Genomic DNA, 72,089 nt, shown 5'->3' with positions numbered 1-72,089 from the left:
GGCCAGGCCATCCCTCTACTCACCCACACCTCCTGTTATTCTGCTGCAACGACAGCCTCACACCGCAGCCGAACCAGTGAACCCTCGTACTCCTCTCTGCATGGGCATCCACTGTCGCGTCTACCTCGGCTCCATGTCGTCCCCTTCCTAGTCCTTGCTGTCGTCCACCGCCCTGGTGCTCTCAGCGCGACGTGGTCAACATGGTCAAGGAACGACTTCCATCAGAAGAGTACAATATGTGGAGAGGTTGACAACTAGGTCCACGGCCGCAACAAGGAATTGCAACCTTATTATGCGCAAAATGATATTTCCTCCACCTGATAGCAGGGATCCACCGGACGGGCCACCGTATTTCGCAAAAAAACATTTCCCCCTAACTATTGGGACCCACCAGCTACATCTTCGCACGCAAGGAAGTGCGTCCTTATCCTCTATGATAGCTGGGACCCACCCGGTCGAAGCGTCGTAGCGTTGTCTCTGTACATACCGGTCGATCTGTCTGTCTGCATGCACGTAGCATGTCATGCAGTCCCGTTAGTATTGTGTACATGTACGTACAGCCAGGGTTCAAGAAAGCAAATATGGCCACGTACGTACATACGGGTGGGGTCTCGAATGCCTACTCGCACATACGAACGGCCAGGGCTCGTGTACATGGAGAGGCTGGAACAGCGTCATGTTCATCGGCAGTCAACCGGCTGAGTCGGAACGGAGAAACTGCGTCATCATGTTCATCGGGAGCCAACCGGCTTGGACGGAATAGCCGATCGAAACGAGGCCTGGCGTACCGCAAAACGAAGGAAACGACCTTCTGTTCGACCGGCCACGGTCGAAACGGGATCCTGTTCATCGGGAGGGGTCTGGCGTACTGCAAAATGGAGGAAACAGACTTGTGTTCAAGTGCCTACGGTCGAAATGGGGTCATGTTGATCCGGAGGAGTGTGGCATACTACAAAACGGAGGAAACGGACTTGTGTTGGAGCGCTACAGTCGAAACGGGGGTCCTGTTCATCACGAGGGGTGTGGCGCACCGCAAAACGGGACTCCTGAGGGAGTCCTGGATTAGGGGGTCCTCGGACAGCCAGACTATATACTTTGGCCGGACTGTTAGACTATGAAGATACAAGATTGAAGACTTCGTCCCGTGTCCGGGTGGGACTCTCCTTTGCGTGGAAGGCAAGCTTGGCAATTCGGATCTGTAGATCTCCTCCCTTGTAATCGACTCTGTGTAACCCTAGCCCCCTCCGGTGTCTATATAAACTGGAGGGTTTAGTCCGTAGGACGACAACAATCATAACCATAGGCTAGCTTCTAGGGTTTAGCCTCTACAATCTCGTGGTAGATCAACTCTTGTAATACTCATATCATCAAGATCAATCAAGCAGGACGTAGGGTATTACCTCCATCGAGAGGGCCCGAACCTGGGTAAACATTGTGTCCCCCGCCTCCTGTTACCATCCGCCTTAGACGCATAGTTCGGGACCCCCTACCCGAGATCCGCCGGTTTTGACACCGACATTGGTGCTTTCATTGAGAGTTCCACTGTGTCGTCACCATAAGGTTTGATGGCTCCTTCAGTCATCGGCAATGATGCGGTCCAGGGTGAGGTTTTTCTCCCCGGACAGATCTTCGTATTCAGCGGTTTCGTACTACGGGCCAACTCGCTTGGCCATCTGGAGAAGATCGATAGCTACGCCCCTGGCCATCAGGTCAGGTTTGGAAGCTTGAACTATACTGCCGACATCCGCGGAGACTTGATCTTCGATGGATTCAAGCCCATGTCAGGTGCGCCGCACAGTCGCGACGAGCATGACTTAGCTCTGCCGCCGGACGGTGTTCGGGAGATCACACCTGTGGCTACTCCGCCCCTCAATCTGGAGCAGATCGTGTTGTCTGAGGACAAGTGGATGGACCCCGCCATGGAGGCCGCACACCCAGCGGCAATAGAGCCGAATACTCACTCCACCTCCTATGAGACCTGTGTTGTCGGACCCTTGGATTCGTCCCCGGCCACATGCTCCAAACGCCTATGTCTGTGCCTATTGAATCTAATTGGGCACCGATCATGGAGTTTACCTCCGCGGATATCTTTTAGCACTCACCCTTGGGCGAAGTGCTAAATTCATGGAGGTATCTCTCCTTGTCAGGAGACACTTGGCCGAACTATGTCCGGCTTAAGTGGGAAACGGACAACGAAGAAATTCATTCCCCACCCACCACCCACTTAATAGCCACTGTCGATGACCTAACCGACATGCTTGATTTCGACTCTGAAGACATCGATGGTATGGACGACGATGCAGGAGAGGAACAAGAACCCCACCCACAGGGCGCTGGACAGCCACTTCATCACACGATATATACATGGTGGATACACCCAAAGAAAACAATGACGAGGAACCGAAGGATGCAACGAAGGATAATTCCCTCGAGAAGCAACCAAAGCGACGACGTAGCCGCCGCTCCAAACCCCGCCTCGGCAAAAATAGCGATAACAGCGCAAGAAAGAATAATACCCCGGTCAACTCCAAAGCAAACGACGACCACATGGACCCAGCGATAGAGCAGGATGAACCAGCAGACAGTGAACATAGCACGGAGTCGCTGTTTGGTCACGGCGACGCCGAGGGTAAAGCTCATCAACCTGTCTCCGGAGAGGAGAACAGTTCGGACGACGATGCACACATCATCCCGGAAAGGAACTTGGAGCAAGAGGACCTCCATAGAAGGCTTATCGCTACCGCGAGGAGTCTGAAGAAGCAGAAGCAAAGGCTTAAGGCCGCGCAAAATACACTCAACAGTAGATGGAACAAAGTACTCGACACTGAAGAAAAGTACGGGGGCAGCCTCCACACAAAGAGCTATCCAGAGCGCATGCTGCTGCCCGAATTCGATGACGAGGCCTTAGAGCCTATAAAGCCGAAAAATAAAATGACCGATCAGACGTATCGACCACCCCGTGGCCGCGATAGGGCGGCTAAAGATGTCGCACATAAGTCGGCACACGATTTACGTGAGGACTTGCACCAAAAAGCGCGCTCCGATGCAGAATCAAAACCGAACACTACAACCGTTAGAATGCCATGACACATCCATATACAGAGGTGCCGTGCACCCCCTATGCTCCACCGATGAGGTTCTGGATCACGAATTCCCAGAAGGATTCAAACCCGTGAACATAGAGGCATATGACAGAATGACAGACCTTGGGGTATGGATTGAGGACTTTATCCTTCATATCCACATGGCTCATGGAGATGATCTCCATGCCATCAAATACTTACCCCTCAAGTTGAAAGGACCAGCTAGGCACTGGTTGAAGAGCCTCTCGAGAACTCAATTGGAAGTTGGGAAGAGCTTCAAGATGCTTTTCGGGCTAATTTTCAAGGGACATATGTCTAACCTCCGGATGCAGACGATTTAAGTCACATAATTCAACAGTCCTGAGAGTCAGCCCGAAAGCTTTGGAACAGATTCCTCACTAAGAAGAATCAAATTGTCGACTGATCGGACGCTGAAGCCTTAGCGGCTTTCAAACATAGTGTCCGGGACAAATGGCTCGCCAGACACCTCGGCCAGGAAAAACCAAGGACAATGGCATCCCTAACAAGCCTTATGACCCGCTTTTGCGTGGGAGAAGATAGTTGGCTGGCCCGTAGCGGCACCAGTAACCCAGGCACATCTGAAGTCAGGGATGGCAATGGAAAACCATGACACAATAAAATCAAGCTTCGAAACAAGGAAGACAGCCCAAACAACACGGCGGTAAATGTCGGATTCAGGAGCTCTCGACCCGGTCAATGGAAAAAGCGATTTAAAGGTAGCAGAGATGGATAGTCCAGCCTAAACAAGATTCTAGACAGATTATGTCAGATTCATGGCACCTCCGACCAACCTGCAAATCACACCAACAGAGAATGTTGGGTCTTCAAGCAGGCTGGCAAGCTAAACGCCTACCACAAGGGGAGGGAGACACCAAGAGAAGACAAGGATGAGCCTCGCCAGCCGAACACTGGGGGACAGAAAAAATTCCCACCGAAGGTCAAAACAGTGAACATGATTCACGTAACGAAGAGGAGGAGCAAACGCACACTCAAAGACGTATGCGTCGTGGAGCCCTCTACCCCCAAGTTCAACCCTTGGTCGGCCTGACCGATCACTTTTGATCGCAGGGATCACCCGACTAATATCCGGCATGGAGGATTGGCTGCCTTGGTACTAGACCTAATAATGGACGGATACAATCTCACCCGAGTCCTTATGGACGACGGCAGTAGTCTTAATCTGATATATCAGGACACAGTCCGTAAAATGGGGATAGACTCGATAAGAATCAGCCAAAGCAATACTACCTTTAAAGGAGTAATACCAGGTTTAGAGGCCTGCTGCACGGGCTCTCTAGTACTAGAGGTTGTATTTGGTTCTCCCGACAACTTCCAAAGTGAAAAGTTAACCTTTGACATCGCTCCATTCTGAAGTGGATATCAAGCACTACTCGGAAGAACGGCCTTCGCTCATTTTAATGCAATACCGCATTACGCTTATCTTAAGCTTAAGATGCCCGGTCCACGTGGCATTATCATAGTTAGCGAAAACACAGAACGTTCCTTATGTGCGGAAGAACGTGTGGTGGCTTTAGCAGCCGAACACTGAACGCCCTCTCCAACTAGAATAAATGATAGGTCGTCAAGACTGCGGACACGGCTAGACGAGTCCGGCGCACAACTAGCTGTAACAGCTCAGATAAACCCAAGACTGGGTCGATGGATATACTCCCATAGGTGGTGCTAGGGGCTTCCCACATGTAAAAAGGACTACAGTTCGGCTTGATCTTATTTAGATCGAATTTTAAAGGTTTATTAAGAATAACCAATTTTTCGCACGAAAACTTTCACCTGGGCTTTTCTCTCTTACAGATGATCATCGTGCTACACCCTTCCAGGATACGGCACAATGGAGACATAGGCGAAGACGTGCAACAGGGCCCCGTTCAAAGGTTTCTTTTTAGATTAAGACCCTGTGTAAACCTTTTTTACTGTCTCTTGTTGCTTCCCCCCTCAGGATACTCAACATAACCAAGAGGGATGCTGGCATTATTGACATTCCGTCACGTCAGACTAATGCATGTACCTGGAAATTCAGGGCTTACTATCGAGGGTGTTACTCAGCCCGGTATACATTGTAAAGACCGAATACCTTAGGGAGTGTTCGGCGTCGCGAGTTTGGCCTTATATGCATCAGCTCTGAATCATGTCTTTGGTCAATAGTTGGGTTTGCCCGGCTCCCGTGTTTTGCTACCTTATGTTCCACTCTATCGGCTAAGGTGGCACCGGGAGAACTACTGCGATTGTGCCCTGGTTCATCTGGACGAGCACCTCAGTAGAGAAAGCTGGAAACTGACTGTCATGATAAAGCGCGAGACTGGTCAACCACTCAAGGACTCAGCGGAATCTTTGCGATTCCTGCGCATTAATGAAGGACCGGTTTCCCGGTCATGTATGTACGTGCACCGCATTCGGATAAGCGCGGAAGTACCAGGGGCTATATAGTAGCCCCACTGTCAAACTCCTATGGCCAAGTGAAAGTGCTAAAGCAATATAGTCTGATTGCCTTGTTCGCTGCGCTATCACCTCCTTAATGGACCAAGACATTGGATCAAGTGTGAATATGCCCTTTTCCGAACACCCCCGCATTATATGCGTGGGGGCTGAAGCCGACGACTGTAAACTTTCAGGTTATATACATACATAAAACGGCTGCACAGGAGGCATCATAATACTTTCAGGAAAAAGTATAAACATAGCCTTTTATAAGCCAAATAGCATTGTTTTTACAAATTGGGATACATGTCACTCGAACATGATACTCTTAAAGCACTGAGCCTCTATTAGACGAGCGCCTTCTAGGACTTCTTCAAAATAGTGCTCGGACGAGACCTGGCCTACGGTCGGACCCCGGGTTGCAGTAGCGGTGGCATCCATCTCTGCCCAGTATGTCTTAACACGGGCAAGAGCCATCCGCGCACCCTCTATGCACGCTGACCTCTTTACAGCATCGATATGCGGCACAGCACCAAGGAATCTTTGCACTAACCCAAAATAACTATTCGGCCTTGGTCCTTCCGGCCAAAGATGATCCACGACATACCTCATGGGAAGCCCGGACAACCTATGGAGCTCAGCCCACTCGGCCATTTGCTCATTTAATAGCAGTGGACGCATTGGAGCACTAAACTGCAACCAGAACAACTTTTCCACTTCGTGATCTTTTTGATCTTTGAGAAACTCAGTCGCATCAGCAGCACTCATTGCTAGGTCCGAATACGCGTCTGCAGCACTCCATAATTGATCCGGAGGGGCATACTTTGGATCTCCGAACTTCGTACGCAAAAAAAAGGCTTCCCAGCCGTGATATCTCCTGCTTGACCAAGCTCCTCCTTCGCCACTCTGATTTTAGAGCAGGTCTCCTTGGCTGCTACCATGGTTTTCTCCAGGTCTGCCGCTTTCGCTTGGCTTTCCTTTTTAAGAAGCTCGTACCGGTCGGCGGCATCCTTCAGCTCAATAGCCATCTTGGCTATTTTATCTTCGCTCTGGCGACGAGCAGCCTGTTCGGCTATTAACTCTTTGGCTGCCTTTAGGGCGGCCAAATCACTCCTCCTGGCTTGTTCCTTGGCTTGGGTAAGTTCTGCCCGAAGGGTCTCCACGGCGGCAGCTCCATCTGCAGTCACATCATATTATAGATACTAGCATCATGCTCCTCTTAATATTTGTTGACAACCCAAAAATACATACCCTGTGCCTTGTCAAGCCGCTTATTCACAAGCGCGATGTCAGCATCTGCCGCGTCAAGTTGCCAGCTAAGTCCGGCAAATTCAGCAGTCCGGCGAGCCATCGGACCGTCAGCCGCCTGCACATGAAAGAAGCGCAATCATTACCTGGGACTACGATCCTTTGTTTACTGCCTCCGGACAGGAACCAAAGTCTCAGGGGCTACTATCTGTATAGAACACACCTAGCGTGTGCGGTACCATCAAAAAATCTATATATTACTTTGCGTACCACAAAGCCTCTTAGCAGACTCACAAAAGCTTCATGCAACCCACTTTTGGCGGATGAAATCCTCTCAACCACCGTACCCATTAAAGTACGATGCGCCGCTGAGATAGCCGCTTTCTCCAAAAGACTCATCAGTGCATCCGGTTGCGCATCCGACAGTCCCAGACTCTTTATGTTGCTCTCCGTAGGAGATGAATATTCCGGACTTCGGGTGGCCGAAGGGTTACCTTCTAGTCTTGGCGGGTCAGGAGAAACCCTCAGTGACGACACCTCAGGGTCGTCCGCCCCATGAGGCAGGTAGGCAAGGGGAGGCGTTTCGCTCTCCATCATCTCCGGAAGAAGATCCCCCGAAGACGAACTCTGCTGACAAGGCCTACGAGCCGGACTACAAGATATATGTCTCGGTTATTGTCCTTGGAGATAAAGTAGGATATATTTACCAAAAATACTCCTGATTCACTTATAGCTCGGTGGAGGGCTGGCCCCATTGCGGGCACTGTGTGGTAAGGATGCCCTCCGGGGCAGGCCCCCTGGCGAAGGTTTCTTCCCTCGTTTAGAAACCTTCATTTCCACGTCTTCAGGGGCGGTTCTTTTCCTTCCTTGGGGAGATGGGATTCTAGATTCTCCTCCAGGTTATCCTCCTTCATGGAGACACTAATTCCCCTGGTTTGGGTGAGTAATGCGTGAGGCCCGCTTTCGGCTTCTTTATCTCTCCCTTTATCTTCCCCTGATGGCACGTGATAAAGTGCGTGTTCGAGCATCCTGGCTAGCATAGGATCCAGTGAGCCTTCGGGAAGGGGGCCCGAACACCTGATCATCTTCGCCTTTCTTATCCAGTCCTGGCCAAGAGCAATTTTTTCAGAACGATGTTGTGATAAATAAAAAGACAGCATGTTCGGCCGCAGAATTACTTACATGGGTATCTGGACGATTGCAGTTTAGACCCGCATCCTCGGTGGTGTCTGGACACTTTATCCATGATCCGAAGAACAATCCATACATCCCTTCGAGCGTCATGCCGAAGAATTGCTGAATAGTTCACGGTCCTTCCGGGTTGAACTCCCACATACGGAGAGATCGGCTTTGGCATGGCAGGATCCGACGAACTAGCATAACCTGCATTACCTTAACGAGTATGACATCCCTCTTGATGAGATCTCGGATGCGACTTTGCAATGTCGGCACGTCATTATCTGGCCCCCAGTCCAGCCCCTTGTTGACCCATGACGCCCATTGTGGCGGGGGGCCCGAACGGAAGGTGGCAGCAGCTACCCACTTAGTACTTCGGGGAGCTGTGATGTAAAACCACTCTCGCTGCCATAAGTTGGACACCTCCGGGAAGGAACCCTTTGGCCATGGAGCATCGATGCCTTTGCTTATTATGGCACCTCCGCATTCCGCGTGTCGCGCATCGATCATCTTCGGCTTCACATTGAAGGTCTTGAGCCATAAGACGAAGTGTGGGGTGATGTGGAGGAAGGCCTCACACACGACGATAACTGACGAGATGTGAAGGATGGAATCCGGGGCTAGATCGTGGAAATCGAGCCCGTAATAGAACATAAGCCCTCTGACAAAGGGATCAAGACTAAAGCCTAGCCCTCGGAGGAACTGGGAAAAAAATATGATGCTCTCGTTGGGTTCGAGAGTGGGGATGACCTGCCCTTGAGTAGGCAGCCTGCGCAAGATTATGGCGGTCAGATACTTGGCTTCCCTTAGCTTCTTGATGTCCCCCTCTATGACAGAGGAGGCCATCCACTGGCCTTGAAGGTTGGATCCGAACATGGTTGAAGCTCCGAGGTGCTTAGCCTGAACCTTGGGTGTTGGAACTCGGGGTGGGGAGGGGAAGGATTGAGCGCGAGAAGAAAAGTACAGACCTTGGCCCCTTTATAAAGAGGATGAATATCAAGCGTCCTCCGCGTGGCCGTTCGGAACTTGCCTAATGTCGAGGAGTCATACCAGCAGGCGCGGTTGGGTTACCCATGCCTGTATTGATGAGAATCTCGTGATAAGGGGACACGATCTCTGCTTCGATAAGACATGCCAAGAAAACCGCCTCGCAATATATGCAGTAGCTGGTTGAGAAAAACGGTCGAATAATGATCGGGCCATGGCGTGATGTCACGTTAAGAGAAGTTTTCGGCAGATTAGATTTGTGGAAATATTGTACTCTCTACGGTGGTATGTGGAATTTCTTTTGCAGAGCCAGACACAATCCTTGCGTTCAAAATCTTCTATGGAGTATTCAGAGAAGGAACCCGCCTTGCAATGCCGAAGACAATCTGCACGCCGGACTCATCGTCATTGAAGCCTTGTTCAGGGGCTACTGAGGGAGTCCTGGATTAGGGGGTCCTCGGACAGACGGACTATATACTTTGGCCGGACTGTTGGACTATGAAGATACAAGATTGAGGACTTCGTCCCGTGTCCGGATGGGACTCTCCTTTGCGTGGAAGGCAAGCTTGGCAATTCGTATATGTAGATCTCCTCCCTTCTATCCGACTCTGTGTAACCCTATCCCCCTCCGGTGTCTATATAAACCGGAGGGTTTAGTCTGTAGGACAACAACAATCATAACCATAGTCTAGCTTCTAGGGTTTAGCCTCTACGAGATTGTGGTAGATCAACTCTTGTAATACTCATATCATCAAGATCAATCAAGCAGGACGTAGGGTATTACCTCCATCGAGAGGGCCCAAACCTGGGTAAACATTGTGCCCCCGCCTCCTGTTAAAATCCGCCTTAGACGCATAGTTCGGGACCCCCTACCTGAGATCCGCCTGTTTTGACACTGACAACTCCACGGGCTACTGTTCATCTCCACCATTGACCTCCTCTAGCCTCCACGGGCTACAGTTCATACACCATCGGCCTCCTCGAGCCTCCACCTATGACTGTTCATCCATGGGCTCCTGTTCATCCAGCCTCCACTGCTTCTCCACCGGCTATTGTTCAACCAGCCCTCTCCACGGGGTCCTGTTCAACCACCCCTCCATGGGCTACTGTTCATCCAGCCCTCAATCGGCTACTGTTAAACTAGCCCTCAGATACGTCTCCAACGTATCTATAATTTTTGATTGCTACATGCTATTATATTATCTGTTTTGGATATTTAATGGGCTTTAATATACCTTTTTATATTTTTTTTGGGACTAACCTATTAACCGAAAACCCAGTGCAAATTGTTGTTTTTGCCTATTTCAGTGTTTCGCAGAAAAGGAATATCAAACGGAATCCAAATGGAATGAAACCTTCGCGAGGGTCTTTTTTGGAACAAACGTGATCTAGGAGACTTGGAGTGGACGTCAAGGAAGCAGCGAGGCGACCATGAAGTAGGAGGGCACGCCCAGGGGGGCCAGGCGCGCCGCCCACCCTCATGGGCCCCTCACAGCTCCACCGACCTACTTCTTTCTCCTATATATACTCTTATACCCTGAAATCTTCGGGGAGAGCCACGAAACACCTTTTCCACCGCCGCAACCTTCTGTATCCTTGAGATCCCATCTTGGGGCCTTTTCCGGTGATCTGCTGGAGGGGGATTCGATCATGGAGGGCCTCTACATCAACACCATAGCCTCTCCGATGATGTGTGAGTAGTTTACCACAGACCTTCGGGTCCATAGTTATTAGCTAGATGGCTTCTTCTCTCTCTTTGGATCTCAATACAAAGTTCTCCTCGATCTTCTTGGAGATCTATTCGATGTAACTCTTTTTGCAGTGTGTTTGCCAAGATCCGATGAATTGTGGGTTTATGAACTTGATTAGCTATCAATATTATTTGATTCTTCTCTGAATTCTTATATGCATGGTTTGATATCTTTGAAAGTGTCTTTGAATTATCGGTTTAGTTTGGCCTACTAGATTGATCTTTCTTGCAATGGGAGAAGTGCTTAGCTTTGGGTTCAATCTTGCGGTGCTCGATCCCAGTGACACAAAGGGAAACAACACGTATTGTTTGTTGCCATCGAGGGTAAAAATATGTGGTTTATATCATATTTCTTGAGTTTATCCCTGTACATCATGTCATCTTGCCTAAAGCGTTACTCTGTTCTTATGAACTTAATACTCTAGATGCATGCCGGATAGCGGTCGATGTGTGGAGTAATAGTAGTAGATGCAGAATCATTTCGGTCTACTTGTCACGAACGTGATGCCTATATTCATGATCATTACCTTAGATATCATCATACCTATGCGCTTTTCTGTCAATTGCTCGGCAGTAATTTGTTCACCCACTGTAATACATGCTATCTTGAGAGAAGCCACTAGTGAAACCTATGGCCCCGGGTCTACTTTACATCATATAAGTTTCCTATCTACAATTCTAGTTTACTATTTATTTTACATTCTTTATTTTCCTAACTATACAAAAATACCAAAAAAATTATCTTATTATCTCTATCAGATCTCACTCTCGTAAGTGAACGTGAAGGGATTAACAACCCCTTTATCGCGTTGGTTGCGAGGTTCTTGTTTGTTTGTCCAGGTACTAGGGTACTAGGGTATTTGCATGTAGTCTCCTACTATATTGGTACCTTGGTTCTCAAAAACTGAGGGAAATACTAGCGCTACTTTTCTGCATCACCCTTTCCTCTTCAAGGGTAAACCAACGCATGCTCAAGAGGTAGCAAGAAGAATTTCTGGTGCCGTTGCCGGGGAGATCTACGCCAAGTCAAGACATACCAAGTACCCATCACAAACTCTTATCCCTCGCATTACATTATTTGCCATTTGCCTCTCATTTTCCTCTCCCCCACTTCACCCTTGTTCTTTTATTCGCCTCTTTTCCATTCGCCCTTTTTCCGTTCATCGCTTTTCGCTTGCCTCTTGTTTGCTTGTGTGTTGGATTGATTGTTTGTCACGATGGCTCAAGATAATACTAAATTATGTGACTTTACCAATACCAACAACAACGATTTTATTAGCACTCCGATTGCTCCTCTTACTGATGCTGAATCTTGTGAAATTAATACTACTTTGCTGAATCTTGTCATGAAAGATCAATTTGCTGGCCTTCCTAGTGAATATGCCACTACCCATCCAAACAACTTTGTTGATTTATGTAATATGCAAAATAAGAAAGATGTGGATAATGATATTGTTAAATTTAAGCTATTTCTATTTTCGCTTAGAGATCGTGCTTAAACTTGGTTCTCTTCTTTGCCTAAAAATAGTACTGATTCTTGGAATAAGTGCAAAGATGCTTTTATATCTAAGTATTTTCCTCCCGCTAAGATCATCTCTCTTAGAAATGATATTATGAATTTTAGGCAACTTGATCATGAGATTGTTGCACAAGCTTGGGAGAGGATGAAATTAATGATACGTAATTACCCTACACATGGTTTGAATTTATGGATGATTATACAATTTTTTTATGCTGGATTGAATTTTGCTTCTAGAAATCTTTTAGATTCGGCCGCGGGAGGCACTTTTATGGAAATCACTTTAGGAGAAGCTACTAAACTCCTAGATAATATTATGGTTAATTATTCTCAATGGCACACCGAAAGATCTACTAGTAAAAAGGTTCATGCGATAGAAGAGATTAATGTCTTGAGTGGAAAGATGGATGAACTTATGAAATTGTTTGCTGATAAGAGTGTTTCTTCTGATCCTAATGATATGCCTTTGTCGACTTTGATTGAGAATAATAATGAATCTATGGATGTGAATTTCGTTGGTAGAAACAACTTTGGTAACAATGTGTATAGAGGAAACTTTAATTCCAGGCCGTTCCCTAGTAATTCCTCTAATAATTATGGTAATTCCTGCAACAACTCTTATGAAAATTTTAATAAGATGCCCTCTTATTTTTAGACTAGTGCTAAAGAATTTATGAATTCGCAAAAGAATTTCAATGCTTTGCTTGAAGAAAAATTGCTTAAGATTAATGAGTTGGCTAGGAACATGGATAGAATTTCTCTTGATGTTGATTCTTTGAAACTTAGATCTATTCCACCTAAGCATGATATCAATGAGTCCCTCAAATCCATGAGAATTTCCATTGATGAGTGCAAAGAAAGAACCGCTAGGATGCGTGCTAAGAAAGATTGCTTTGTAAAAGCGTGTTCTTCTAGTTTTCACGATAATAATGATGAAGATCTAAAAGTGATTGGTGTGTCTCCTATTAAATCTTTGTTTCCCAATACAGATCTTGATAAACATGGGACTGAATATGAGTCAACTTTAGTTAGAAGACATCCCAATGATTCGGAGTTTTTAGATCTTCATGCAAAAATTGGTAAAAGTGGGATTGAAGAGGTCAAAACTTTACATGGCAATGAACCCACAATTTTGGATTTCAAGGAATTTAATTATGATAATTGCTCTTTGATAGATTGTATTTCCTTATTGCAATCCATGCTAAATTATCCTCATGCTTATGATCAAAACAAAGCTTTCACTAAACATATCGTTGATGCTTTAATGCAATCATATGAAGAAAAACTTGAATTAGAAGTTTCTATCCCTAGAAAACTTTATGATGAGTGGGAAACTACTATTGAAATAAAGATTAAAGATCATGAATGCTATGCTTTATGTGATTTAGGTGCTACTGTTTCCACGATTCCAAAAACTTTGTGTGATGTGCTAGGTTTCCGTGAATTTAATGACTGTTCTTTAAATTTGCATCTTGCAGATTCCACCATTAAGAAACCTATGGGAACAATTAATGATGTTCTTATTGTTTCAAATAGGAATTATGTGCCCGTAGATTTTATTGTTCTTGATATAGATTGCAATCCTGCTTGTCCTATTATTCTTGGTAGACCTTTCCTTAGAACGATTGGTGCAATCATTGATATGAAAGAAGGAAATATCAGATTCCAATTTCCATTAAGAAAAGGCATGGAACGCTTTCCTAGGAATAAAATTAAATTACCTTATGAATCTATTATGAGAGACAGTTATGGATTGCATACCAAAGATGGTAATACCTAGATCTATTTTTGCTTTTATGCCTAGCTAGGGGCGTTAAAACGGTAGCGCTTGTTAGGAGGCAACCCAATTTTATTTTTTCCTTGCTTTTTGTTCCTATTTAGTAATAAATAAATCATCTAGCCTCTATTATGATTGTGTTTTTATGTTTTAATTAGTATTTGTGCCAAGTAAGTCCTTTAGGATCTTCTTGGATGATTGTTATTTGATCTTGCTGGAAAAAACAGAAAGTATGCGCTCACGAGAATAATTTTCATTTTAACCAGAGAGCTATAAAATACTGATTTCAACTACAGTAGATCAATAAACAAATTATTTAGGTCGTCCTAATTTGGTAGAATGTTTGGAGTTACATAAGTACTCGAAACCTACAGATTACTACAGACTGTTCTATTTTTGATAGATTCTGTTTTTCATGTGTTGTTTGCTTACTTTGATGAATCTATGGCTAGTATCGGGGGGGGGGGGGTATGAACCATAGAGAAGTTGGAATACAGTAGGTTTAAAACCAATATAAATAAATAATGAGTTCATTACAATACCTTAAGTGGTGATTTGTTTTCTTATACTAACGGAGCTCATGAGATTTTCTGTTGAGTTTTGTGTTGTGAAGTTTTCAAGTTTTTGGGTAAAGATTTGATGGATTTTGGAACAAGGAGTGGCAAGAGCCTAATCTTGGGGATGACTAAGGAACCCCAAGGTAAAATACAAGGACAACCAAAATCCTATGCTTGGGGATGCCCCGGAAGGCATCCCCTCTTTCATCTTCATCCATCGGTAACTTTACTTGAGGCTATATTTTTATTCACCACATGATATGTGTTTTGCTTGGAGCATCTTGTATGATTTGAGTCTTTTCTTTTTAGTATACCACAATCATCCTTGTTGTACACACTTTTGGGAGAGACACACATGAATCCGAATTTATTAGAATACTCTATGTGCTTCACTTATATATTTTGAGCTAGATAATTTTGCTCTAGTACTTCACTTTTTTTTAGCATGCTGGTGGATTTATTTTGTATAAATTATTGATCTCTCATGCTTCACTTATATTATTTTGAGAGTCTTTTGGAACATCATGGTAATTTGCTTTGGCTATAAAACTAGTCCTAATATTATAGGCATTCAAGATGAGTATGATAAAAACTTTCATATAGAGTGCATTGAATACTATGATTCTAGATAGATGTTTTGACATATAAAGGTGGTAATGTAAGATTCATGCTAGTTGGGTAATTGTGAAATTGAGAAATACTTGTGTTAAAGTTGGCAAGTCCCGTAGCATGCACGTATGGTAAACATTGTGTGACAAATTTGAAGCATGGGGTGTTCTTTGAGTGCTTTCCTTATGAGTGGTGGTCGGGGACGAGCGATGGTATTTTCCTACCAATCTATCCCTCTAGGGGCATGCGTAGTAGTACTTTGCTTCGAGGGCTAATAAACTTTTGCAATAAGTATATGAGTTCTTTATGACTAATGTAAGTCCATGGATCATACGCACTCTTATCTTTCCGCAATTTGCTAGCCTCTTCGGTACCGTGCATTGCCCTTTCTCACCTTGAGAGTTGGTGCAAACTTCGCCGGTGAATCCAAACCCTGTGATACGATACGCTCTATCACATATAGGCCTCCTTATATCTTCCTCAAAACAGCCACCATACCTACCTATTATGGCATTTTCATAGCCATTCCGAGATATATTGTCATGCAACTTTCCACTGTTCCGTTTATTATGACATGCTCCATCATTGTCATACTGCTTTGCATGATCATTTAGTTGACATTGTATTTGTGGCAAAGCCACTTTCATAATTCTTTCATACATGTCGCTCTTGTTTCATCGCATATCCCGATACACTGCCGGAGGCATTCACATAGAGTCATATTTTTGTTCTAGTATCGAGTTGTAACATTGAGTTATGAGTAAATAAAAGTGTGATGATCATCATTATTAGAGCATTGTCCCATGTCTGAAAAAAAGAGGCCAAAGAAGCCCAAATAAAAAAAGAAAAAAGAGAGAAAAAGAGAGAAGGGACAATGTTACTATCCTTTTTCCACACTTGTGCTTCAAAATAGCACCATGGTCTTCATGATAGAGAGTTTCTTATTTTGTCACTTTCATATACTAGTGGGAATTTTTCATTATAGAACTTGGCTTGTATATTCCAGTGATGGGCTTCCTCAAAATGCCCTAGGTCTTTCTGAGCAAGCAAGTTGGATGCGCACCCACTTAGTTTCTTTAGATGAGCTTTCATACACTTATAGCTCTAGTGCATCCGTTGTATGGCAATCCCTACTCCTTGCATTAACATCAATTGCTGGGCATCTCCATAGCCCGTTGATTAGCCGCGTCAACGTGAGACTTTCTACTTTTTTGTCTTCTCACATAACCCCCATCATCAGATACTATTCCACCTATAGTGCTATATCCATGGCTTGCGCTCATGTATTGCGTAAGGGTTGAAAAGGCTAAAGCGCATTAAAAAGTATGAACCAATTGCTCGCCTTGTCATCGGGGTTATGCATGAGGGGAGCATTCTGTGTGAAAAAAATGAAGCATGGCCAAACTATATGATTTTTTAGGGATAAGCTTTCTTTGGCTATGCTATTTTGATAAGACATAATTGCTTGGTTAGTATGCTTGAAGTATTACTATTCTTATGTCAATATTAAACTTTTATCTTGAATCTTTTGGATCTAAACATTCATGCCACAATAAAGAGAATTACATTGAAAATTATGTTAGGGAGCACTCCACATCATAAATTCTGTTTTTATCATTTACCTACTCGAGGACGAGCAGGAATTAAGCTTGGGGATGCTTAATACGTCTCCAACGTATCTATAATTTTTGATTGTTCCATGCCATTATATTATCTGTTTTGGATGTTTAATGGGCTTTAATATACCTTTTAATATTATTTTTGGGACTAACCTATTAACCGAAAGCCCAGTGCAAATTGCAGTTTTTTTTGCCTATTTCAGTGTTTCACAGAAAAGGAATATCAAACGGAATACAAACAGAATGAAACCTTCACGAGGGTCTTTTTTGGAACAAACGTGATCCAGGAGACTTGGAGTGGACGTCAAGGAAGCAGAGAGGCGGCCACGAGGTAGGAGGGCGCGCCCCCACCCTCGTGGGCCCCTCGCAGCTCCATCGACCTACTTCTTTCGCCAATATATACTCTTATACCCTAAAACCTTCGGGGAGAGCCACGAAACACTTTTTCCACCACCGTAACCTTCTGTACCCATGAGATCTCATCTTGGGCCCTTTTCCGGTGATCTTCCGGAGGGGGATTCAATCACGGAGGGCTTTTACATCAACACCATAGCGTCTCCGATGATGTGTGAGTAGTTTACCACAGACCTTCGGGTCCATAGTTATTAGCTAGATGGCTTCTTCTCTCTCTTTGGATCTCAATACAAAGTTCTCCTCGATCTTCTTGGAGATCTATTCGATGTCACTCTTTTTGCGGTGTGTTTGCCGAGAGCCGATGAATTGTGGGTTGATGAACTTGATTATCTATGAATATTATTTGATTCTTATATGAATTCTTATATGCATGATTTGATATCTTTGCAAGTCTCTTTGAATTATCTGTTTAGTTTGTCCTACTAGATTGATCTTTCTTGCAATGGGAGAAGTGCTTAACTTTGGATTCAATCTTGCGGTGCTTGATCCCTGTGACAGAAAGGGAAATGACATGTATTGTATTGTTGCCATCGAGGATAAAAAGATGGGGTTTATATCATATTGCTTGAGTTTATCCCTCTACATCATGTCATCTTGCCTAAAGCGTTACTCCGTTCTTATGAACTTAATACTCTAGATGCATGCTGGATAGCGGTCGATGTGTGGAGTAATAGTAGTAGATGCAGAATTGTTTCGGTCTACTTGTCACGGACCTGATGCCTATATTCATGATCATTGCCTTAGATATCATCATAGCTATGCGCTTTTCTATCAATTGCTCGGTAGTAATTTGTTCACCCATCGTAATACATGCTATATTGAGAGAAGCCACTAGTGAAACCTATGGCCCCGGGGTCTACTTTACATCATATAAGTTACCAATCTACAATTCTAGTTACTATTTATTTTGCAATCTTTATTTTCCAATCTATATCACAAAAATACCAAAAATATTTATGTTATTATCTCTATCAGATCCCACTCTCGTAAGTGACCGTGAACGGACTGACAACCCCTTTATCGCGTTGGTTGTGAGGTTCTTGTTTGTTTGTGCAGGTACTAGGGGATTTGCGTGTAGTCTCCTACTGGATTGATACCTTGGTTCTCAAAAACTTAGGGAAATACTTACGCTGCTTTGCTGCATCACCCTTTCCTCTTCAAGGGAAAACCAATGCATGCTCAAGAGGTAGCACCCTCCACGGGGTCCTGTTCATCCAGCCCTCCATGGGGTCATGTTCATCCACCCCCAATCGGCTCGATCTTTTGGGGTCCTGTTCATCCAGCGGCAACGACCTCTACTACCACGGGGTTCTGTTCATCCAGCCCCCACCGAGAACTGTTCATCCAACCCCCCAACAATGCTCACTTTTTATCAAGAGGCAGCAAGTTCCATCCGCTTCAGTTAGCAGCAGTAGCGAAGGAATCGCTCGATCAGGTTCAGTTAATAGCCAGATCGATCGATCGCTCGGGTTAAGTAACGCGTAGCCTACAGTGCAATCGCTTGGGTTCAGTTGGCCAACGCCTCGCTCAGGTTCAGTTAGAGCCCAACGCCTCACACCCACGCGCGTACGTGTATGACAGAAATGCTCATCACTCGGCCCCCGACCACCCACCGTAACCGGGAACTCCCCGATATTTTCCTCGCCCTCGCTTTTACCATGATTTTTTCCATCATGGACGGCCCAAATAATGTCATGTAGTTGCGTCTCCATCCTACCCAGGACGAAAAGCCCATTTTCTATCATGATTTTTTGTCATAGAAGTAGGAGCCCACCACATCTATGATGATACCAGGTTTTGTCACAATTATCATCATAGAAGTTTCATAAGCATGACAGAAAAATTTACTCGGCCCAAAATGTCATGGATGTGTCTTTTTTGTAGTGGAGGGCAATGGGGAACCAGTTTTCCATGGCCTTGTTGTGGCTGCCCGCCACCAAAACACTGAGCATGTAAAGACGAAGGAACTATGCAGCGCCAAGGGCGTCGTCGTAGCGCGGGGGTAGCTCCGACGTGAACTTCACGGGCCAAGCCACCCTACGCAGCTCGCTGGTGAAAGCTCGGCAGCCGATGGTGCTTGGGGAAGCACCGCTTGCGTGTGTGGCGCGACCCTGACCGGTGCTGCCCGACAGTCCATGGCAGGCAAGTCACTAATACTCTCACTTTGATGGTGTGGTATAACACTCGTCTCTCCTATCTCATGTTTTGTAATTTCATCCTCACATTTGGTGGACTCACTCGCCTCTCCTCTCCTTTCGCTCTCAATATGTGTAATATTTGGAAGTGGCTACTCTTCCTCACAGTTGGTGGAATCACTCAAATCACTTTTCTTATCACTCTCAATTTGTGGAATTTTTGGAAGTGGGCACTCTTCCCACTGGTATGCGTTGGTGCTATACAAACGGTTTTTAACCCCTTTCCGTGATGACATTTGGAACCGTCGCCTAGTGAGTGACGACGATAGGGGGGTCCTTCCCACACGACCCAGAAACCATCGGGGATAGGGAGCCTTGATGCATACAGTTGTCCCTACAGAACCATTTCCGATATCTCGAATATCCCAAATGCTTCATCCTTGATACTCGTTTGTGCTCGCATTGCCATCGCAGTCGAAGTTTTGTGGTTTTACCTAAAACCAGATAGGTTCCAGGCAGATTCCAGGCACGGGAGTTATCCAGGCAGATTCCAGGCACGGGAGTTTTACGATGCCTGGCACATCACAAACAGTTCATGATTATAAACCGTGTATGATAGGTAGACAATCACACACACGTAGTTTTGCCGCACCGTATGTGATAGTGTCTGACATCACACACGCTTTGCAAACGGCAACTGTGTGCATTGTTACACACGTTTCCTCATCGTGAACCGTGTCAGATTATGATGTATATCGCACACGCTATGCTTTATTAACCGTGTGCACCGTAATGACCTGCACACCATAATTTCACCCAAATTTAGTTGCTTCTATTTAAAATTGTACCTAATTTAAACTTGAAATTAGGCTATAGCTTCATTCATATCCATCAAGTTCAAACTACCAATGCATTATTCGATTCACATGTACATATGTTTAAGAATTACATAAGCACCAAATAAAGAATGATGAACCAGGGTTCTATACTTGTACTATTACAGATGGTAAAGAAAGAGGCCACACACATTTCGGTTGCTGAACAAGGTGAAGCGGAATGGCCCTATTGTGCTCTCCTGGATGCAGAAGGCATGCAAGACTCTAGTCCAACCCCTTGTGATGGTCGGCCGCCAATCATGTAGTTTGAGAGGTAATCTTTAGTAAACTGCTTCAGGATCCACTGCAAAAGAAAAGATTCAGACATTGTCATCTAACACAACTCATTATAGGCAGTAAAAAGAAGGCGACAAGGTTCTTACTTACCATCCTGCAGTTCACTGTTGTCTTGCATAAAGTGTAAACAGATAGTTCAATTGACATCTTTTGACCCATTTTAATAACAATCTTTATCAGTTTCATCACTTGATGCTGGTTCATGATTATCTCATTGCCCCATACGCAGAAAGGGTCGAAGTGTCGATTTTTGGCAATGATATATGTACCTAAAAGAACCAAGTTAATATTATAAGCTAAACAACAATTGGAAAATGATGTAGTACAACACTCCCTCCATCCCATTATGTAAGATTTTATTACATGTATATCTAGACATCATCAGAACATTGAGGTACTCCCTCCGTTCCAAATTACTTGTCGTGGTTTTAGTTCAAATTTGAACTAAAACCACGACGAGTAATTTGGAACGGAGGGAGTAACACTATTCCTTGTTGCTATGTAGCCTGGGATTGCATATTTAGTCATTCAGTACAATGCATGTTGCTATGTAGCCTCAGATATATTAAATATGGCCCTAGTTAACCTACTGATAAATGTGTTATAAATATATTCAGTGAAATGTGAGATTCAATGATTAATCCCTCATCAGCCCCGGGCTATATGGTACCATCTAACGATATCCTGAATAGTGAGTACATATAAGCAATGCGATGAAAGTAACCTCGATGGAAAACAACACTATTCTCAATATTGTCCTGTATGAGTACATATAAAGGCATGTTAAGCACAACAGGCTAAACATCAACCAAATATATCCATAGTAGACAACATAATCTACAAATGATAGCTTCAGTGTGTAAGCATGCTAGTTAAGCAAAACAAGAAGTGGAAAGGTGTGCTAACTGCATCAGGCATAACATTTAAAAACAAGCAAATAGTCATTCAAACTGGTATTGTGCAGGTCTAAAGTACACTAGTTATTGTTAAAAAATGAAAAGGCATGTTAACTGCAATATCCTTAACAAAAACCAAATATTGTAATTCATAGTGGTGTTGTTGAAACTGTTATTGATGAAATTGAACTGCACGGCAAATAGTTGCACATATATAGCATCACATTGTGAAGAACTGAAATAAACAAGTCATAAGGCCATCTCTAGCCGATCCTTAAAAAGTTAAAGGACTAAAACCCTTAGTGGATATATATATATATAGAGAGAGAGAGTAGCACTATTCTAATCCCAGGATTAGAATAACTATTTGGATCACGGAGCGCCCTATATAGACGCCGTGGAGTGGATCCCGAACTCCCGGCTCCCCCACCCTCCCATCATCGCCCTGGCTCCCGCCGCCGCCCCCGGACCAACCCGCCTCCCGCCACCGCCCCCCAACCCCGACGCACCTCCTGCTTCCGGCCACCCGACCCCAACGCCCACCTCCTGCCGCCGACCACCAGACCCCAACGCCCAGCCGCTTCCCCCCACCGAAGCCGCTGCCCCAACTTGCGAGCTCCACCGCCGCTGGTGTAGCCCCCGCACCCTGTTACCGGATCCATCGGCCGCAGCGACACGACGCCCACCTCCGCCCCCTTCCCCCAGCGACCCCGACCCCATACTGCATCAGGACACCGCCGATGGCCTCGGATCTGAGCACTGGCCACTACTTCTGCGGATGCTCACACGGGGGTGTGCGACTCCGGCGAGGTCCTTCGTCCTCGACCACGGCGCGCCGACAATGCCCTCCTCCCTCTCGTTCCCTCTTCCATCCCCGAGCCCAAGTTCGACGAGCTTGTCAGCCGGCGAGCCTTGCTGTCCCTACTGCTGCCACCACCCGATGTCCATCGTGCCTATCCGCGATATACCTGCAGCTATAGGAGGGCTCGACCTTCAGCAAAAGGAGGGCACGAACTGCAGCTGCGTAGCCACATCCATCAGAGAAGATAGAGGCGGCTGGGTCATGGATCTTGCACGCGCCCCTCCGGCCAGGAGGCTGCCACCAGCAGCAGGTCGTCTTTCCACACCTCCCTGTATAGAACGCTGACGACTCCAAGCTTCTTAGTCCCTCTACCCTCCTCCAGTGTTCCTTTGCATAAAACGATCTCTGGTCCCAACAAGCTAGGAGAGGTTCGTGTATTGTTGCTCACAAGGAAAGTTTATCTAAGTTGACGCAAAAAAATTCATTTTGTAATTCATGGAAGTTTGATGCCTATGCATGTGAGACTGAAACTTTTTTCATTTCATGAAAAGCCAAAAAAAATTTGTGGATGTGTTGTAGGTATGTATCATGTTTGTTTGAACTATTTTAGAACTATTTTTGTCATGTTTGTTTCTCCATATTGGTTTTATAGTGTTAGTTTTCTATGTTCATGGAGTAAAAAATTATGAAGTTCAATTTTGAGAAAGCAGCAATTTCAACCAATACGAAAACACTAAAAAACATTGAATATAAACTTTTTTAGTGAGGTTAAAATTGGAAAGGCATGATGAGGGAGTCCGGATTAGGGGGTGTTCGGGTAGCCGGACTATACCTTCAGCCGAACTCCTGGACTATGAAGATACAAGATTGAAGACTTCGTCCCGTGTCCGGATGGGACTTTCCTTGGCGTGGAAGGCAAGCTTGGAGATGCGGATATTCAAGATCTCCTACCATTGTAACTGACTCCATGTAACCCAAACCCTATCCGGTGTCTATATAAACCGGAGGGTTGTAGCCCATAGGCAATCAACTCCATACACAACAATCATACCATAGGCTAGCTTCTAGGGTTTAGCCTCCTTGATCTCATGGTAGATCTACTCTTGTACTACCCATATCATCAATATTAATCAAGCAGGACATAGGGTTTTACCTCCATCAAGAGGGCCCGAACCTGGGTAAAACATCGTGTTCCCTGCCTCCTGTTACCATCCGGCCTAGACGCACAGTTCGGGACCCCCTACCCGAGATCCGCCAGTTTTGACACCGACATTGGTGCTTTCATTGAGAGTTCCTCTGTGTTGTTGCCTTTAGGCCCGATGGCTCCTTTGATCATCAACAACGATGCGGTCCAGGGTGAGACTTTTCTTCCCGGACAGATCTTCGTCTTCGGCGGCTTCGCTCTGCGGGCCGATTCGCTCGGCCACCTGGAGCAGATCGAAAGCTACGCCCCTGGCCATCAAATCAGGTTTGGAAGCTTAAACTACACTGCTGACATTCACGGAGACTTGATCTTTGACGGATTTGAGCCACGGCCAAGCGCGCCGCACTATCTCGAGGGGCATGATCTAGCTCTGCCCCCGGACAGTGTCCTAGAGGCCGCACACGCATCGGTTCCGACCCCTAACTCGGAGCCTATTGCGCCAATCGAGGATGAGCGGTTGGACGTCACCTCGGGGGATGCGATCCCAAAAGCAATCGAGCCGAACGCTAGCCCCGCACTCTGCACGACCCATGACTCCGAGGATCCGGACTCCTCCCCGGACTCCGAACCCCCCGCGCCCCTGCCAATCGAATCCGATTGGGCGCCGATAATGGAGTTCACCGCCGCAGACATCTTTCAGCATTCCCCTTTTGGTGACATCCTGAATTCTCTTAAGTCTCTCTCTTTATCAAGAGAGCCCTGGCCGGACTACGGTCAGCGAGGGTGGGCCACGGACGATGAGGAAATTCAAAGCCCACCCACCACCCACTTTGTAGCCACTGTCCACGAGCTAACCAACATTCTTCACTTCGGCTCCGAAGACATCGACGGCATGGACGACGATGTAGGAGACGAACAGGAACCAAGACCTGTAGGGCGCTGGAAGGCCACCTCGTCATATGACATATATATGGTGGATACTCCAAAAGATGGAGACAGCGATGGAACAGTGGGGGCTGACGCCCCCAAGAAACAGCCAAAGCGCCGGCATCAGTGGCGCCGCTCTAAATCCCGCCAAAGCAAAAACGGTGATTCCGGCACGGGAGATAATACTACCCCGGATAGCGCCGAAGAACACCCACCTCAGCAAGATTCGGCACAAGAAGATGGAGAAGCCAGCCCTCATGAGAGAGCGGTAGACCGAGAGGTCGAGGATGATAACTATACGCCTCCCTCCGAAGACGAGGCAAGCCTCGATGACGACGAATTCGTCATACCATCAGACCCCGCCGAACAAGAGCATTTTAAACGCAGGCTTTTAGCCACGGCAAGCAGCCTCAAGAAAAAGCAGCAACAGCTTAGAGCTGCCCAAGATTTGCTAGCTGACAGATGGACTGAAGTCCTTGCGGCCGAAGAGTATGAACTCGAACGCCCCTCCAAGAGTTACCCAAAGTGCAGGCCGCTACCCCGATCAGAGGAGGAAGCACCTACATCACCAGCGCATGACATGGCAGACCGGCCACCTCGCGGCCGCGACAGAGAGGCCTCTCGGCCCTCCACCGAAGCCATGCCCCGACGCCACTCAACTAAGGCACGGGAAAATGCGCCAGACCTACGAGACATACTGGAGGATAAGGCAAGATAAACAAGATTGATCTACGGATCGCGCAGGCGCCCTACGGCATGTGACAATGATCTTCACTCCGGATACAAAAAATCCGGCCGGGCCGAACACAACAGACATAGCTCTTCCGAGCTACGTCGTGATATAGCCCAGTACAGAGGCGCCGCACACCCGCTATGCTTCATGAATGAAGTAATGGATCATAAAATCCCAGAGGGTTTCAAACCCGTAAACATCGAATCATACGATGGCACAACAGATCCGACGGTATGGATCGAGGATTATCTCCTTCACATCCACATGGCACGCGGTGATGATCTACACGCCATCAAATACCTCCCGCTCAAACTTAAAGGACCGGCCCGGCATTGGCTTAACAGCTTGCCAGCAGACTCAATCGGTTCTTGGGAGGACCTGGAAGCCGCATTCCTCGACAACTTCCAGGGCACTTACGTGCGACCACCGGATGCCGACGACTTAAGCCACATAATTCAGCAGCCAGAGGAATCGGCCAGACAATTCTGGACACGGTTCCTAACAAAGAAAAACCAGATAGTCGACTGTCCGGACGCAGAGGCCCTAGCAGCCTTCAAGCATAACATCCGCGATGAGTGGCTTGCCCGGCACCTGGGACAGGAAAAGCCGAAATCCATGGCAGCCCTCACGACACTCATGACCCACATTTGCACGGGAGAAGACAGCTGGCTAGCTCGCAGTAACAACTTATCAAAGAACCCAGGTAATTCGGATACCAAGGACAAAAGTGGCAGGACACGTCGGAATAAGCAAAAACGCCGCGTTAGCAGCAACAGCAATGAAGACACGTGTAACGCCCCGAGACCGATGTGCCAGGTGTCCGTCAGTTATTCGCTGTCGTTGTCAGGTCTTTTGATTGCGTGTTGCATCTTATCATGTCATCATGTGCATTGCACCATCATGTTTTCAAAACTTCCATGCGTCCCGGCCTCCTCGTTCTCTCCATTATCCGTTCTGAGCCCAGACACACTTGCACGCGCCCGCGGCATGTCCGAAATATTATTTTATAAGTGGCCGGAAAATGTTATCAGAATGGGTTGAAAGTTGGCATGCGCTGTTGTTATGTTGTTAGTAGGTCGCCCGCCAAGTTTCATCGCATTCGGAGCTCGTTTGATAGCCCAACCGTTAAACTATAGCGGCATTATAGCCGGTCTAACGTCGGACGTTTTCGGTCTCCGGAGACAGTCGCTGGGCCTCCCTCTCTCCTCTTTCTCTCAGCTCGAGACCATCTACACCGCTCACTACCTACCGCCAGGTCCAACCTAACCTCTCTTGTCAGCCCGCACCCCCCCTCGCGCGCGTCCGAAAATTGTCCCGGACCCGACCCGAGCAGTCGTCACCGTCGTGTCCGGATCATCCCCAAACGTCTACAAAACGTCTCCGTTTCTTTATTTGGGCCCCCTAACCTATTTATTCGCGACCGTCCAATTACAATCGGAGGGACCAAATACCCCTAACCAAAATTCTCGTTGCTATATAAATAGATGGAACCCTAGTCCTGTCCCATCGATCCATCTAATCCTTCCGCCGCCGCCACCCATGTTCCTCGGGAGCTTGTCCCGTCGCCAACCAAATCCCCCTCGGGATCCATTCCCCACCAACCATCGCTCGCCACCAACTCCTCCTTGCCTCGATCCAGACCACAAGAGAGGAGCTCCTCCTCTGTTTTCTTCTTGAGGCCGCAACAACAGCGCAGCTCCCGAGCGCCTCCTCCTCACCTCGTTCCCCCGCTCGGCTGCGGGGGACCACGTCCAGGACCAGGTCGCCCCTCTCCCTGCTCTCCCACTCTCCGTTTCCTTCCCTGGCTTCTCTCCTCTCTACCTAACCCCTCGTTCTCTCCCTGTACCAGGTACAGGAGTTCACCTGCAACCCCGCCGGCGTCAAGGAGAAGATCCGTTGCCGGAGCGCTGCCGCCGGTGGCCACCTCCATCAGGGATGCCATGGACGCCCGCTCTGCAGGAGCTTCGTCCATTCCTCTGCCTCGCTCCAGTCGCCCTCTTCTGCGACGAGCACCACGCGCCTCCGTGTTTCTTCTGCAAGGCTAGCTCCACCGAGCCGAAGAACATCCTCGTGCCGCTGGAGCTCCATCCCCGCACCCAGACCCGCCAGATCCCACCGTCCCAGCACCTCCTTGACGTCCCCTCGCCTAAAGTCGCCGCGCCATGGCCCTCTGCCTCGCCTTTGTCCTTTTGAAGGAGGTAGGCGACGCGTCCGGCCGGCTTCGTTGACCCGGCCTCATTCAGCCTCCCGTGCCAGATCGCTCGGCCTGCATACATCCGGGTGGGCCTCAGCATGCTGTGTCCTGCATTGGCCTCTTCCACCAACCTGGGCCATAGCCCATGGTGAGAAATCCCCCTCCCAGTGCCTGTTCCTGTTAGGCCCGCGACTGGATTCGGCCCAGCGTGTTTTTATTTGCCTGTTGCGATTTTAGCTTTTTATCCTGAGACTGCAGTTTTTGCAGAAAAACCCTTGCTCAACATGCATATAATAACTCACAAACGATGCATCATACTAAAACAATTTATATATGAAATATGCTTAGATTTGCATCTAGCTTCATAATATGTCATTTTCATCCATGTTTAAAATGTTTAAAATGTTGTTCGATTAATTTTTGCTCTATGTCATGTTAAAATGATTTAATTCCATAACTAAATAACCGTAGCTCCGTTTTTAACAAACTTTATATGTAAATGGGGTAGAAAATTGCCTATTTTAACATGGTGCACTTTTCTTGCATGTTTAATAACTCTAAAAATGTGTTTAGGGCAGAACAGTACCAAACCTAATATATGCATATGAGGAGTTTCCGGAAATTGTTGTTCATTGTTTCTGGCCTCATTTAAACTTGAATAGATAGGTAGTTTTCATTTGCTTCACCTCTTGCTATGCTAACAACATTTAATCTTGTTGGGTACATAAACGAGAGAGAACTAAATAAGTCATGTGATGTTTCGTCAATATGCAACAGAGTTGCATATAGAGCTCCACTTAATCTGTAGGATTGTTTGTGCACTTTGCCATGCCATGCCATGTATCTTTCAACCGGACATGCATCATACTTGTTTGCGCATCGTGCCATGCTTATGTGGTGGTTGTTTACTATGTTGTTTTATTCTTTCCGGTGTTGCTTCTTCGGGTTGGTTCCGATAACGTCGCGTTTGTGAGGACCCGTTTGACTACGTCTGTTTGTCTTCTTCATGGACTCGTTCTTCTTCCTTGCGGGATTTCAGGCAAGATGACCATACCCTCAAAATCACTTCTATCTTTGCTTGCTTAGTTGCTCGCTCTTTTGCTATGCCTATGCTGCGATACCTACCACTTGCTTATCATGCCTCCTATATTGTTGAACCAAGCCTCTAACCCACCTTGTCCTAGCAAACCGTTATTTGGCTATGTTACCGCTTTGCTCAGCCCCTCTTATAGCGTTGTTAGTTGCAGGTGAACATTGAAGTTTTGTTCCTTGTTGGAACATGGAGATGTTGTTCCTGGTTGGAACATGTTTACTTGTTGGGATATCACTATATATCTTATTTAATTAATGCATCTATATACTTGGTAAAGGGTGGAAGGCTCGGCCTTATGCCTGGTGTTTTGTTCCACTCTTGCCGCCCTAGTTTCCGTCATATCGGTGTTATGTTCCCGGATTTTGCGTTCCTTACGCGGTTGGGCTATAATGGGAACCCCTTGACAGTTCTCCTTAAGTAAAGCTCTTACAGTAATGCCCAACATTGGTTTTACCATTCGCCACCTAGCCTTTTCCCTTGGGTTTTGCGGACTCAAGGGTCATCATTATTTTACCCCCCCCCGGGCCAGTGCTCCTCTGAGTGTTGGTCCAAACTGTCAGCTGCCGGTGACCACCAGGGGCAACTCTGGGCTGGCCTACCCGTACCTAGGACAATCTGAGTGTGCCCTGAGAAAGAGATATGTGCAGCTCCTATCGGGATTTGTCGGCACATTCGGGCGGTGTTGCTGGTTTAGTTTTACCCTATCGAAATGTCTTGTTGTACCGGGATACCGAGTCTGATCGGAATGTCTCGGGAGGAGGTCTATTCCTTCGTTGACCGTGAGAGCTTGTGATGGGCTAAGTTGGGACACCCCTGCAGGGATTTGAACTTTCGAAAGTCGTGCCCGCGGTTATGGGCAGATGGGAATTTGCTAATGTCCCGTTGTAGAAAACCTGAAGTTGACCTTAATTAAAAATGCATCAACCGCGTGTGTAACCGTGATGGTCTCTTTCCGGTGGAGTCCGGGAAGTGAACACAGTGTTGGAGTTATGCTTGACGTAGGTTGCTATAGGATCACTTCTTGATCATAGATTTCTCAATCGTGCTTTGTCTTCTCTTCTCGCTCTCTTTTGCGTATGTTTAGCCACCATATATGCTAGTCGCTTGCTGCAGCTCCACCTCATACCTTTACCTTACCCATAAGCTTAAATAGTCTTGATCGCGAGGGTGTGAGATTGCTGAGCCCCCATGGCTCACAGATACTTCCAAAACCAGCTTGCAGGTGCCGATGAGTCTGTGTAGATGACGCAACCAAGCTCAAGAAAGAGCTCTATGAAGATCTTGTCCTTTATGTTGTTTCGTTCTAGTTGATCAGTAGTGGAGCCCAGTTGGGGTCGATCGGGGACCTTTATCGCATTTGGGGTTCTTCTTTTATTTTGGTTCAGTAGTCTGACCCTGATTGTATGTGGATGTTGCAATGCTTTATTCATGTATTTGTGTGAAGTGGCGATTGTAAGCCAACTATGTATCTTTCCCCCTATTGTATTACATGGGTTGTTTGCAAAGATTACCTCACTTGCGACATTGTTTTCAATGCGATTATGCCTCTATGTCGTGCTTCGACACGTGGGAGATATAGCCGCATCGAGGGCGTTACAAGTTGATATCAGAGCCTTCCCCGACCTTAGGAGCCCCCACTGCTTGATCGAATTAGCGGACGAGTTGAGTCTAGAAAAATGTTTTGAGTCATTTAGGAATTATATATCGAAGAGTTTAGGAATTCTTTTTACTTCCCAGTCTCCCCATCGCTCTGGTAAGGCATCCTGACGTAGAGTTTTGACTCTTCTCTTCTCAAATTTCACAAATTAAAATTTAGGATGACGCGGGTATCTTGGAATCGTTCTGATGGTTTTGTGACGAGAACATTGTCTTGGTGCCTCCTGTCAGGGGTTTTGTGGCAGTGTCCCAGGGAGTTGAGCTCTGAGGTGTTGTCGTCATAATTTTATCATTGCAGTTCTGGAATACCTGAGTTTAGTACGCCGACATCGAAAATCTCTTTTATGCAGTTCGTTGGTGAGATAACCTCGACGCCACCCAGTACTGGGGCGGGAGTTCGGGAGTATTGCCATAACTTGTATAACGGATGCTTTTCAAAGGTTGAGGTATATGATTTCCGAAGGTTTCTTGGTTATGTGTTGAAGGATGGATACAACTGGATGTAGGATTTGCTAGTTTGGGTGAGATATTATGCTTCCCTGTATCCCCAACACCTGATTGCATAACCGGGAAAATTTCGGGAGTTTATAAGTGGGAATTCAAATAGCTCTTAGGATATCTTTCCGATGGATATATGATATGAAATAGGGGTTCAACGTCTAGTGGTCCGCCTATTCACGGTCGGTTTTACAGTGGTCTCGTTGTGTCTTGAAGAGTCCTTGGCTATGCCGACTCGGGGACGCTTCATATGTCATGTGCACTGCCTTGTACATGATGGTGCTGTACGATCGAGCCTGTGTAGGCCCCACCACGAAAACTTCGGACGAAATCTCTATCATATGTTTGTTCCGGCTTATTCTGCAAGCCAATCCTTTGTTTTTGTTTTGAGTTGTGGTATTCGAGTTGCTTCAAAGTCAAGTGTTGATTCCATACCTTTCCCCAAATGGTGTTCTCATACTCCGATGTGGATACCAATCCTTCTTGATCATCAAGATTGTCTTGTCAAGCCTTTTCAACCGGTGTGCTTCTCTTCTAGTGGATCCGAACATTTCAACATCCGCAAGATACAATCTCAGCTTTCTCAACGGTGTTGTTTTCTTCCATCCCAAGTTGCCTTTGTTTTCCCACCCACCCACCCTTTTTCTTCGAGGACTCGGATTTCTTTATCAAGTATCCATTTTATTATGGAAGTCTCTCCATTCTTCTTCCTTCATGTTCTTACCCGGTGATGCTCATGAAGATTTTAACGAAGTTTCTAGTTCACCATTATTCATTCTTTTTCTTCTCCGGTGGAACCAATTCAAGCTTTCGGTGTTGATCATATTATTTTCCGTATTTCAATGTTTTCTCATGCCGGTGCAATTCTTAATCGTTCACCTCTCGCTATTCTATTGTCCCGGAGTGCTCAAGATATCTCAGAAGGCTCTTTTTTCATTCAAGATCAGTTCAAACTATTCCGTGGTTGTTATCTCGTTCAAGCCATTTAACTCAACCGGTGCATTCTCTCTTTTAAATCGTTCTACGGTGTTTCTTTTTAGTGGGCCCTAACCCACAGGTCTTTCCCCAGGATCTTACCTAACTCTTCTTATTTCCCGGAGCTACCCTAAATTCTTTTGAAGTTTAACATAAGAATGATTTATCATCAGTCAAATGCCCTTGTCCAAGATCTTTCTAATTCTTTTCATCGTTGGCTCAACTTTTCCATTCTTCATTCCGGTGTGCCTCAATAATTCTTGGTGGTGTACTCGTCGTCATTCTCGGATGTTGAAGACCGAAGAAGAGTTTCTCTTTAATCTTGTTCTTTTCTCTTCAAGATTCGTGATTCTAGCTTGTTGCCATCCTCTCATAATTATTTTCGATTGTGAGAATCCTTTTCACCCATCCAGAGCAATTAAAGATTCTTTTCAGTTTGTTTCTCTGGAGCCTAGCATCTCAGAATTTATTCATTCTTAGCTTTCAGCTATGGTTCTCCAAATCTTACCAGTGCTTCATTCAAGTGATCTCTAATTAGTTCGTGATCCCTCCGTTCTCATGGATCTGAATTATCTCAAGCATCTTCATTTATTTTCTAATCCTTCCCGGTGTTTCTTCATGTTTTATTCGTTCTTTTTCAATTCTTACGGTGGCTTGTTCAATATTCCTCTTCTTACGTTATCATACTTCCGTTCTTTCAAATTCTACCGGTGGTTCTTTGAAGACCTTCTCAAGTTGGCGCTATATCTATCTTAATATTTTCTACGAGAATAAGTAATATGTCAAATCCATTGATTGTCATCAATTTAATTGGTGAAGGATAAACATATTGTAATTCTTATTCGTGTTTCATCCAAATGATTCAATTCCTTATTCCGGAGTGGTTCATCATACATATTCTTGGTTTCAAGTGCTCATCTTTCTTTCCCGGAGTTCCAAGCTCTCGCAATTATGTAATCACGGAGATCTATCTAAATCTGTACAAGGTTCCACCTTGTGTTTTCAACTACCCTTTCTTTCCATTTGATCATTCTTTTGTTTAACGGAGTTCTTCATGGAGGTTCTACATGATGGTTCATCAAAGATTTAATTCCTTCTAGAAGTGTTCATCAAGATTCTTTTTAGAGGAATTCAAGCATTCTTCATTTTGCTATCTGGAGTGCAATTCTTTCTTCTGTACCATTGGAGGTGGTATTATGTCATTCTTGGTAATCTGAGTTCATGTTCCATGATTCACATGTTTTTAAGAATGAGATACTTTAAATCCATCAATCTCGTCATTGGAGTTATCTTGGGTTATATTTCACCTAAAGCCTTCCCTAAGATTGTTGCTATTTTTGGTGCTTATATATGACCCAATTTCTTCATTTATCCTTCCAGTGATATAAGCGTCTCATCTCCTTGTTGATATCAATCCAATCTATCGTTTCCGTTAGTGGCAGAATTTCACCTCATAAGTTTGAGATGTGTTCCATAAGACCATATCAAGATTATTCTTTTCGTTGTTGGTTTTACAACAACTCCATTCTAGCATTTGTTAAGTGTGCTCTCTCAAGATCGTGTTCCCCTTCGTTCATTCCATACCATTCTTACTTTTGTTCCGGAGCCATTGTGATGTTGCTCTTTTCTCTCATCATCTTGGATCGCGTTCTTTTCGTGGCTATCCACTTAACCGGAGTGTTGTGCCCCTTTTTCTCAAGTTCTCTCATTTCATCAAGTCTTCATCTCTTTTCAACCGAAGTGCTACCCGAATCGGTTCTTTCTTATTCCTCTTTCTTAACAGAGTGCTTTCAACTTTGTTCTTCTCCGTTGTTTTCTTTCTTCCATTTTGCGCAATCTTATCAAGGTTATTTGGTTTCACTCGTTTGTCAAAGAAGCAACTTAGTTTTACCGTTTCTCTTCCTTTTCCGTTGTTCTTCCGGTGCCATTCTAGATCTCGGGACGAGATACTCTCGTAGTGGTGGAGTGTTGTAACGCCCCAAGACCGATGTGCCAGGTGTCCGTCAGTTATTTGCTGTCGTTGTTAGGTCTTTTGATTGCGTGTTGCATCTTATCATGTCATCATGTGCATTGCATCATCATGTTTTCAAAACTTGCATGCGTTCCGGCCTCCTCGTTCTCTCCGTTGTCCGTTCTGAGCCCAGACACACTTGCACGCGCCCGCGGCATGTCCGAAATATTATTTTATAAGTGGCCGGAAAATGTTATCATAATGGGTTGAAAGTTGGCGTGCGCTGTTGTTATGTTGTTAGTAGGTTGCCTGCCAAGTTTCATCGCATTCGGAGCTCGTTTGAAAGCCCAACCGTTAAACTATAGCGGAATTATAGCCGGTCTAACCTCGGACGTTTTCGGTCTCTGGAAACAGTCATTGGGCCTCCCTCTCTCCTCTTTCTCTCAGCTCGAGACCGTCTACACCGCTCACTACCTACCGCCAGGTCCAACCTAACCTCTCTCGTCAGCCCGCACCCCCCCCTCGCGCGCGTACGAAAATTGTCTCGGACCCGACCCGAGCAGTCGTCACCGTCGTGTCCGGATCATCCCCAAACGTCTACAAAACGTCTCCGTTTCTTTATTTGGGCCCCCTAACCTATTTATTCGCGACCGTCCAATTACAATCGGAGGGACCAAATACCCCTACCAAAATTCTCGTTGCTATATAAATAGATGGAACCCTAGTCCTGTCCCATCGATCCATCTAATCCTTCCGCCGCCGCCACCCATGTTCCTCGGGAGCTTGTCCCGTCACCAACCAAATCCCCCTCGGGATCCATTCCCCACCAACCATCGCTCGCCACCAACTCCTCCTTGCCTCGATCCAGACCACAAGAGAGGAGCACCTCCTCTGTTTTCTTCTTGAGGCCGCAACAACAACGCAGCTCCCGAGCGCCTCCTCCTCACCTTGTTCCCCCCCTCGGCTCCCGGCGACCACATCCAGGACCAGGTCGCCCCTCTCCCTGCTCTCCCACTCTCCGTTTTCTTCCCTGGCTTCTCTCCTCTCTACCTCACCCCTCGTTCTCTCCCTGTACTAGGTACAGGAGTTCACCTGCAACCCCGCCGGCGTCAAGGAGAAGCTCCGTTGCTGGAGCGCTGCTGCCGGTGGCCACCTCCATCAGGGATGCCATGGACGCCCGCTCTGCAGGAGCTTCGTCCGTTCCTCTGCCTCGCTGCAGTCGCCCTCTTCTGCGACGAGCACCACGTGCCGCCGTGTTTCTTCTGCAAGGCCAGCTCCACCGAGCCGAAGAACATCCTCGCGCCGCTGGAGCTCCATCCCCGCACCCAGACCCGCCAGATCCCGCCGTCCCAGCACCTCCTTGCCGTCCCCTCGCCTGAAGTCACCACGCCATGGCCCTCTGCCTCGCCTCTGTCCTTTCGAAGGAGGTAGACGACGCGTCCGACCGGCTTCGTTGACCCGGCCTCGTTCGCCCTCCCGTGCCAGATGGCTTGACCTGCATACATCCGGGTGGGCCTCAGCCTGCTGCGTCCTGCATTGGCCTCTTCCACCGACCTGGGCCATAGCCCATGGTGAGAAATCCACCTCCCATCGCCTGTTCCTATTAGGCCCGCGACTGGATTCGGCCCAGCGTGTTTTTATTTGCCTGTTGCGATTTTAGCTTTTTATCCTGAGACTGCAGCTTTTGCAGAAAAACCCTTGCTCAACATGCATATAATAACTCACAAACGATGCATCATACTAAAACAATTTATGTATGAAATATGCTTAGATTTGCATCTAGCTTCATAATATGTCATTTTCATCCATGTTTAAAATGTTTAAAATGTTGTTCGATTAATTTTTGCTCTATGTCATGTTAAAATGATTTAATTCCATAACTAAATAACCGTAGCTCCGTTTTTAACAAATTTATATTTAAATGGGGTAGAAAATTGCCTATTTTAACATGCTGCACTTTTCTTGCATGTTTAATAACTCTAAAAATGTGTTTAGGGCAGAACAGTACCGAACCTAATATATGCATATGAGGAGTTTCCGGAAATTGTTATTCGTTGTTTCTGGCCTCATTTACACTTGACTAGATAGGTAGTTTTCATTTGCTTCACCTCTTGCCATGCTAACAACATTTAATCTTGTTGGGTACATAAACGAGAGAGAACTAAATAAGTCATGTGGTGTTTCGTCAATATGCAACGGAGTTGCATATTGAGCTCCACTTAATCTGTAGGATTGTTTGTGCACTTTGCCATGCCATGCCATGTATCTTTAAACCGGACATGCATCATACTTGTTTGCGCATCGTGCCATGCTTATGTGGTGGCTGTTTACTATGTTGTTTGCTTCTTTCCGGTGTTGCTTCTTCGGGTTGGTTCCGATAACGTCGCGTTTGTGAGGACCCGTTTGACTACGTCTGTTTGTCTTCTTCATGGACTCATTCTTCTTCCTTGCGGGATTTCAGGCAAGATGACCATACCCTCGAAATCACTTCTATCTTTGCTTGCTTAGTTGCTCGCTCTTTTGCTATGCCTATGCTGCGATACCTACCACTTGCTTATCATGCCTCCTATATTGTTGAACCAAGCCTCTAACCCACCTTGTCCTAGCAAACCGTTGTTTGGCTATGTTACCACTTTGCTCAGCCCCTCTTATAGCGTTGTTAGTTGCAGGTGAAGATTGAAGTTTTGTTCCTTGTTGGAACATGGAGATGTTGTTCCTGGTTGGAACATGTTTACTTGTTGGGATATCGCTATATATCTTATTTAATTAATGCATCTATATACTTGGTAAAGGGTGGAAGGCTCGGCCTTATGCCTGGTGTTTTGTTCCACTCTTGCCACCCTAGTTTCCGTCATATCGGTGTTATGTTCCCGGATTTTGCATTCCTTACGCGGTTGGGCTATAATGGGAACCCCTTGACAGTTCGCCTTAAGTAAAGCTCTTCCAGCAATGCCCAACATTGGTTTTACCATTCGCCACCTAGCCTTTTTCACTTGGGTTTCGCGGACTCAAGGGTCATCATTATTTTACCCCCCCCCCTCCCCGGGCCAGTGCTCCTCTGAGTGTTGGTCCAAATTTTCAGCTGCCGGTGACCACCAGGGGCAACTCTGGGCTGGCCTACCCGTACCTAGGACAATCTGAGTGTGCCCTGAGAAAGAGATATGTGCAGCTCCTATCGGGATTTGTCGGCACATTCGGGCGGTGTTGCTGGTTTAGTTTTACCCTGTCGAAATGTCTTGTTGTACCGGGATACCGAGTCTGATCGGAATGTCTCGGGAGGAGGTCTATTCCTTCGTTGACCGTGAGAGCTTGTGATGGGCTAAGTTGGGACACCCGTGCAGGGATTTGAACTTTCAAAAGCCATGCCCGCGGTTATGGGCAGATGGGAATTTGTTAATGTCCGGTTGTAGAAAACCTGAAGTTGACCTTAATTAAAAATGCATCAACCGCGTGTGTAACCGTGATGGTCTCTTTCCGGCGGAGTCCGGGAAGTGAACACGGTGTTGGAGTTATGCTTGACGTAGGTTGCTATAGGATCACTTCTTGATCATAGATTTCTCGATCGTGCTTTGTCTTCTCTTCTCGCTCTCTTTTGCATATGTTTAGCCACCATATATGCTAGTCGCTTGCTGCAGCTCCACCTCATACCTTTACCTTACCCATAAGCTTAAATAGTCTTGATCGCGAGGGTGTGAGATTGCTGAGCCCCCATGGCTCACAGATACTTCCAAAACCAGCTTGCAGGTGCCGATGAGTCTGTGTAGATGACGCAACCAAGCTCAAGGAGGAGCTCTACGAAGATCTTGTCCTTTATGTTGTTTCGTTCTAGTTGATCAGTACTAGAGCCCAGTTGGGGTCGATCGGGGACCTTTGTCGCATTTGGGGTTCTTCTTTTATTTTGGTTCCGTAGTCGGACCCTGATTGTATGTGGATGTTGCAATGCTTTATTCATGTATTTGTGTGAAGTGGCGATTGTAAGCCAACTATGTATCTTTTCCCCTATTGTATTACATGGGTTGTTTGCGAAGATTACCTCACTTGCGACATTGCTTTAAATGTGGTTATGCCTCTAAGTCGTGCTTCGACACATGGGAGATATAGCCGCATCGAGGGCGTTACAACACAGCAGTCAATGCCGGATTCAAAGGCTATAAATCCGGTCAGCGGAAAAAGCCATTCAAAAAGAATACTCAGGGCCCGTCCAGTTTGGACTGAATACTCGATCGCTTGTGCCAAATACATGGCACCCCCGAAAGGCCAGCCAATCACACTAACAGGGATTGTTGGGTGTTCAAGCAGGCAGGCAAGTTAAGGGCCGAAAACAGAGACAAGGGGCTGCACAGCAACGACGAGGAGCCCAAGACGCCGAACAACAATGGACAGAAGGCCTTTCCCCCACAAGTGCGGACGGTGAACATGATATATGCAACCAACATTCCCAAGCGGGAGCGGAAGCGTGCGCTACGAGACGTATACGCAATGGAGCCAGTCGCCCCAAAGTTCAACCCATGGTCCTCCTGGCCGATCACCTTTGATCGAAGGGACCATCCCACTAGCATCCGTCATGGCGGCTTCGCCGCATTGGTTCTCGACCCAATCATCGACGGATTTCATCTCACAAGAGTCCTCATGGACGGCGGCAGTAGCTTGAACCTGCTTTATCAGGATACAGAGCGGAAAATGGGCATAGATCCCTCAAGGATTAAGCCCACAAGAACGACCTTTAAAGGCGTTATACCAGGTGTAGAAGTCAACTGTACAGGCTCAGTAACACTTGACGTGGTCTTCGGATCCCCGGACAATTTCCGAAGCGAAGAGTTAATCTTCGATATAGTCCCGTTTCGCATCACGCCCTGCTCGGATGAACCGCATTCGCAAAAGTTCAATGCGGTGCCGCACTACGCATATCTCAAGCTCAAGATGCCAGGCCCTCGAGGAGTAATTACGGTCAACGGAAACACTAAACGCTCCCTCCAAAGTAGACTTCTCAGGCAACTCTCCAGTCCGGCCATTAAAAAGCCAGACACTGCCAAGCGTGCCCGGAGTAACCCACAGCAGGACCACCTGGCACACTCTGAACAAGCGTAGCAATGCGGCCCCAACCCCAGCTTTCACGACATAGCGAAACCAGTACCTCACGTGCATAACTACGCCCTTGAAATACCATGGGCACAAGGGAAGGGGCACAATAACGGCACGCCCAAAACACGGCTTAAAACGTACTAGGGCTGCCGGATTCTTTTTTTAATTTTTTTCTTACTTTCAGGACTCCATACTTCGGACGACCTATTCGGTAATTCGACTGCCGCACAAATGATGCAAGATCCAGGGAGGCAGACAAGCCATGCCGCATTATGGAACTCTCAGGTGGTCTCTGTTACGAGCGGTATACCTGTTTTAAATACAATTCCGCGACCTGCCCCTGGTCAGGACATACTAAATAGTCCAATATCTTTTGCTTACCACACTATTTGTATCGTTCGGCTTTGATAAATAGCCTCTCTATAAACAATGCTGAGCTTCCTGTCTATTTTTTGCATTGTCTTCTTTTCACATTTTTGTTTATTAAATGACATGATTGCACCCATACACCATGGTACAGCAAACACGCCAGGGGCTTCAGTACCCCTCATAATGGTGTGAGAAGTCCGTACACTTTCACAAGTGCGACACCCCAAACTTATAACACTATATGCATCGGCTCTGAATCATGATTTGGGTCAATAGTTGGGTTTGCCCGGCTCCTATGTTTTGGTGCTTTACGTTCCGCTCTATCGGCTAAGGTAGCACTAGGAGAACCACTGCGATTGTGCCCCGGTTCAGCTGGGTTAAGCACCTCAGTGGAGAAAGCTAAAACTGACTATCATGATGTGGCAAGAGACCGGTCGCTGTTCGAGAGGTTTTTCGAGTCCCTAAAGGCTTATGCCGCTTCGAGCGAGGAGCTGGCTTTGTCCGGACAAGGCATGGATAGCGCCCCAAACTCGGTCTTCCGAACTAGGGGCTTCGCCGAAATTTAAAATTATAGAGTTCTATGGCTAAGTGAGAGTGTTCAAGCATTATAGTCTGATTGCCTGGTTCGTTGTGCTGAGCGCCTCCCTCGAAGGACCCAACTATGGGAAAAAGAGCGCTCAGGTTTATCCCGAACACCCCAACACTAGTGGCACGGGGGCAGAAGCCGACGACTGGCCATCTCTCAATTTTTGATAAACGGCCGCACAGAAAGTAATATTTTAAATTCAATTTGCATTGCTTAGCGCATATGAACAAGTTTTCAGCGCACAGGATAAACACGAGCGAGTTCATTCAAATATCACATCCTTGGTACATTCATCCGCCACAAGGCGGGCACCAGCAAGAACATCCTTGTAGTAGTTCTCGGGCTTGCGATGCTCCTTCCCCGGCGGCGACCCGTCCTTCACAAGCTTCTCACCGTCCAGCTTACCCCAGTGCACCTTTGCACGGGCAAGGGCCCGACGAGCACCTTCGATGCAGACGGAGCGCTTGATGACCTCAAGCCTCGGATAGGCCTCCACCAGCCGCCGCACTATCCTGAAATAGCTCCCAGGCAGGGCCTCTCCGGGCCACAACCGAACTATGAAGCCCTTCATGGCCTGCTCGGCCGCCTTGTGGAGCTCGACCAGCTGTTTCAGCTGGTCGCTCAAGGGCACAGAGTGTCCGGCCTCAGAATACTGAGACCAGAACACCTTCTCCGTCGAGCTGCCCTCTTCAGCTCGGTAGAATGCGGTGGCATCGGATACGCTGCGGGGAAGATCTGCGAATGCCCCTGGAGAGCTCCGGATTCGGGTAAGTAACAGGTAGTTCACTTTTATATTTCTGCTTTGCATAAAGAATGCCTTACCCGCTGCTATCTTCCTCATCTCCTCCAACTCTCGGAGGGCCTTTTGGGCTTTGGCCTTGGCAGACGTGGCAGCCTCTAGGGCCGTTGCAAGCTCGGATGCTTGCGCCTTCGACTCCAGCTCCAAACTCTCATGTTTTTTCATGAGAGCCTGAAGATCTTGCTGCACCTCGCCGACCTAAGCCCCAAGTCTGTCTCGCTCGGTGCGCTCCGCGGCCGTTTTCTTTTTGGCCGCAGACAGCGCCTGCTTAAGGGTTGCCACCTCAGTCGTGGCCCCTACAATAAGCAGTACAATCCTGTTACTTTTTTGCAATCAAGCCTTTCTATAGGCACTTTTTATGTAAGGTATTTCTTACCTTCTTCCTCCTCGAGCCGCCGCTTGGCAAGGCCGAGCTCTTGCTCGGTCCGCTCGAGGTCCTGCTTCAGGACACCCACCTCCGCAGTCAGTGCGGCGGTGGATAGCAGTGAAGCCTGCATACGCATATTGACTCTTTTTTGTTAGACTCCTGCGATATTTAGATCCTCTATTCGGCTTTTCTTTCCGAACGCCAAACAGAGCATCAGGGAGCTACTGTCTATGCGGTAACATTTTTACATATTTTTACTTACCTCGAAGCCTGTTAGAAGACTAGCGCAAGCTTTAGTTAGTCCGCTCTTGGCGGACTGAACCTTCTGGATCACCATACTCATAATAGTACGGTGCCCCTCGTCGATGGAGGCGTCGTCAAGCACCTCCGGCAGATTGTCCGGCACCTCCGGTTGGACGGAGGCCGCCGGCTCAGAAGGCTTGCTCCTCTTGGAAGGAGTTCGCCTACCGCGGTCCAAAACTGTGGAAGATTCCGGCGCGGTGTCCGGCATAAAGCCGGACTGAGAGCCCCAGGGAGCCTTATCCCCTTCACTCCTGGAGTCCGGGTGGTTGCCTTGCGGCTCCTCCGGGACCACCTCCTCCTGCCCCGGAGCTTGTCACGATGCCACTTCGGCGTCGTCTGCAGTGTGGGGGGAGACAGCGGGCGGAACTGAGTTCATGTTCGATGAGTCTAGGGAGCCGCCCAACGATTCGTCGAATTCGGCCCGGGGCGGACTGCATAATTACATTCGACATTAGGGAAAGCTATGCAACAAAGGAACATCATGAGTTACTCTGATATCCGAACTTATGATTTCGCCAGACGCTTGGCCCTGTTTGGCCACTCCTCTTCGCCCTCTTCGGCGTTGGGGGCATAGTCCGGTGGAGGGGCCTTCCTTTTCCTAGACCCCTCGGCCTCCCCCGTTGGGGCGGCCTTCCTCTTCTCTCCTCCCTCCGCTTGAGGGGGAGAGTTTTCTTCTTCCTCCTCCTCGTTTTCGCGGGAGAAGGGCGTCTCGGACTTGTCAGATGACGAGTCTGACACCACCACGTTGCGGGCACTCCTTCGAGTCCCCATGGTCTTCTTCTTCTTGGCCTTCTTCTCCGGCACCACATAAGGCGCCGGAGCCAGCAGCTTCGCTAGTAGAGCTGGGGCTGGGTCTTTGGGCAGCGGAGCCGGACGGTTAATCGGTCCGGATATCGCTTGCCAAGCCTGTCAAAGGTAAGGGAGTTTAGATCCCGCATAGAGTCAAACTATGAAAAAAGCTTAACATCCTGTAAAAGGTGTAGATGGCATACCTCGCTAGCGTGACGCTGCGAGCTGTATCCGCGGTCCTCGGAAGCGGATGCGGGAGCCTCGGCGCCCTTGAATAGCATCTTCCAGGCGTCTTCGTACGTCGTGTCGAAGAGCCTGCTGAGGGTTTGATGCTGCGCCGGGTCGAACTCCCACAGATTAAAATCCCGTTGTTGGCACGGGAGGATCCGGCGGACGAGCATAACCTGGATTACATTAACAAGCCGGACTGGCTTGTTCACCAGGGACTGGATGCATGTTTGCAATCCGGTCACCTCTTTTTCGTCACCCCACGACAGGCCCGTCTCTTTCCAGGACATAAGCCGCGTGGGGGGTCCGGATCGGAACTCGGGGGCTGCGGTCCATTTCGGATCGCGCGGCTCGGTGATATAAAACCACCCGGATTGCCATCCCTTTAGGGTCTCCATGAAAGAGCCCTCGAACCATAGGACGTTGGCCATCTTGCCCGCCATGGCGCCTCCGCACTCCGCCTGGCTGCCGCGCACCACCTTGGGCTTGACGTTGAAGGTCTTGAGCCAGAGGCCGAAATGAGGGCGGACGCGGAGAAAAGCCTCGCACACGACGATAAACGCCGAGATGTTGAGGATGAAGTTCGGAGCCAGATCGTGGAAATCCAGGCCGTAGTAGAACATGAGCCCCCGGACAAATGGGTGGAGTGGAAAACCCAGTCCGCGGAGGAAGTGGGGGAGAAATACTACCCTCTCATGGGGCCTTGGGGTGGGGAGAAGCTGCCCCTCTTCGGGAAGCCGGTGCGCGATGTCCTTGGACAGGTATCCGGCCTTCCTTAGCTTCTTGATTTTGCCCTCCGTGACGGAGGAGACCATCCACTTGCCTCCCGCTCCGGACATTGCTGGAGAAGGTTGAGGTGGGAAGTGCGGGCTTGGGCGCTGGAGCTCGGGTGCGCAGGAGATGGATAGGCAAAGGAGGAAGAAGGCGTAGGTAAAAAGGTGGATCCTTGTCCCCTTATATGGGCGGATGCGGTTGTGCGTCCCCACCTGCCTAGTAAAACTCGCTTGCCTCCCAAGCGCCGTGATAAGTGGCGCGGTTGGGTTACCCACGTCCGTATTGATGAGAATCCCGTAAAAGGGGGGTACACGATCTCTGCTTTGACAAGACGTGCCAAGGAAACCGCCTCGCAAAACACGCTGAGGTGGAAAAGTGAAAACGATTCGAGTGAAGGACTTGGCTGTAGTGTGTTGACGCACTGCGGAATACGTCAGCAGATTTGATTTGTGTTAATATTATTCTCTCTATGGCAATATGTGGAAGCTTATTTTGCAGAGCCGGACACTACTCTTGGTGTTTACAATCTTCTATGAAGGACTTGGAGGAGGAACCCGCCTTGCAATGCCGAAGACAATTTGCGCGCCGGACTCGTCGTCATTGAAGCCTGGTTCAGGGGCTACTGAGGGAGTCCTGGATTAGGGGGTGTTCGGGTAGCCGGACTATACCTTCAGCCGGACTCCTGGACTATGAAGATACAAGATTGAAGACTTCGTCCCGTGTCCGGATGGGACTTTCCTTGGCGTGGAAGGCAAGCTTGGCGATGCGGATATTCAAGATCTCCTACCATTGTAACCGACTCCATGTAACCCAAACCCTATCCGGTGTCTATATAAACCGGAGGGTTGTAGCCCGTAGGCAATCAACTCCATACACAACAATCATACCATAGGCTAGCTTCTAGGGTTTAGCCTCCTTGATCTCGTGGTAGATCTACTCTTGTACTACCCATATCATCAATATTAACCAAGCAGGACGTAGGGTTTTACCTCCATCAAGAGGGCCGAACCTGGGTAAAACATCGTGTTCCCTGCCTCCTATTACCATCCGGCCTAGACGCACAGTTCGGGACCCCCTACCCGAGATCCGCCGGTTTTGACACCGACACATGATAAAAAAATTGTTCTCTGTTCTTTACGGTAAAAATTTTATCATGTATTGGTTGGTTTCCCCAACTAGTTGATCTCTGACACACACTATATTGTTGCTTTCCTTCTCCTTCATGAAACCGTTACAAAAAATAGACCATAGAAGTTCAATATTAAAAGCAAAAAACGAGCATGCATTTCTTGAAGACAAAAAAAGGTTGATGCGAAGTTCATATTCTCTGCCGCGGAAAAATGTGCATAAAAAGGTGTGATTTCGAAAGTTCGGGTGTAACGAACATCGAAGTTCAAACCAAAAAAATCCAAAAAATCATGGAATTCAAAAGAATAAAAACTATGGAGTTTCATGAAAAAATTAGTAGCACGCGAAGTTCATGTTTCAGAAAATTTCGAAGCTCACGTGTACCACGTACAGAAGAAAAATAATCAAATGAAAAAAGGGACCGCCTAACCCGTTTCACCTAAAAGCAAAAAATGCATAAAATGTCGCGACAAAATTCTATAAGAAGTTCAAATTAAAAAACCGAAGCAGGTCAATGTTAAAAAAATGATGTTTTAATATCATAAAGACAAATTTGGAAGTTAAAAAAATTTGAGCGAGAAGTTAAAAAAAGTAGTTCAAAAATCTTTATAACGGGTTTTCCCCGTTTGTAAAAATATCAGAGAAGTTGAAATTATAAATAGGAGCATTTAAAAAGATAGTATAAAAACTGATTTTCCCCATTCTATAAAAACTAGAAGTTCAAATTAAAGTAACGGCACAGTATCGTTGTTTTATATAAAAAAGCATTTTCCCCGTTACTAACCAATAAAACTAAGAAGTTCAAATTTAAAACTGGTGAAGTTCGATGTCTATAAAACATTCGGATTTTTCACATTATTAAAAAAACAAGAAGTTCAAAATTTTAAAACAAAGAGTTTAAAAAAACTCGAGTTTCCTTGTTACTAAAGAATAAAACTAAGAAGTTCAAATTAAAATAACAGAGAAGTTCAAATTTCATAAAAATCTCAAATTCTCGTTCTAAAGAATAACTAATAATTTCAAATTAAAAAAATAAAACAACAAAAAAAGTTTTAAAAGTATTTTCCCTGTTTTTTAAAAATTTGGATTTTCCCCGATACTAAAGATTAAACCAAGAAGTTCAAAAATTAAATAACAAGAAGTTCAACTTTTAAAAATAGAGCGCTTCAAAATTTCATAAAAAAGATTAAGAAGTGAAACCAGGAAGTCCATATTAAAAGGATGGAGAAGTATAGAAAACTCTGATTTTCCTTGTTATTAAAGAATGAAAACAAGAAGTTCAAAAATTAAATAACAAGAAGTTCAACTTTTAAAAATAGAGCGCTTCAAAATTTCTTAAAAAAGATTAAGAAATAAACTAGGAAGTCCATATTAAAAAGATAGAGAAGTTTGATGATTATAGAAAACTCATATTTCCCTCGTTATTAAAGAATGGAAACAAGAAGTTCTAAAATAAAATAACAAGAAGTTCAACTTTTAAAAATAGAGCGCTTTAAAATTTCATAGAAAAAAAATAAGAAATAAAACAAGGAAGTCCAAATTAAAAAGATGCAGAAGTTTGATAATTATAGAAAACTCAAATTTATCTCGTTTATTAAAGAATGGAAACAAGAAGTTCAAAAATAAAATAACTTCTAAAAAAGTTGTTGCTAGAAGTTCAAGTGCTCTGTCCGGGGAAGTTCAAAAATTCTTGTGAGAGAGGTTGAACAAAAATACATGGCAGAAGTTCAAGATGAAAATAGCGGGAAGTTCAACTACTACACGAAATGCGTTTTAGATAGGAAAATAAGAATAGAAAATAAAAAGGCTTAAAATATTTTGTTGCTAGAAGTTCACGTGCTACTCCTGGTGAAGTTCGAGATCTCTAGTGTGAGACGTCTGACCTTCAGTTACATGTAAAAAACAGGCAAAAACGACATTGTTTTACGCATTCAAAAATATATTTTGAACCATTGCGAGTATGAAAAACTCATTAACACAAAAAAGTTGCGTGTTTTTAATAGCTTTCCATCGGTATATCATTTGCTCAATTACGGTAAGTGGTTTGAGAATTACGGGCAAAAAACATCACGTCAAAAAATAGAGTGAAGTTCAAACAGAACTGCCACAGAAGTTCAAGTACTTCACGCGATGCATTTTCGACGAATCTGTTTCGCGATAAAGGCAGAATGAATGATCTCGCCGTTTTCGAAATTACATGAAAACAGCTAGGAATCAGAGAAAGTAGTCAACATGAAAAAGTTTCACTTTTTCTGTAGCTTTTCAACAGTATATTATTAGCCCCATTCCGATAAAGTTTGAAGAAATTACGGCAAAAATACATTTTTCGCCATTTTCGAAACTGACTTAAAACCGTAAAGAATTGGGAGAAACAATACATACCAAAAAGTTTCGCATTTGTTCAAGATTTCCAACGCCATATCATTTGCTGCATTCGGACGCACGGTTAAAAAATTAGCTCGAAAATACGAACTCGGTAGGACTTGGAACATTTTCTAAATTACTCTTAAGCCATTCAAAATTAGAAAAAAAACCGTCAAGATGAAAACGTAGCACATTTTCATAAGCTTTCCAACGCCGTATCATATGCCTCCATTGGATTAGCCGTTTAGAAATGACATTGAAAAAACGAACTCAGCTGTTCGGTTTATGAAATTTTACGTTTTTTTCAAATTACTATTTAACCATAGGGAATTAGAGAAAACTTTCAACATGTGGAAGGAGCGGGTTTGTAGCAGCTTTCCAATGCCATATTATATGCCTCATTCCGATAAACGGTTTAGAAATGCGATCGAAAATACGATTCACGTTTTTTGTGCGAAGAAAAAACGGTTTTCAAAACTGCTCTTAAACCGCTTATATTTTGCAAAAAATTTAAGTTGGGTCAAGATATTGGTGTCCATAGCTTTCCAATGGTATATCGCAAGCCCCATTTGGGCAATGTTGGCGGAAGTTCAACCTAGTTCATAGGGAAGTTCAACGTACTACTAGCGGGGCAACCTAGTTCAATGGTATATCGCAAGCCCCATTTGGGCAATTGTGATCAGAATATTATTCTGATCCCGTGATCAGAATAGTGTTTATATATATATATATATATATATATATATATATATATATATATATATATATATATATATATACTCCGGCAATTTTTGGCCTCTTCTAGTCGATCCCCTAAACATAAGGTTGTAAACTTCAATTTGATCAAGTTCAAAGCAGGTTCAACCAAAAGTAGCATGCATTCAAACATAAACATAGATAGTGTTGCATGAACAAACATAAAATATAAATTTAAACTAAGCTAAACTACTTTCGGTCGAAGTAGAGGTCGAGCCAATCCTTCCTCGTCATGTACTGTGTGCTGCGAGCCGTGTCCGGGACGGTGCCGTCATCGGGGTCGTTGGGGAAGTCACTCCTCCACTCGTTGACATCAATCTCCTCGTCCTCGGGGCCCACCTCGATGCCCTCCGTGCAGCCGCCTTCGACCTTGTCATCGGAGGAGAGCGCGATAACCTCGCCGCCCTCTGTGCCGCCGTCCTTGCTGCCTTAGACCTTGTCATCAAAGGAGAGCACGATAACCTCGCCGCCCTCTGCACGGGCAAAGATCGCCCGCTCCGCCTCCATGAGCTCCGGGTGCTGCCGGCGGAGCTCTTGCATGTAGGCCTTGTCGGCGGCCTCGGCCTTGAGGCGGTCCCATGCCCCGTGGTCCTCCCGAACCATAGCTGAGCTCACCACCCCTGGCTCTGGCGGAATGAGGTCGACCGGACGTGTGCCGAAGGGGAAATTGAGCCTAGTCATCACGCCATGGTAGCGGACCTGCTAGCGGTCATACTCCATGGCCGTGAGCTTGGCCGTGTGGAAGCTACCGAGCCACTGGCGGGTGTGGGTCTCCCGATCTGTAATCTCGGTGACCCACCTCCCCCACCGCCGCTGCTGGACCCCGAGGAAGGACCTCGTCGGCTGCCAGATCTGAGGGAGAACGGGGAAGTCCTCGAACTGGCATAGGGGTGCGGCAGCGGGCGCATCGGGGGACTAGTGATGGTGGATCGAGCCCGCGGAGGACGACGGGGACACCTCGGTGGCCATCTCGCCGGTGTTAGGGGAAAAGGCCGCTATCGGTGTCAAAACCAGCAGATCTCGGGTAGCGGGTCCCGAACTGTGCGTCTAAGGCTGATGGTAACAGGAGGCGGGGGACACAATGTTTACCCAGGTTTGGGCCCTCTCGATGGAGGTAATACCCTACTTCCTCCTTGATTGATCTTGATGATATGAGTATTACAAGAGTTGATCTACCACGAGATCATAGAGGCTAAACCCTAGAGAGCTAGCCTATGATTATGATTGTTGTTGTCCTACGGACTAAACCCTCCGGTTTATATAGACACCGGAGGGGCTAGGGTTACACAGAGTCGGTTACAGAGAAGGAGATCAACACACCCGAATCGCCAAGCTTGCCTTCCACGCAAAGGAGAGTCCCACCTGGACACGAGACGAAGCCTTCAATCTTGTATCTTCATAGTCCAACAGTCTGGCCAAAGTATATAGTCCGGCTGTCCGAGGACCCCCTAATCCAGGACTCCCTCAGTCGCCCTTGAACCAGGCTTCAATGACGATGAGTCCAGCGCGCAGATTGTCTTCGGCATTGCAAGGCGGGTTCCTTCTCCGAATACTCCATAGAAGATTTTGAACACAAGGATCATGTCTGGCTCTGCAAAACAAATTCCACATACCACCGTAGAGAGTATATTATTCCACAAATCTAATATGCTGACAACTTTTCATAACATGGCTTCTTGCCATGGCCCGGTCATTACAAATTGTTTTCCCCGCCTGCCACTGCACGTGTTGCGAGGCAGTTTTATTGGCATGTCTTGTCGAACCAGAGATTGTGTTCCCCTTATCACGGGATTCTCATCAATACGGATATGGGTAACCCAACCGTGCCATCAATCGTGGCGCTTGGGGAATAAGCGATTTTATGGGGCAAGTAGGGAGGCACACAGTTTCTACCGCCTTTATAAAGGGACAATGATTCCTCTTTTTCACCCACACCTTCTTCTTCCCCTGCCCATCCATTCTCGCGCACTCGAGCTCCAGCGCCCAAGTTCTCATCTTCTCTGCAAAGCCATTCCAAAAATGTCCGGAGCGGGAGGCAAGTGGATGGTCTCCTCCGTTACGGAGGAGAACATTATGAATCTCCGGGAAGCCGGATACCTGGCCACAGACATCGCACACCGACTCCCAGATGCGGGGCAGATCGTCCCTACTCAAGAACCCCATGAGGGTTGTATTCCTCACCCACGTCGTCCGCAGACTGGGATTTCCCCTCCACCCATTTGTCCGTGGGCTCATGTTCTACTACGGGCTGGACTTCCATGATCTGGCCCCCAATTTCATCCTCAACATCTTGGCGTTTATCATCGTGTGCGAGGCCTTCCTCTGCATCAAGCCCCACATCAGCCTGTGGCTGAAGACCTTCAACATGAAACCGAAGGTGGTGGTCAGCCAGCAAGCGGAGGGCGGAGGCGCCATCGTGGGAAAAATGCCCAACGTCACCAGGCTCGAAGGCTCCTATGTGGAGACCATGAAGGGGTGGCAATTCGGGTGGTTCTACATCACCAAGCGGCGCGACAACAACTGGGTGGCGGCCCCCGAATTTCGATCTGGCATCCCCATGCAGCTCACCTCCTGGAAAGAGAAGGGCCTATCCTTGGGTTCATCGGTGAAGCTGACCGGACTCCAGAACTGTGTTGAAACTATGATAAGCAAGAAAATCAAGCTTGTCAACATGGTCCAGGTCATCCTCTTCCGCCGGATCCTTCCGTGCCAAAGACGGGCATTGAATATGTGGGAGTTCGACCCGACCAAGCACCAGACGCTGCAAGAGCTTTTCGACACGACACACCAAGACGTCTGGAAGGTGTTGTTCAAGGCCACCGAGGTACCTCCTTCCCTTACCGAGGATCGCGGACTCAGCGCAAAGCACCCTGCCAACCGGTATGCTCTTTATATCTCATAAGATGTTCCTTTCCCCAGAATAATCATGTGAGGGATCTGAGCCTCCACGCCATTTAACAGGACTGGGTAGCGACAATGGAGCGGATCGATTGTCTGGCCCCACTGCCCGAAGATCCAGCAAGGGCTCTCTTAACGGAGATGCTGGTTCCGGCGCCCTATGAGGCGCCAGAGAAGAAGGCCAAGAAGAAGGCCGCGGGGACCAGGAAAGGTCTCCGGCGCAAGGTTGTATCAGACTCATCGTCCAAAAACACCGAGGCACACTCCTCCCACAAAAACGAGGAGGAAGAGGAAAGTTCTCCCCTCCAGCAGGAGGAGACAAGAAAAGGAAGGCCGCCCCATCTGGGGAGGCCGAACATTCCAAGAAGGGAAGGACCCTCCTTCCAGACTACTCCACAACAGCCTCTTACAGCGACGAGGAGTGGTTTCCCAGGGACAAGCCCCTAGCGAAGTCGTAAGTATCCGGATACTATAATAGTTCTGGTATGTTTTGTTTTATTGCTTCTTATCATGCCAAACATGATCATGTAGTCCATCCAAAGCCCATATCGACGTATCCTCTTCGGATGAGTCTTTGGGCCAGTCAGCGATGAACAGCGATTCACTCCCGACAGCCACCTCCCCCCGGCCCACGGACGACATCGAGGTGTTGTCTCAAAGGGCACCGAACCAAGGGGAGATAGTTCTGGAGGTGCCCCAAGGAGACATCCCAGATGTTGGGCGCATGGGGGGCAAGACTCCCGTGGGCTCTAATGACGGGGGCCGCAGCAAGTTTGGCCCCTAGTCGGATACTGCGCCAGAACCTCCAGTGGTTCCGGATTCTACCAGGCGACCCCTCGCTAAGGGGGCGAGCCGTCTGTGCCGATGGCCTTTGTCCATCTAGAGGCATCAGACAACTTGCTGCGGCCCCAATGACGAAGAGCACCGCACTATCATGAGTGCGGTGGTCGAGAAGGTTCGGTCCGCCAAAAGCAGACTGACCGAAGCCTGTGCCAGCCTCCTAACAGGCTTTGAGGTAAGTAATCAAATTATGAGAAAATATCATAGGATAGACAGTAGCCCCTGATGCTCTGTTTGGTGTTCGCAAAGAAAGGCCGAACAGAGGATCAAATAATAATCACAGGAGTCTAATCAGAATATGTCTATGTGAATAAGCAGGCTTCACTGCTGGTCGCTGCCGCTCGTACTGCGGAGGTCTCCGGACTGAAACGGGACCTTGAGCGGTCCGAGGAAGAGCTCGGCCTTACCAAGAGGCAGCCCGGAGAGAACAAAGGTAAGTGATACCCCGTCTGTATATTGATAAAGAAAAAGTGGTTATTAAATCATAGGATCATCATGAATTTTGCTAGGGGCCACGACGGAAGTGGCGGCCCTGAAGAAGGTGATGTCCGAGGCCGAAGACAGAGCGGCCAAGGAGCGCATCGAGCGCAAGAAGCAAGAGGCCCAAGTCAGCGAGGTTCAGCAAGAGCTCCAGGAATTTCTCAATAAATACAAGTCCTTGGAGCGTGGCTCAAAGACGCAGGGGTCCGAGATTGCGAAGGCCCTTGAGAATGCACAAAATGCCAAGGCCAAAGCCCAAAAGGCCCTCCAGGAGATTCAGGCGGTCAAGAAGATAGCGGTGGGTAAGGCATTCCTTATGCAAAGCAAGCATGTGAAGGAAACTTTCCTTTTACTTACCCGAATTCGAAGCTCTCCAGGAGCGTTCACAGATCTACCAAGCAGCGTATCGAATGCCGCGGAGTTCTACCGGGCCGAGGAAGTGAGCTCGACGGAGAAGTTGTTCTGGTCCTCAATATACTGGGACCAAACATCTGATGCCCTTGAGCGACCAGCTGAAGCAACTGGTCGAGCTTCACAAGGCGGACGAACTGGCCATGCAGGGTCTCATAGTCCGGATGTGGCCTGGCGAGCCCCTGCCTAGCAGCTACTTCGGCCTAGTAAAGAGGCTTGTGAATTCCTGCCCACGGTTTGAATTCATAAAGAGGTCCGTCTGCATTGAAGGCGCGCGCAGGGCCTTTTCCCGTGCGAAAGTGCACTAGGTGAAGATGGACGCCGAAAAGCTGGTGAAGGAGGGGCCACCGAAGGGCAAGGAGCATCGGCACCCCGAAAAGTATTATGACAGCGTCCTGAAGGGTTCCCGCCTTGTGGCGGAGGAATGTGCTAAGGATGTAATATCTGAATGAATGCACTCATGTGATCCTGTAATATGAAAATGAGTTCATGTGCACTATATAACGCTTGTCGATTTATTACCTTTTGTGCGGCCGTTTATCACTCTCACTTAGCCATAGAAGTCTACAATTTTAAATTTTTGGCGAAGCCCCTAGTATTCGGAAGGCCAAACTTGGGGCGCTATATACGCCTAAATCGGACAAGGCCGATTCCTTGCCCGAAGCGGAAAAAATCTTTTAAGGATTTGAGACCTCTCGAACAGCGACCAGCTCTCGCCGCATCATGACATTCAGTTTTTGGCTTTCTCTACTGAGGTGCTCGTCCGGAAGAACCGGGACACAACCCCAGTAGTTCTCACAGTGCTACCTTAGCCAATATAGCGGAACGTAAGGTACCAAAACATGGGAGCCGGGCAAACCCAACTATTGACCCAAGACATGGTTCAAAGTTGATGCATATAATGCTATAAGTTCGGGGTGCCACACTATCGAAAGTGTTTTCTTGCCGTGTTATGGGGTACACTGAAGCCCCTAGCGCACTGGACGTACCAGAATGTACGGGTGCAATTTGTCGTGAATAAGCATACAGGGAAAAAAGATGAACAAATGCAATAATAAGCTAATGTTGTGCGTTGTTATTTAAATGATACGTCAAAGCGTATGTATACAAGTAGTGCAATAAGCAAAATATAGGACTATTTGACATGTCCTATCCAAGGGCAGGCTGTGTGTGGGTATGTAAAATAGGTATAGCGATTGTTATCAGAGACCACCTAGGATTCCCTTATACGACAAAGCTTCTTGCTTCCTTGGTGTTCCCTTCCCGGTGATGGGTCCGATAATCAGGGTATCGGAGGGGGCCTTCAGAGAATAGGGTCCTGAAAGTAAGAAAATGGTAAAGATATACGGGTCCTGAGGCGGTTGAGCCGCATTGTGGGTCATGCCAGAGCCGTGCCTCCGCCTATGCCCATGGTATTTTGAGTGCATAATTATGTACACGCCGTGCAAATTTCGCTGCTTGAATGGGACTAGGACGGAGGCCGAATTGCTAGGCAAGCTCTGAACATGCCAAGCGATCCTGTTGCAGGGTACTCCAGACTTGCTTGACGGTGTCCGAGGGCTTTATCACCGAATTGGCGGTTTGCCTCAGAAGGCTGCTTTGTACTTCTTCTGCGAAGGTCGTAGTGTGCTCCTCCGTACGGAGCGAGCGTTTTGTGTTTCCATTAACTGTTATAACCCCGCGAGGTCCTGGCATTTTGAGCTTGAGGTATGCATAATGCGGTACCGCATTGAATCTGGCGAATGCGGTTCGTCCGAGCAATGCGTGATAGCCACTGCGGAAGGGGGCGATATCGAAAATCAACTCCTCACTTCGGAAGTTGTCCGGAGATCTGAAGACCACTTCTAGTATGATTGAGCCCGTGCAACAGGCCTCTACACCTGGTATGACACCTTTAAAGGTGGTTTTTGTGGGTTTGATCCTCGAGGGGTCGATACCCATTTTGCGCAGTATATCCTCATAGAGCAGGTTCAGGCTGCTGCCACCGTCCATAAGTACTCGAGTGAGGTGAAATCCGTCAATGATGGGGTCAAGGACCGATGCGGCAGAACCGCCATGACGGATACTGGTAGGGTGGTCCATGCGATTGAAAGTGATCGGACAAGAAGACCATGGGTTGAACTTTGGGGCGACTGGCTCCATCGCATAGACGTCCCTTAGTGCACGCTTCCGTTCCCGCTTGGGAATATGGGTTGCGTATATCATGTTCACTGTTTTCACTTGGGGAGGAAATTTCTTCTGTCCTCCTGTGTTCGGCGGCCCGGGCTCCTCCTCGTCGTCGCTATGCAGCCCCTTTTCCTTGTTTTCGGCATTCAACTTGCCAGCCTGTTTGAACACCCAGCATTGTCTGTTGGTTGTTGGCTGGTTTATCGGGGGTGCCGTGAATTTGACATGAGTGATCGAGTATGCGGTCCAAACTGGACGGTCCCGGATTGCTTCTTTTGAACGGCTTTTTCTGCTGACCGGATTTAGAGCCACTGAATCCGGCATTGACTGTCGTGTCTTCGGCGTTGTCGCCGTTGTTGCAGCGCTTGTGTCTGTTGCGACGTGGCTTGCTGTTGCTATCTCTGGCATCAGAATTGCCACGATTTCTTGATGTGTTGCTACTCTGAGCCAGCCAACAGTCCTCGCCCGCACAAAAGTGGGTCATGAGTGTCGTGAGGGCTGCCATGGACTTCGGCTTCTCTTGGCCGAGGTGTCAGGCAAGCCACTCGTCACGGATGTTATGCTTAAATGCCGCTAAGGCCTCGGCATCCGGTCAGTCGACAATTTGGTTCTTTTTAGTTAGGAACCGTGTCCAGAATTTCCTGGCTGATTCCCCGGGCTGTTGGGTTATGTGACTCAAGTCATCAGCATCCGGTGGTCGCACATAAGTGCCCTGGAAGTTGTCAAGGAATGCGTCTTCCAAGTTCTCCCAACTGCCAATGGAGTTTGCCGGCAGGCTATTCAGCCAATGCTGAGCTGGCCCTTTGAGTTTTAGTGGGAGGTACTTGATGGCATGTAGATCATCATCGCGGGCCATGTGGATGTGGAGGAGTAAATCTTCCATCCATACCGAGGGGTCTGTTGTAACATCATATGATTCAATGTTCACGGGTTTAAACCCTTCTGGGAATTCGTGATCCATTACTTCATCGGTGAAGCATAGGGGGTGTCTGGCGCCTCTGTGCCGGGCTATATCACGACGCAGTTCATATGAGTCTTGTCTGTTGTATACGGCCCAGCCGGATTTGCTTTTAGTATATCCGGCGTGACAGTCGTCGTCATGTGTTGGGGCACGCCCCCGTGATCCGTAGATCGATCTTGTATGTCCTGCTTTGTTTTCCAATACGTATCGCAGGTCCTATGTGTTGCCCCAATCCTTGGTGTTTTTGTTTGATTGGCGACGGGGTGTGGGCTGGACTTTGGGATGATATGCCGCTTTGTCTCGGCCACGAGGTGGCCGGTCAGCCGCATCATATGTTGTTAGAGTAGGCTTTAATGCTTCCTCCTCGATTTGGGGGAGCAACCTGCGCTTTGGGTAACTTTTGGTTGGGCGCTCGGGTTCGTATTCCTCGGCTGCCAGGACCTTGCTCCATCTATCCGCTAGCAGATCTTGATCAGCTTGAAGTTGCTGCTGCTTTTTCTTCAGGCTTTTTGTTGTGGCTATAATCCGGCGCTTGAAGCGTTCCTGCTCGACGGGATCCTCGGGCACGATGAATTCTTCGTCCCCGAGGCTCACCTCGTCTTCGGAGAGGGGCATGTAATTGTCATCCTCTGATTCTCCGTCTGTCGCCTGTTCTTTAGGGCTAGCTTGCCCATCCTCCCGCTCGAAGCCTGGCTGGAGGGGATTGTCTTCATCTTCGGCACTATCCGCAGCGTTATTGTCTCTTGTGCCGGTACCGCTGCTTTTGCTATGGCGGGGCTTAGAGCGACGCTGATGACACCGGTGCTTTGATTGCTTCTCGAGACGATTATCCTCCGTTGCCTTATTGCCATCGCTTTCTTCGGGGGTGTTCACCATATATATATATATATATATATATATATATATATATATATATATCATATGATGAGGTGGCTGTCCAGCGCCCTGTGGGCGGTGGTTCCTGTTCTTCTCCTGCATTGTCATCTATACCGTCGATGTCTTCGGAGCCGAAATCAAGCATGTCGGTTAAGTCGTGGACAGTGGCAATTAAGTGGGTGGTGGGTGGGAATGAATTTCTTCGTCGTTCGCTTCCCACTCAAGCCGGACATAGTTTGGCCATGGGTCTCCTGACAAGGAGCGAGACCTCAATGAATTTAGCACATCGCCCAAGGGTGAGTGCTGAAAATGTCCGCGGAGGTAAACTCCATGATCGGTGCCCAATTAGATTCGATAAGCACGGACGCAGGCGGTTCGGAGCCTGTGGTCGGGGACGAATCCAAGGGTTAGGCAACAAAGGTCTCATAGGAGGTGAAGTCAGTATTCGGCTCTATCGCTGCTGAGTGTGCGGCCTCCATGGCGGGGTCCATCCACCCGTCCTCGGACGACACGATCTGCTCCGGATTGAGGGCCGGAGTAGCCACAGGTGTGATCTCCCGAACACCGTCCAGCGGCAGAGCTAAGTCATGCTCGTCGTGACTGTGCGGCGCACCTAACATGGGCTTGAATCCGTCGAAGATCAAGTCTCCGCTAATGTCGGTAGTATAGTTCAAGCTTCCAAACCTGACCTGATGGCCAGGGGCATAGCTCTCGATCGGCTCCAGATGGCCAAGTGAGTTGGCCTGCAGTACGAAGCCGCTGAATACAAAGACCTATCCTTGTAGAAAAACCTCACCCTGGATCGCATCGTTGTCGATGATCGAAGGAGCCATCAAGCCTTTACGTGATGGCACAGTGGAACTCTCAATGAAAGCACCAATGTGGTGTCAAAACCAGCGGATCTCGGGTAGGGGGTCCCGAACTGTGTGTCTAAGGCTGATGGTAACAGGAGGCGGGGGACACAATGTTTACCCAGGTTCGGGCCCTCTCGATGGAGGTAATACCCTACTTCCTGCTTGATTGATCTTGATGATGTGAGTATTACAAGAGTTAATCTACCACGAGATCATAGAGGCTAAACCCTAGAAGCTAGCCTATGATTATGATGGTTGTTGTCCTACAGACTAAACCCTCTGGTTTATATAGACACCGGAGGGGGCTAGGGTTACACAGAGTCGGTTATAGAGAAGGAGATCTACATATCTGAATCGCCAAGCTTGCCTTCCACGCAAAGGAGAGTCCCACCCAGACACGAGACGAAGCCTTCAATATTGTATCTTCATAGTCTAATAGTCCGGCCAAAGTATATAGTCCGGCTGTCCGAGGACCCCCTACTCCAGGATTCCCTCAGCTGCGATAAAGCACTTTTTGGCCATTGGCTCCTCAAGCTCCCAGCACACAGGCATAAGTTAAGGATGGATGTGCTAGCGACGGCGGTGACCTACCAATGCTTTTGGGGGTGGTGTGTGTCTGTGTGAGCGGAGGTTTTGGGGAGTGAGTGCTGTGTGTGGAGGGGGGGCAAGGAGGTGTTTGATCAAATTCTGTGGCAACTGAAAAATTTACTAGGCGGGAGTAACAAGGCGGGGCTACAAAAAATTTGGATCAAGGGCGAGAATATATTTTTGAGATTGCGAGGGATGCAGAGACGGGAGTAAAATGCCGGGGCTACTGAAAATTTGAATAAAGGGTCTGAAGCAGAGCGGGAGTATCAGGCATCACACACGGTCCTCACATATTACACGTGTGCTATCAAACATTAAAACTTCCAAGCGGTAGATATTTTCAAGACTACGAGGCAGTAATAGCATGGACTGTATCCAACGCACCTTCTCACGTAAGCCATAGGCGTACCATACACCAATGGTGCTCCAGGATATTTTGTATTGCATCTCACACGTTTCGTGATAATAAACTGTGCGGGATCTACTTGATTTTCCATCTTGATTTGAATTACATAATGGGGTAACAGCGGCAATGGACGGTGTTTGAATTGCTAGACATTTTATTTGCTTATGTCAATGGGTTTATGCTTATGTCCCATGGAAGAAATGGGGATGAATTTCAAACACCACAACACCTTTGGGGACGAAACGATATATGTTGCCTCTTATTGCTTTCAAAAAAAATTCTACTGTCAACATAGAACAACATGAGTGATGTGTCAAGTTTTGGAATTATTGGGGTTCATTTGGACATTTTTATACATTAGCTGGGTTTTATAGGCATTTAACGTGCATAATTCAAATCTGAAATACATGCACATGCTCTAGTGCATATAAATTGATTGAAAATCCAATATGTGTCCTTGGGTGCATGCTTAGGTCCCATCCAAGAAATGGGAATGAATTCCAAAACCAAGGCACTGTTTATTGCCGGCAAAACGTTGAGATACCTGGTTTTGAAATTCTAGTAATCCAAAACTCATCTGAAATTCATGAAACTTGGCATGGTATCATGGAGCGGCATCAACATGCCATGGTAAAAAAATTGTCCCATTTGGGGCAGGTTTGGGTATAAGCTTCTCACAAACCAGAGCTTCTCACAAAAAGCCTGGTGGTTTCGATAGGGAACATGCCACCTTTGGGGACGAAACGATATTCATTGCCTCTTATTGCATTAAAATAATTTCAAGTGTCAACATAGAACAACAGGAGTGCTGTGTTATGATTTGGAATTTTTCGGGGCTCATTTGGACATTTTTATACATTAACTTGGTTTTCTATGCATTTTATGTACATAATTCAAATTTGAAATACATGTACATGCTCCAGTGCATATAAATTGGTTGAAAAATCAAATATGAGTCCTTGGGTGCATGCTTGGGTCCCATCCAAGAAATGGGAATGAATTTCAAACACCAGGGCACCGTTGATTGCTGGCAAAACGTTGAGATACCTGGTTTTCAAATTCTAGTAAATCCAAAGCTCGTTTGAAATTCATGAAACTTGGAACGGTATCATGGAGCGGCATCAACATGCCGTGGTAAAATTCTTGTCCCATTTGGGGCTGCTTTGGCTATAAGCTTCTCACAAACCAGAGCTTCTCACAACAAGCTTGGTGGTTTTGGTAGGGAACGTGCCACCTTTGGGGACGAAACGATATCCGTTGCCTCTTATTGCTTTCAAACTTTTTCTAGTGTCAACACAGAACAACATGAGTGTTGTGTTAAGTTTTGGAATTTTCGGGGCTCGTTTGGACATTTTTATACATTAACTGGGTTTTCTAGGCATTTTATGTGCATAATTCAAATTTGAAGTACATGCACATGCTCCATTGCATATAAATTGGTTGAAAAGTCAAATATGTGTCCTTGGGTGCATGCTTACGTCCCATGCAAGAAATGGGAATGAATTTCAAACACCCGGGCACTGTTGATTGCCGACAAAACATTGAGATACCTTGTTTTCAAATTCTAGTACATCCAAAACTCGTCTGAAATTCATGAAACTTGACATGGTATAATGGAGCGGCATCAACATGCTATGGTAAAAATTTGTCCCATTTGGGGCAGGTTTGGGTATAAGCTTCTCACAACAAGCCTAGTGGTTTCGGTAGGGAACGTGCCACCTTTGGGGAGGAAACAATTTTCGTCGCCTCTTATTACTTTAAAAAAATCTTGTGTCAACATAGAACAAGATGAGTGTTGTGTTAAGTTTTGGAATTTTTCGAGGCTCGTTTGGACATTTTTATACATTAATTGAATTTTCTAGGCATTTATGTGCATAATCCAAATTTGAAATACGTGCACATGCTCCAGTGCATATAATTTGGTTGAGAAGTCATATATGTGTCCTTGGGTGCATGCTTACATCCCATGCAAGAAATGGGAATGAATTTCAAACACCAGGGCACCGTTGATTGCCGACAAAACGTTGAGATACCTGGTTTTTAAATTATATTAAATCCAAAACTCATCTGAAATTCATGAAACTTGGCATGGTATCATGGAGCGACATCAACATGCCGTGGTAAAATTTTTGTCCCATTTGGGGCAGGTTTGGGTATAAGCTTCTCGCAAACCAGAGCTTCTCACAACAAGCCTGGTGGTTTCGGTAGGGAACATGCCACCTTTGGGGATAAAACGATATCCGTTGCCTCTTATTGCTTTCAAAAAAATTTCTAGTGTCAACATAGAACAACAGGAGTGCTGTGTTAAGTTTTGGAATTTTTCAGGGCTCGTTTGGACATTTTTATACATTAACTGAATTTTCTAGGCATTTATGTGCATAATTCAAATTTGAAATACATGCACATGCTCCATTGCATATAAATTGGTTGAAAAGTCAAATATGTGTCCTTGGGTGCATGCTTACGTCCCATGCAAGAAATGGGAATGAATTTCGAACACCAGGGCTCTGTCATTTGCCAGCAAAACGTTGAGCTACCTGGTTTTTAAATTCTGATAAATCCAAAACTTGTCTAGTGCAGAGGTTCACCGGGAAGCGTGCGAGCTGTTCAATGCAGGATTTGAGCATCTCTTCAACGCAAATGGTTCAGTTAAGTAGTAAAGCGACAGAAAATGAACCAAAAAATATACGTGCTGCCAGACGCCCCGTGTGCCGTGCGAGCAGGCGTGAGTTGACGGCACGCATGCGAGCAGTGCGCCGCGCAGGCATACCGGGATGCGTGGGTGCAGGTGTGCATATTTACAGAGAGGCGTGCGAGTAGCTGTGTGAAATGATGGTAGGAATGTTAGAAGTCCGCTGCGCAGGCTCACCGGGAGGCAAGACAGCTTTCGACCGCAACCTGCCTCGCTCCCACTGGTCCGTATTAATTGCGTGCCCGAGCCTCCGGCCATAATAGGAGGCCACACCCCCGGTCCACAGTGGTCACCAACGTCTGGACTCTGTAGTGTATGGCGATGCCGCCGAAGCACACCATCAGAGGGGGTGGCGACGCCGGGGCTGGTGAAGCACCCGCGCAACACGTGAAGCTGGGCACAAAGGTTTCCGTCGCCGCTGACAAGGTCTCGCGTGGGCAGCAGCACGACCTTGACTTCGTCTGCGTCATCGTGCCCCCAGTAGGAGCCGGAGGTCAACAGGAACTCCGGCAACGACCGCGACTCCGGCAGAAAACCGGTTAGTCATCTATATACCCATCTGTATACCCAATGTTATCCATATAGAGTTAGTGATTAATTGTTTGTTCTGTACAAATGATTTTTGCTAATAATCCGACTAGGGTTAGCTTGCGTGCTAATAATTCATGGCTAGATCTTGAGAATTGATTTTGAATGTCCTACATATATGTTTGTGCCTTTTTCCTTCCCGATCTTGAGAATTGATTTTGAGTGTCCTAAATGTTATGCCATTTTTTCTTTCAGATTGGTATGTACATAGATGAGGCTCCGGCCAGTGCCACCGCCGGATGTAGATCTTGGACCTGACTGTGCGGCCAGAAGCGCCCCTGGACCTGAGGAACCAGTAGAATCTCTGGAGGACCGCATCAGCGATCTCCCAGACGGCATCCTTGGGGAGATCATCTCCCTTCTACACACCAAGGATGGCTGCCGCACACAAGTCCTCACATCTCGGTGGCGCACTCTATGGCGCACCGTGCCTCTTATCTCGATTGTCGTCAGCTATCTCTCGATGATGTTCTAAACTCCTCAGAGCCATCATCTCCTCCCACCAGGGCTCCGTTTAACGCATCTGCATCCCGACATGCTACTTGCTGGACATACCCTGCATGGTGGCCACCTGGCTGACATCCCGTCAATTCGATAAACTCTAGCAACTTGAGTTCTACCATGACTATGTATGTAAAATACCACGAACTGATGTATTTGTGCCCTCACCACCGATTTCCATCACGTGGTTTTGCTCCTCTCTCCACACTGCCACCTTTTCCCGGTGCCATCTAGCAGACAATCTGGTACAAATGCTTCGAATCCCACTGCTAAAAACTTGCGCTTGTGGTGGTTGATCTGTCGGAGGCCGCACTGCATAGCATCATCCACTCCAGCTGCCCTGCCCTAGAGCGCTTGCTACTTGTTTTTGCAATGGAAATTCATATCCGTTGTCTCAAAATAAAGTCGCCCCACCTTGTAAGAATTGGAATTTGTTTTTTTGGATATGAGCTCATCATCGAAGATGCCCCTTCACTTCAGAGGTTGCTCCTTGATTCTGGTATAGTACCATGCGCAAATAACTAGTCTCTGCGCCTAAACTGGAGACCTTGGGTGCAATTCGTGATCCTTTTAGATGGTTCAAGATGGTGTTTGGCTCCACATCTATTGAGGTACTGTATATTATTCACGTAAAATTTTGTAATCTGCCTTTTTCATTTGTGCGCATAAGTTAAGTATCATCTTGGAGTACACTTTTGGTACTAATATTATGTTCTATGCTCAATGAAGAGCTTGTCCATCCTATCAGTTGTGGTGGATTCTGTCAAGACCTTACATATCAGTATGTGGTGTTTTGATCTGAACACCATTTGTCGGCGTTCTGGGAACGGGGGTCCCTAGACTTGCCTTCCTGCGGCCTGCGGCGTGGCTCAAAGGGGGGCCCAGCACGACCCATCTTCACCAACACAAACCCAAGACCCTCGCGAGGGGCCAAGCCTCGCGGGGCGGACGACGCGGAGCTTCCTCAGGCACGGCCTCATCAGGCTGGCACGCGAGGAGGCGGAGAGATCAAGGCGAGGTACCTCACGAGGTGCCCGTGACGCAAGCCATGACGACCAAGGGCGCCAGGCGGGTGCCAGCCCGTGCAGTGTCCTCCTTTCCCCTTTGGTGCAAAGGGGGCAAGCGCAGCCGCGGAGTACCGAGGCATCAGGCAAAGGTTGCCATTTTGGTGCAACAAGACCAAGACCAGGAGGACTGCAAGACGGAGGTCATTGTGGAGCCCAACACGGCGTCACCACCAGAGCTTTGTGCAAGCGAAGACTACTTTTGTCAGGATAGCTGGTACTAGCTGTCCCCTTTCAAATTAGCCCGCCATTGTTGGCTCCCTTCCTGCTCGATATTTGGAAAGAGGACCAGGGCCTCTATAAATAGGACCAGCCACCCGCAGGATGAAGGACGAGGTTGAGAGGATAGAGGTTTTGAGTGAGGCATCATCAATTGAGGAGAGAGAGAGAGAAGAGGGTGACTGGACTCCTCCCAGCAGTTCATCGCCCCAGCCAAGAACAGACCCTCGCGAGGCTGCTCTTCCTTGTATTGTTCATCATCATCAGCCCAAGAGGCAATCCACCACACCACACCACTGGAGTAGGGTATTACACCACAACGGTGGCCCGAAACAGTATAAACCATGTGTCTCTTGTGCTGTTCTTTCCATAGTTTAGATCTTAGCGAGGCGGAGGGCGCAGGTAGGTAGGAGGCGAAATCTCCACGCGCACCCCAGTGTCTGAACCTCAAGGGTCTGCCGGAACCCAAAATCCGACATTTGGCGCGCCAGGTAGGGGTGCGCCGGAATCCACCTTCTACCGCTTCGTGCCCCGTCGCGTCATCATCACCATGTCTGGCGACCAGGCGGGCAACCCAGATCCATGGGCGGCGTGGCCCGCCCGTGCAGAGCCGCTCGCCTCGGGTGACCCCGTGCCCTAGGCAGCTCGCGGTCCGCAGGGCACTGCAGGCCGCGGGCGACGTGGATAGGCTTCGACAACTCTCACACCGCGGCAGGCGCGGTCGGCAGCAAGGGTCTCCAATCACACCGCGACCACGACACCGTACACCCGCCGGGAGCAGGTGAACTCGAGGGCCGCGCTCACGGTGGCCCGAGAGCTATTGTAGTGCAGGCTGCTGGAGGGCGGCCACGACGTGCTGCTGGAGCGGGTGGCAGAGCTCCTAGGCTTCGCCGCCTCGGGGGCTCACCCCTTCTACACCCAGCTCCCATCTCAAGCCCAGGGCGGCCCGCGCGGGGGCCCCGCGCACGCACGCGGGCTCCAAGGCTACTCCAACGCCAGCGAAGCTGTCATCACCGAACCGGCGGCGGCGCTGTCCCCGCTCCCGGTCCGCGAAGAAGAAGGACTCGACGCGACCCGCGGCCCCAGTGGACAGCCGCGCTGCCACCCCATGGTGGGCACGTCAGGCAGGACCGCGTGGCACGCGGGGCACTACGGCGTGGCCTTCGGGATGACGGTGCCAGAGGAATACGTGCCCCTCATGATGGACCAAGAACACCCTCACGAGAGCGAACAAGGCTCGCTCCACAGCCCAGGCTGGGGGGACAAGGCACCAGGAGTTGAGCCTTTCCAGGAGCCCCGGGACGGTCCCACTGGCCACGCTGGAGGCAACGATTATCGGGTACCGCTAATTCTTCAGGAGCAGGCATACGCTAACCATGGATCGCAGGAGGTGCAGGTCGCCACAGCGAGCAGCTGCCCCGCTCCCACAGTCTCCTACCTGTAGGATCTAGAAGTAGATGTGTCTAGAGGGGGGGTGATTAGACACTTAGTGCTAAAGTTGCAATTTTTAGGCCTTTTTGGTTTGAGTGGAGTTTTAGGCACAATTTCAACATATCAAGCAAGCATGCAAAGAGTATATGAGCAGCGGAATATAAAGCATGCAACTTGCAAGAATGTAAGGGGAAGGGTTTGGAGAATTCAAACGCAATTGGAGACACGGATGTTTTTCCCGTGGTTCGGATAGGTGGTGCTATCCTACATCCACGTTGATGGAGACTTCAACCCACGAAGGGTAACGGTTGCGCGAGTCCACGAAGGGTTCCACCCACGAAGGGTAACGGTTGCGCGAGTCCATGGAGGGCTCCACCCACAAAGGGTCCACGAAGAAGCAACCACCCACAAAGGGTCCACGAAGAAGCAACCACCCACAAAGGGTCCACGAAGTAGCAACCTTGTCTATCCCACCATGGCCATCGCCCACGAAGGACTTGCCTCACTAGCGGTAGATCTTCACGAAGTAGGCGATCTCCTTGCCCTTACAAACTCCTTGGTTCAACTCTACAATCTTGTCGGAGGCTCCCAAGTGACACCAAGCCAATCTAGGAGACACGAGTCTCCAAGAAGTAACAAATGGTGTGTAGGTAATGAACTCCTTGCTCTTGTGCTTCAAATGATAGTCTCCCCAACACTCAACTCTCTCTCATAGGATTTGGATCTGGTGGAAAGAAGATTTGAGTGGAAAGCAACTTGGGGAAGGCTAGAGATCAAGATTCATATGGTAGGAATGGAATATCTTGGTCCCAACACATGAGTAAGTGGTTCTCTCTCAAAACATATGAGTTGGAATTGTGTATGTGTTCTGATGGCTCTCTCCACGAATGAAGAGGAGGTGGAGGGGTATATATAGCCTCCACACAAAATCCAACCGTTACACACAGTTTTCCAATCTCGGTGGGACCGAATCAAAAAACTCGGTCGGACCGAAAAGGTAAACCTAGTGACCGTTAGAGATTTTCGGTGGGACTGACATGCAACTCGGTAGGACCGATATGGTTAGGGTTTGGGCATAACGTAATCTCGGTGACACCGATTACACAAACTCAGTGGGACCGATTTTGGTAATAAGCTAACCAGAGAGTTGGTCAGGCAAACTCGGTGGGACCGATTTGCTCTTTCGGTGAGACCGAAAAGTTACAAAAGGAAACACTGAATTTACATTGCATTCTCGGTGGGACCAATTCGCTCTTTTGGTGAGACCGAAAAGTTACGAAAGGGAAACAGAGAGTTTGCCATCCCATCTCGGTGAGACCGAGATCCCTATCGGTAGAACCGAATTGCTAGGGTTTGGCAGTGGCTTATGACAAGTGAAACTCGGTGGCGCCGGATAGAAAGAATCGGTAGGACCGAGTTTGGCTTAGGGTTTAGGTCATATGTGGAAGTGGGAAAGTAGTTGAGAGTTTTGGAGCATATCACTAAGCACATGAAGCAAGAGGCTCATTAAGCAACACCTCATCCCTCCTTGATAGTATTGGCTTTTCCTATAGACTCAATGTGATCTTGGATCACTAAAATGTAAAATGAAGAGCCTTGAGCTTGAGGCTTTAGCCAATCCTTTGTCCTTAGCATCTTGAAGGAGTTCCCACAACCTTTAGTCCATGCCACTCCATTGTTGAACTTATCTGAAACATGCTAGATAGAAATGTTAGTCCAACAAGAGATATGTTGTCATCAATTATCAAAACCACCTAGGGAGCACTTGTGCTTTCAATCTCCCCCTTTTTGGTAATTGATGGCAACATACATCAAAGCTTTAGATAAAGATATAAAGAACAGCAAGTAAAGCTTTGGAAGGACATGTAACAAGCATAGGCTCCCCCTACATGTATGCACTCATCTAAATATGAAATATAGAGGCATGTGAGAGCATAACCATGACAGAGTAGGCAATGTGTTACATGTATCTTGGCCATATGCATCAGAGCAAAAGATTATCAAGGAGAATACCTTCATGCTCATGAGTCCTTCTTTCAAACAGTATGTACATAAGCAAGAACTCCTCATACTCATGATTTTGATGCATATACTTACCTTGTGGTCTTGAGTTGGCTTAGGATGGAATGAACCTGCACAAACAAAGTTAGATAACACAGGTACATCCACTAGCCAGTGTAAACAAAAGAAACCACAAGAATACCAAGACTGGGATGACATGTAGAGAGTGAGTGCAAGATACCACATTGGATTCAACATGTCCCCAAGAATAAAGATATGCAATGAATTTGACTGATTTCTTTCCCTTAGGTGTCTTGCTCCCCCTGAATCTTACATGGGATATTGGGAGAAGATAGGGAACAGAAAATCAGAGCTGAAAGATACAAATGGATAGAACTTAATGAAAATAAGCATATATGAACATGTCTTTCCCCCACAAAGACATGTGACATCTCTCCTCTTGAACATCAAGCATCTGGGATCCTTGAGTATTTTCTCTCCCTGGAAATCTCTCTCTCCCCCTTAATAACATCTGGGAAATCTCTCTCTCCCCCTTAACAACATCTGGGATCCTTGAGACTTTCTCTCCCCCTTGAGCTTTGATGTGCTTTGATGTGATCTCTTTCTCCTGCAAGCTTTGATGTGATCTCTCTCTCCCCCTTTGACATCAATTTCCAAGAAGGGCTTTCTAGAATCCGTCGTATAGGTTTGGTCCTTGAGACTCAGCACAAAGCATAGGATAAAATTGTGATGCTTGTAGAGGACAAGATTCATTGAGTGGAGCTGGATCAGAAGAAATGTAGAACAAGTGGCAAACTGTTTTTCTGATTGCAAAGTCGGTGGCACCGAGTGGCATATTTCGGTGGTACCGAAAAGATCCGGTTGGACCAAAAATTGCAATTTGGTGAAACCGAGTTTACACAGAGAAAAACACTTGTCACCTCAGCTCACTAGACATGTAGGATCTCACAAAGATTTGCAATGAATTACCTGAAGGATTTGCAAGGAATTAAATGCAGAAAATGCAGAACAAAAACAAAGAGAAAAGAGAAGAAACTGAAAGATCTAGATGAAGTTTTTTTTTGAAAAAGAGAAAGAAACTAAACATGCATGAGATACACACAAAAAGAACACAAGAGACCTTCATCTAGAGTTGGGCGGTGACATAGTCACCTATGTTAGAGTATATTGACTTAGGAGTCAAGTGAGAACACTTGATCATAGGTCATACTCATCGTTTAAGCTCAAAATGGGGTTATCATTTTTCGTTTAAGCATCTTGATGTATTCACATCTTGTTGAGTTGCTTTGACTCATGTCTTGGAGTAAAGCTTCTCTAAGATGGAATAACATACCTTGGGTGGTGGTGTGGTTCTTGCTCATGTAGTTGAGCTTGTGTGGGTGCTCAAGGTTGATGTAGCTCATCAAGAGTTGGGAGCACCACTTGGAGTTTGAGTTCATCTACCTACATGGGTTAGTTCTTGCAAGGAAGAGCACTTGTGTATCCAAAAATGACAATCATGAAGCTCAACATAGAATTTGTCAAAGGATATGTTTGAATGGTTTTGTGCTTCCTTGTCTTCAACCACCATTGTGTAGAGTCTTGGTGATGTAGAGATTGCTCAAGATGTGAGTGAGTCGCAATCTCATGGAATTAGATTCAACCAAGCACCTACATGGGTTAGACAACATGCAAGGTGCAAATATATCCAAGACATAAGATGGTTATCATAAGAGATATATCATGGATTAGTCATAAGCTCATGTCTTGCATGTATCCAATGGAGTTTCTACTCCAAGTTCGAAGCATCAATGATGTTCAATTCTCCTCTCAACCTGCAAAATACTTTCTCATCAAGAGGTTTAGTAAATATATCCGCTAATTGCTTATCGGTGCGAACGTGCTTAAGATTAATGTCACCCTTAGCAACATGATCTCGAATGAAATGATGACGAACTTCAATATGCTTAGTTCGAGAATGTTGTACAGGATTATGACCAATTTTGATAGCACTTTCATTGTCAGAAAGTAGTGGAACATGTTTCACATAAATCCCATAATCTTTAAGAGTTTGGGTCATCCAAAGTAATTGAGCACAACATGAACCAGCGGCAATGTATTCCGCTTCGGCGGTGGATAAGGATACCGAGTTTTGTTTCTTGGAAGACCAAGACACAAGAGATCTACCAAGAAATTGACAAGTACCCGAAGTGGACTTTCTATCAACCTTGTCTCCGGCATAATCCGAGTCGGAATAGCCAACAAGATCAAAAGAAGACCTCTTAGGATACCAAATGCCAAAATTTGGTGTATGGATTAAATATCTCACTATCCTTTTCACAGCCTTAAGATGACATTCTTTAGGAGCAGCTTGATATCGTGCACACATGCACACGCTTAGCATAATATCGGGACATGAAGCACATAGGTATAACAATGAACCAATCATAGAGCGATAAACCTTTTGATCAACCGGTTCACCATCTTTGGTCAAATCATTATGTCCACTAGTAGGCATGGGTGTAGACATACCTTTGCATTCTTGCATATTGAACTTCTTGAATAAGTCCTTGGTGTACTTTGTTTGAGAGACAAATGTACCTTCCTTAGTTTGCTTGATTTGCAAACCGAGAAAGAATTTGAGTTCACTCATCATAGACATCTCAAACTTCTCTGACATTAGCTTTCCAAACTTTTCACTAAAGAGAGGGTTAGTTGAACCAAATATGATATCATCAACATAAATTTGGCATACAAATAGTTCTCCATTAACCTTTTTAGTAAAAAAGAGTAGAATCAATTTTACCAATTTCAAAACCACTTGTAGTAAGGAACTTGGTCAAGCATTTATACCATGCTCTAGGTGCTTGTTTAAGACCATAAAGAGCTTTGTGAAGTTTGTAAACATGATTTGGTTTCTTAGGATTGATAAAACCGGGAGGTTGTTTGACATAAATTTCCTCCTCTATTTCACCATTTAGAAAAGCACTTTTGATGTCCATTGGTACAAGGTGATATTATGGTGATTAGCATAGGCAAGTAAGATGCGAATGGACTCAAGTCTAGCAACGGGAGCATATGTCTCACCATAGTCCATACCTTCGACTTGTGTGTATCCTTGGGCGACGAGACGTGCTTTGTTGCGAACTACTTGTCCATCTTCATCTTGCTTGTTGCGAAACACCCATTTGGTACCAATGATGTTGTGGTTGTTGTCGGGCTTCTCAACTAATGTCCAAACTTGGTTTCTCTCAAAGTTGTGTAGCTCTTCATGCATAGCGTTTATCCAATCCGGATCTTCCAATGCTTCTTCAACCTTCATAAGTTCAATGCTAAAGATGAATGAATAGTTTTCACAAAAGTTAGCTAAATGAGTTTTTGAGCGAGTGATTCTCCTGGTTTGTATATCATTGAGGATTTGCTCCACGGGATGATCTTTGGCAATTCTTGCTCGAACTCGTGAGAGCTTTTGCTTGGGTATTCGTTGAACATCTTCTTCATCTTGTTCTTCTTCTTGGCCTTCTTCATTGTTGACGTCATCGTTCTCTTGTCGTGGTGGAGAAGGAGGTTGTTGATGTTCGTCTTGATGCATTTCCTTGTTTTCTTCATCTTGGTGTGTCCCACTTGTGGATGCTTCCATGTCAATTCTTGGTTCACCTTGTCGTGAAGTAGAAGCTTCCACTTGGACGGATGAAGTACTCTCCTTCACCTCTGTTGGACGAATTTTGCCAATGGACGAGTCTTGGATTGCTTCTGAAGGGTCTTTGTCTCCTACATCAATTGTCAATTGCTCTACTTGCGAGCCATTAGATTCATCAAACTTCACATCTACCGTCTCTTCAACCTTTTGGGTGAAATTGTTGTAGACACGGTAAGTGTGAGAGTTTGAGCCATAACCAAGTAGGAAACCTTCATGAGATTTAGGAGCAAACTTTGAACGACGATGCTTATCAAGAATGTAGCACTTTGAGCCGAATACTTGAAAGTATCCAACTTGGGGCTTGTTACTGGTGAGGAGCTCGTATGTCGTCTTGTCGAGTAGCTTGTGAAGATACAAGCAATTTGTTGCGTGACATGCTGTCTCAACCGCTTCTGCCCAAAAGTGCTTCGGCGTCTTGTATTCATCAAGCATCGTTCTTGCCATTTCGATGAGCGTCCGGTTCTTCCTCTCAACAACTCCATTTTGTTGAGGTGTGTACGTAGCCGAGAACTCGTGTGAAATCCCTTCTTCGTCAAGAAAGGTGTCCACATTTGCATTCTTGAACTCCGTTCCGTTGTCACTCCGAACCTTCTTGATCTTCACGTCAAACTGATTTTGGGCCTTCCTAGCGAAGTTTCTGAAGATCTTCTGGACCCGCGACTTGTCATTAAGAAAGAACACCCACGTAAATCTTGAAAAATCATCAACTATAACTAGACCAAAAGAATTTCCACCGAGACTCTTGTAGGTGTTGGGACCAAAAAGATCCATATGAAGTAGCTCGAGTGGCCTCCTTGTGGTCATGATGTTCTTCACGGAATGTCTTCCTCCAACCTGTTTACCTGCTTGACAAGCACTGCAAAGTCTATCCTTATCAAATATGACATCGTTAACTCCAAGGATATGATTTCCTTTAATAAGCTTGTCAAGGTTTCTCATGCCAACGTGACCTAGTCGTCTATGCCACAACCAACCTTTTGAGGATTTAGCAATAAAGCAAGTTTTAGGTTGTGCCTTTTTAGAGAAATCGACAATGTAAAGATCACCTCTACGCATACCGGTAAAGACCATTTTATGATTGTCTCGACGAAATACTTCGCACTCTACCTCAGTAAATAGGACATTCAAACCGAAATCAGCAAGTCTAGATACTGAAAGTAAGTTGTAGCCAAGAGATTCAACAAGCATGACATTTTGAATGGAACTATCATGTGAGATGGCCACCTTACCAAGGCCAACCACTTTACCCTTTGAATTATCACCAAAGGTGACATATTTTCGAGGGCCGTCATTTTCAGCAAGCTCACGGAACATCTCTTCATCTCCGGTCATATGATCAGTACATCCACTATCAAGAACCCATTCCTTTGCTCCTGACTCATATCCCCGAAGATTTGCCATAAGACCAAAATGTCTCATTGCATCATCAAGATCAAAGTCACTATCATCATCACCATCATAGTATCCATATTCACCATGATCTTGTGACTCATCATTTCCTAGAGAGGGTAATTCATTAGATAAATGATCATCAAAGTGGTCACCTTTATGAATTCTTATAGCTTCGAATATGATATCACTAATGATTCCAACATCTCCTTTAGCTCGCTTGAGATTGGCAAGCTCAAATAGATAATCACCAAAACTAGGATCACTAGAGTTCATCTTACTCATGGCAATAGATTTATGGAGAATTTCATCCAAATTTTTCAAGGAATGATCGGGAAATCGTTCCTCAACAAATTTCCATATAGTATAGGCACAATTAAGAGTAGGCAAATTAGCAATCAAATTTTTGGGCAATCCTCTAATGATGAGCTCAATAGTTCTAAGATTGCGAATCATGTCAATATCTTCATCTAGGGTAGGATGCAAAGGATCAATGTGAGGTGCACAAGGGCTAGCAATATACTTGTTCAAATGATATTGATTGAAGATTACAAGCATCTCATTTTTCCACTCATGAAAATACTCTCCATCAAGAATAGGCACTCTATGTCTAAGACTCCCTAAGTAGACACATCCATCTTCCTCCAATGGTGATTAAACCAAGGCAATGGAGACCAAAGCTCTGATACCACTTGTAGGATCTAGAAGTAGATGTGTCTAGAGGGGGGGTGATTAGACACTTAGTGCTAAAGTTGCAATTTTTAGGCCTTTTTGGTTTGAGTGGAGTTTTAGGCACAATTTCAACATATCAAGCAAGCATGCAAAGAGTATATGAGCAGCGGAATGTAAAGCATGCAACTTGCAAGAATGTAAGGGGAAGGGTTTGGAGAATTCAAACGCAATTGGAGACACAGATGTTTTTCCCGTGGTTCGGATAGGTGGTGCTATCCTACATCCACGTTGATGGAGACTTCAACCCACGAAGGGTAACGGTTGCGCGATTCCACGGAGGGCTCCACCCACGAAGGGTAACGGTTGCGCGAGTCCACGGAGGGCTCCACCCACGAAGGGTCCACGAATAAGCAACCACCCACAAAGGGTCCACGA

The sequence above is a fragment of the Triticum aestivum genome, chromosome 2A (genome assembly GCF_018294505.1).
Source record: "Triticum aestivum cultivar Chinese Spring chromosome 2A, IWGSC CS RefSeq v2.1, whole genome shotgun sequence".
NCBI classification, from domain to species: Eukaryota; Viridiplantae; Streptophyta; class Magnoliopsida; order Poales; family Poaceae; genus Triticum; species Triticum aestivum.
This window is presented reverse-complemented; position numbering follows the sequence as displayed.